At 44.0% G+C, this 72,089-nt stretch overlaps 2 protein-coding genes across 3 annotated transcripts; both read right to left on the reverse strand.

Moving 5' to 3' along the window:
- Positions 1–13,259: 13,259 nt before the first annotated feature.
- LOC118078273 (putative P2Y purinoceptor 10) lies at positions 13,260–20,282 on the reverse strand. Of its 2 annotated transcripts, none has more exons than XM_035102067.3 (2): positions 20,059–20,282; positions 13,260–15,448 (listed from the first exon to the last, which is right to left on the reverse strand). In XM_035102067.3, the coding sequence occupies exon 2, from the start codon at positions 15,426–15,428 to the stop codon at positions 14,322–14,324; it is 1,107 nt and encodes a 368-aa protein (XP_034957958.2). In that variant the 5' UTR covers positions 15,429–15,448; positions 20,059–20,282; the 3' UTR covers positions 13,260–14,321. The 2 variants fall into 2 exon arrangements, with proteins under 2 accessions (XP_034957958.2, XP_088520736.1); XM_088664610.1 differs by lacking the exon at positions 20,059–20,282 and adding an exon at positions 17,638–17,729.
- Positions 20,283–32,763: 12,481 nt separating this feature from the next.
- Positions 32,764–45,377, reverse strand: LOC118078274 (putative P2Y purinoceptor 10). Its single transcript, XM_035102070.3, has 2 exons — positions 45,239–45,377; positions 32,764–35,703 (listed from the first exon to the last, which is right to left on the reverse strand). The coding sequence occupies exons 1-2, from the start codon at positions 45,241–45,243 to the stop codon at positions 34,662–34,664; spliced, it is 1,047 nt and encodes a 348-aa protein (XP_034957961.1). The 5' UTR covers positions 45,244–45,377; the 3' UTR covers positions 32,764–34,661.
- Positions 45,378–72,089: the final 26,712 nt, after the last annotated feature.

Genomic DNA, 72,089 nt, shown 5'->3' on the forward strand with positions numbered 1-72,089 from the left:
CCCTTGGTGTTAGGTTAAGCTGTGAGTGCTCTAGTAGTGGAAAAATTTGAACCTGGGTTTCTTTTCATGTCCATACTCAGCCACTAGCTCTCTAATGGTATACTCTGTACTAGGGATTAAACAAAAATTAATCAAATTAATATGGCTGAGTTTTGACTGGAAAGGAAAGCTTTTTTCCCATTCTAGTGAGAAGGGTCTTGGGATAGTTTTGAAATCTTATGATTCCTCTTTTGAGGGCAGAATGCAGCTGGCTCTCTTTATAGTGATCAACCTGGATAGAAGATTTATGTCTTTTCAAAGCTCAAATTCAACCATTTTGCACTGTGACGATACCTTCAGGCACAAATGTTCTATGTACGTAGTTTTGCCCCAGTAAGGTCCCAGTTAAGAATGGCCTACTGGATATTTGTAGCATTGCTGCCCTTATGATACCATCACACACCACCCCAATCTCTGAGAGGTGAGAGATTCCAGGGGTTCCAGGTGCTTACCTAGGGTTCAGTTTCCTTAGCATGTGGGTCAGCAGAGACTGTGGTGTCTTTAGGATACAGTCGTACCTTGGAAGCCAAACAGAATCTGTTCCGGATGTCAGTTCGACTTCCAAAATGTTCAGAAACCAAGTTGCGCCGGATGTTCGGGTTCCAAAGAACGTTTGCAAACTAGAACACTCACTTCTGGGTTTGTGGCATTCGGGAGCCAAAACGTTCAACTCGCAAGGCATTCGTCAACCAAGGTGTTGACTGTATATGGTTTATTGACACATATATACAACCTGAGTCTATAATGGAGGGGCTCACAGCATCAGCACCATAAAAGGGCCTTGCTTCTCCCATAGATACAGCCTTGGAATCTTGTCTCTTTCTCTCTAGCTGCTTCCTGCTTCCAGCTCACAAAACACCTCTCTCTTTTTGTCTATTCTTACTACCAGCCAGGTGAGGGACAGGGTCCACCCATTTGCCCTCTGGCACAGAGCAGCCTCTTTTTTAATATTAAGTACTTAGGGCCATTAATTCACCAAGAAACATGCCTGGCTATTTCAATAATGGAATGCCCCATGAGATTGCTGGAGCCAGGGCCTCAGAAATTAGAAGGGACTCAGGCAGCATACAAACCAGCCTGCCAAACTCACAACAACAACCATCCCCGTAAGGGGCAGCTGCATATTCCTGCATTGCAGTGGGTTGGACTAGATGATTCTCAGGGTCACTTCTGCGGGATGAAAGCACCCAAAATGCTAAGTAAAGGGTTAATGCTCACAAGAGTTGTAGAGTTCTGTGGTGTTTTCCCATCTGAGGCAGTTATTACAGTTTGTACAGCAGTGGCAGTTATGAACAGTCTTAACAGTTAGAGCAGCAGCTATGTTTTGTTGTGCTGCTGCTGTTTGCCTCAGAGTACTAGTCTGTAACAGTTTTGTCTTAGGTACGAATCTATGTAAGATGTATTAGCAACGTAAGGTAAAGGACCCCTGGATGGTTAAGTCCAGTCAAATTTGAATATGGGGTGCGGCACTCATCTCCACTTTTAGGCCAATGGAACCAGCGCTTGCCCACAGACAGCTTTCTGGGTCATGTGGCCAGCATGACTAAACAGCTTCTGGCAGGACACTGTGACAGAAGCCAAAGCGCATAGAAACGCCATTTACCTTCTTGCCACAGCAGTACCTATTTATCTACAGTGGTACCTCTGGTTCAGAACTTAATTAGGTCCGGAGGTCCATTCTTAACCTGAAACTGTTCTTAACCTGAAGCACCACTTTAGCTAATGGGGCCTCCTGCTGCTGCCGCGCCGCCGGAGCCCAATTTCTGTTCTCATCCTGAAGCAAAGTTCTTAACCAGAGGTACTATTTCTGGGTTAGCGGAGTTTGTAACCTGAAGCATTTGTAACCTGAAGTGTTTGTAACCTGAGGTACCACTGTACTTGCATTGGCATGCTTTCCAACTACTAGGTTGGCAGGAGGTTAGGACACCAACCTGAATTGTATATTTTCACCTGCAAATCACAAGCACACTAAGTAAAAGTCACGTTATTTTAACTTTAAAAGAGAGTGACTTGCATTGCTTTTATATCAGGGAAAAGGGAGCTAATTAAAGAGTTGAATGACCAGGGCTCTCTTCCGCATAACTCTTTAAATGGAAACTAGAGTTTAATTCCCACACCTTCCAAATCTACAGTTTAATAACATCTTCATAACATGACTTTCCAGGAAAGGGGCTTCCTTAAATATTAGAGACATTCGTGAAAATTCTGGGGACAGTAGTTGTGGAGTGTGAGGTGTGTCTTTGGTAGGGGGAGGAGAAATGGGCATGTTCAATAAGGCTTTGGGGTTCTTGAGGAAACAGGACTGTTTGATTCACTTTTCACAGCCATAAGAAAGGGGTCTGATTGCCCATTAAAAACAGCTCCCTCCCCATTTGTTATTCCCAGCAACTGAAATTCAGTGGTGCTGTGGCTCTCATACTGGAGAGTATACTGTATAGCCATCATGATATCTTGATTAGGGAAGCTTTTAATGTTTGATGGATTTCTGTATTTTAATATTTTGTTGGAAGCCGCCCAGAGTGGCTGGGGGAACCCGGCCAGATGGGCGGGGTATAAATAAATAATAATAATAATAATAATTATTATTATTATTATTATTATTATTATTATTATTATTTCTTGATATCATTAATACCCCCCCCATTAATTTTTGTAATCCCCCTTTAAATCCCTAGCTAGCATGGTCAATGGTCAGGGGTAATGGTATTTGCACTCCAACATCATGTGGACACTTAAGTAGCCATCTTTATGCAATGGCAGGTATCAATAGGGATGGGAAAACCCCAAGCCTTGCAGAAGTATGTACGTATGAGCATGGAATGCTGACTGATGTAAAAGGGGAAACTAAAAAACTAGAGGGAAGGTAATGGATTGGAGTATAAGGGGGCATGGTTGGCAGGCCTTCCTCACTGCAGCACTAATCTGCTCCAGAAGTTCAAGCCTGCTCAAGAACTTCTGCTTGAACAAATGGGGTTTCCCCTCCCCCCCACCCCATTACACAATTTGCCCTGTGTGGCTCAGGAGAACCTCCCCCACCCCAGGACAGTGTGCAGTAGAAGGAGAGAGAGAATCATTCTGCCTGGCAACATTAAATGCTTGCACAAACAGGGGGATGTAGAATTCCTTCCCTAGTTTGAAGGTCTCGCTTAATTCTGCTTAAATAAAAAACAGGGTCTAGGAGAGGAGGTGCAAATGCTGTTGTTTTGAGATAACCTAAGAGATTGTGGGTGGGTGGATGGCAGGGAGACATTCGAGGAGCTATGCTTGCAAGTAACATAATGGCTTTTTCTCATCCTTTGTGGTTTGTGCCTGCTGATTACTTAATACACCTTAATCAGAGTCTTGAGACTGAAGGAACTGGGGCTTTTAACATCTTGGCATGTCTGACAATGCCGCTTATTCCTGCTGGCCTTTGAAAGGCCTTCTTTCTACATATAAACACTAAAAGCCTGCTTTTACTCCCTCTTTCTAAATTGCTTTAAATTGTTAATGGTGTTATGAGTTTTTTGGGGGGAGGGAAGGCTGAATGCCTGGGCTTGATTAGGGCTCTCCTTCCTGCTTTTCTAACTTGCCTGGGGTGTGTTGTGCTATATCCTGACCCAAATCTCAAGGCCCCAGAAAGCTAGTGCTTCTTTTCCATCAGGAAGGTGGTTTTCTACCTGTCCCTGGAGGTGTCTCTTTCCCAAGCTTTCACCTCTCCTCTCCCATAATAATATAACAAAAGGAGCCAAGGATCAGCTTGATCAGGCCACAGGGGACCCATCTAGTCCAGCCTCCTTTTCTCACAGTGGCTTACAAGCAAAATTGGAGCTTATTCCTCTTCTTCTTTGGCGATCACTCGTAGCCAAGTCTTCCATGAACATGATCTAGTCCATTAGTGACTGTGGAGACTAATTCTGGATGCACACATCCTTCCACCATGGGGACATAGGTTTCCAGGTGGCAGCTGATTGATGTGAGGGTTTGCCAAATGTGCCTTCTAGCTCATTTAACTCATTTAGTTCATTTCTCCCTTTTGTCCTGAGTTCAAGCGTCTTCAAAGTCCATGACACCTTTAGTAAAGGCTGTTCTCCAATTGGAGCACTCGCAGGCCAGTGTTTCCTAGTTGTCAGTGTTTATAGTACATTTTAAAAGATTTGCCTTGATACAGTCTTTAAGCCTCTTTTGTTGGCAACCAGCATTTCCATTTTTAAATTGGGAATAGAGTACTGTAGTTGCTTTGGGAGGCGATAATCAGGCATCCGAACAACATGACCAGTCCAACGAAGTTGATGTTGAAGAACAGTTGCTTCAATACTGGTGATCTTTGCTTCTTCCAGTACTCTGGTATTAGTTCGCGTGTCTTCCCAAGTGTAAAAATTTTTGGAGACACCATTGATGGAATCTTTCAAGGAGCTGGAGATGGTGTTTATTAGTGGTCCATATTTCACACGCATACAGTAAGGTTGGTAGTACAATAGCTTTGTAAACAAGCATTTTGGTTTCCCTCTGAATGTCCTGGTCCTCAAACACTCTGCACTTCAATCAAAATAAAGCTGCACTTGCAGAGCTCAGGCGATGCTGGATTTTGGCATCAATGTCAGTCCTTGTGGAAAGATAACTGCCCAGGTAGAAGTGATTGGCACGTTTCAATGTAACACCATTGAGTTGGATTTGTGACACTGCAGAGGAGTTGTTTTGTGTTTGTTGGTGCAGCACTTTGGTTTTTTGGATGTTGAGTTATAGGCCATGCTTTTCGTAAGCTTCTGCGAAGATATTTAGGATAGTTTGGAGGTCATCCTCTGAGTGTGCACACACTATGTTGTCATCAGCATACCGAAGCTCTATGATGGAAGTTATGGTAACCTTACTATTTGCTTTCAGCCTACTCAGATTAAAGAGCTTTCCATCTGTTTTATATACGATTTCTACTCTGGTGGGGAGTTTCCCTTCAACAAAGCGTAGCAATGAAATGGCATATGAAAATAATAAACCGAGTTTAACACCTGTTGGAACACAACAGCACCAGCCCCCTCCCGACCTGCAGTTGTCTTGAACAGGTGCTGTTCAGAGGTATTTTGCTGCTTCTGACCCAAGAATAGCTGCCAAGTTATCCCTTTTTTAAAGGGATTTTCCCTTATGCTGAATAGGCTTCCTCGCGAGAAAAGGGAAAACTTGGCAGCTATGGACCCAAGAGGGGGGAAACTCTCTCCTGGACTTTGTCTGACTCTCTGCCCCTCACCTCTCCTTCCCAGGAAGCCAAGAGGAAGTCTCAGTGATACCTGAAATGTATCCTTTTCTCAGAGAGACAGCGCCCTCAGCTGCTGAAGAAGATAATCAAAGACACTATCTATCTATCTATCTATCTATCTATCTATCTATCTATCTATCTATCTATCTATCTATCTATCTATCCATCCATCCATCCATCCATCCATCCATCCATCCATCCATCCATCCATCTATCTATCTATCTATCTATCTATCTATCTATCTATCTATCTATCTATCTATCTATCTATCTATCCATCCATCCATCCATCCATCCATCCATCCATCCATCCATCTATCTATCTATCTATCTATCTATCTATCTATCTATCTATCTATCTATCTATCTATCTATCTAATCTATCACCTGTGCATCTGGGTAGGAACATAAGAAGCTGCTGGATGAGGCCAATGGCCCATCTAGTGCAGTATCCTGTTCTCACAGTGGCCAAAGAGCAGTCTATGATGAAAGTGGAAGCAGGATTCACACACAAGAGCACTCTCCCCTCCAGTGGTTTCTAACAACTGGGCTGCATGTGTTTGGGGAGCTGCATTTCTATTACTTAAAGGTAGTGATGCTTTGTAACTGAATTGTCTAAATGTTGTGATATTGTGAGATGTGTTGATGAGGGGGGCTTCCTATGGAAAGTCAGCACACAAATGAATGATGGTGGGGATGATGACAGTGTGTGTGTGTGCGTGTGTGTGTGTGTGTGTGTGTGTGTGTGTGTGTGTGTGTGTGTAAACTCACCCACCCATTGCCATTAGTGCCTTGTGCCTGTAGGGCATAAGTCTTTCTTCTTCAAGAGTCAGCTTTCATATTAAAAAACAAGGGTTGCTTTGCATTCATTATTGGGTGCTGTTCTGTTTGGAAATGCATTGTGGTTTCTGTTTTGTGTCACCTGTGGGGCTTGTAGCAGGGGCTGCTACAACAAACAGCTGTGCAAGACTTTGGGAGGCAGAGACGCAAGAGGGCATCAGAGGAGGGAGGGAAGGAAAGAGGGACAGAGGCCGGTGTTGCCCACAGCACCCCTCACCATCATTCAAGGCACCCCAGGGTGCCACAGCACACTGGTTGAAAACCACTGCAATAGAATGTTAAGAGATACATTGTAGCAAGGCTATAAAAACTGAATACTTTAACTTTACTGTTAAACCAAATAAAGCTTGTATTTCTCAACGAAGCCTTGTATAAGGATTTGCTATTGTGCAAATCTTTTTTTTTGAACTTGTAAGTGTAAGTCATTTGTGCCCAATGCATTATGAGAAAACTAATATCGGCCATGATTCCCCAAGCATGAGACCACATAGGCTGCTACCCCTCAGGGGAAGCGCCTGAAGGGTTTTTCTTAGATGCTTTGGGCACAAACCAGTATATGTATTGATAGTATCACAAATAATCCCACAAAAATTGCAACCCTACCTGCTTGTCTGCACATGGCAGTATAAGTAACATCAGCAGCCAGAGAAAACAAAGAACTAGCCTTGATGTTGTGGTGAACTGCTGATAACAATAATTACTATTTAGAATGTATAGTAGAACAGGTTTTTGTAACTGCATATGTTAAGCATGGTTGAGGGATAGTATTGGATCAGAATGGTTTGATTTTGTAATGCATATGAATAAGAAAATGAATAGTATCTGTCATCTCACTGTGTTGCTTTGTGGAACATATAGATGGTTTGGTTTGGGGTTTTTTTTTTGCTGTACTAACATTAAGAATAATAGCAACACCTGCTATCTTTCTACTGCATTTTGTAGAATATTTTCTTGTGTGACATCTGCTGTGCCTATTAGTCTCTGATTTTTATCTCTGCTTTAAATAATTTTCAGAATTCTATTTATGCTTTCACTTCATTTCTTTGCCTGTTTCCATGAAATATACACATACACACAAAGCAAGCATAGGACTGTCTGCAACCCTCATATGGCAGGATTGTTTCACTTCTTTTTCCTAAGGAATATTTGGCTGCAACCTCATGCTCTTTGGAGTAAGTCCCATCAAACACAGTGAGCTTACTCCATCCAAAAGGCTGCTCTGAAAGTTTTTTGGTCTAGTGATTTCATTTGCCCTTTGAGACATTTTCAGGGGGGGAGGGGGCTATTCCTCAGTGTCAGAGCACCTGCTTTGCATGCAGAAGGTCCCATGTTCAATCTTTGGCTTCTCCACTTTATTTTCTTTATAAAAAAAGCAGGAAGGAGATGATAGAGAAAACCTCTGCCTGAGATCTTAGTGAGATGCTGTCAAGCAGAGTGAAGAGAACTAAGCTAGATGCTCATATAACCTGCAGTATCTTCATCTAAAGCAGCTTTTTTGTTCTCATCTAGGTATCTACCTAGATTCCTTTTCACAAATATTGGAATATTGGAACAGAGTAGATCACTAACCTTGGTTGTCTAAAAGATCTTATCCAGTTCTCTGTGTGGGTGTCAGCATAAGCCCGCAGCCAGTGCAGTTGTTACTGTTCTTTTCTTAACTCAGAGCCAAAGAGCATCATTTTCAAGATGTCACATGATGCTTTTATTCATTCCAGAGAACAGAAGCAAACCACATGAGGACGATGGAGAGAGAGCAGCAGCAAGTTGAGTGATCATGTTTGAAACTATCTTGTTACATGCCCAGCAGTTAGCCTGATTCAGGTTCTCTGTAAATGAAGTGAGCAGACGGCAGACACCGGCTCAACATTAGCTGACTCCACTTTGATTAACAGATTCCATTACAGCAGATATGGAATCTGAGGACACATGCTATTGAATGTCTAGAGATGCTGCTGCATTCATTTGCTTTGCCTGCCTCAAACACAGGTTGCACATTGAACTTCCAGGTATGGAGACCTATTTCTGTTCAGCCCACTCTTGGCCATTGTGCTCCCCAGCCAATAAGCATCAAGCTGGTCAGTTGGATACCCCAGGCAGGCAGATGGTACTGCCTCAAAGTTGGGCCCAGAACAAGCCACCAGAAATCACACTGCCCTAAATGCTCTATGTCTTCCTTCTCCCTAACACCACATCATGGGCAAATAAATATTATTGCCAGAGTTCAAGGATCTGAGGACAAGGCACTTTCCTCCAGAGCAGATTTCAGAAAGATTTTTTAGGAACTTAGTATTGTGGGATATGTGAGGGTTCAACAAGACAGAGTTATTATTCTAATTATTATTACATTTATTTATTACCTGCCTTTCATCCTTGAGTCCCAGTTAAACCTGCTGGCCAGGCCTGCCTAGCACATTGTTGGAGCATGCTTCCTGGAGGGATGGATTTATTTATTCCCTAGGAAAATTGTAGATCCCAAATGCCAGCAGGTCACACACAGCCTCTGTGTGTGTGTGAGAGAGAGAGGAGAGAGAGAGGAGAGAGAGAGAGGAGAGAGAAAGAGATCTCCTCATCCTACTTAGGGTGGAAAAGTTTCACCAATAGACATGATTTGCATTAAAAATGCAGGTGCTAATTGATATATGTAGATGTAAATTCAGAAATAATTGCTATACTGTAATTTAAAGAGAAATCCAATGATTTCACCCTAGTGGGGAAGACTGAGGGTAGGTGAACTTGTGAACCTGTTTATTATGCTGATCAGGAGACACGTGCCAGGATGGACTGCACATGTCTGTGGCGGCGCTTGGGCGGCAGCACGCTCGACCAGAGGAAGCGAGGGGTAGGCCAGGGGCCGGCAGCACTACCCCCATGCTACCCCCGCCAGACTGGAGCTAGGGGCGGCCCGCCCCCTACGCCACTCCCTTGCTACGTGCCTGCCTCAGAGTCCCTTCCAACTCTATCTAACTTCAAATATCTAAAGGGCTGCCACATGGAAGATGGAGCAGGCTTGTTTTCTCCTGCTCTGGAGATGAAGACCTGAAACAATGGATTCTAGTTATAAGAAAGGAGATTCTGACTCAACACCGGGAAGAACTTTCTGACAGTAAGAGCTGTTTGACAGTGGAATGAACTTCTTCAGAAGGCAATGGACTCTCCTTCACTGGAGATTTTAAAGCAGAGGTTCTATGGACATCTGTCATGGATGCTTTAGTTGAGCTTACAGCATTTCATGGGGTTGGACTATATGACCCACAGGATACCTTCCAATTCTATAGTTCAATGATTCTGATTCCTCTTTTCCTTCTCTCTCTTTAACAATGTAAAACAGAACCACCACTACAGTGGTACCTCAGGTTACAGACGCTTCAGTTTACAGACACTTCAGGATACAGATTCCACTAACCCAGATCAGAAGGTCGGTGGTTCGAATCCCTGCGACGGGGTGAGCTCCCGTTGCTCAGTCCCAACTCCTGCCAACCTAGCAGTTCGAAAGCACGTCAAAGTGCAAGTAGATAAATAGGTACCACTCCAGTGGGAAGGTAAACGGCATTTCCGTGTGCTGCTCTGGTTCGCCAGAAGCGGCTTTGTCATGCTGGCCACATGACCTGGAAGCTGTACGCTGGCTCCCTCGGCCAATAACACGAGATGAGTGCTGCAACCCCAGAGTCGGTCACGACTGGACCTAATGGTCAGGGGTCCCTTTACCTTTTTAAACCCAGAAATAGTACCTCAGGTTAAGAACTTTGTTTCAGGATGAGAACAGAAATTGCGCAGCGGCAGCGCTGCGGCAGAGGGACGCCCCATTAGCTAAAGTGGTAACTCTGGTTAAGAACAGTTTCATGGTAAGAACAGACCTCCAGAACGAATTAGGTTATTAACCCAAGGTACCACTGTACTCTGGGGATGCAGGTGGTGCTGTGGGTTAAACTACAGAGCCTAGGGCTTGCTGATCAGAAGGTCACAGGTCAAATCCCTGTGACAGGTGAGCTCCTGTTGCTCGGTCCCAGCTCCTGCCAACCTAGCAGTTCGAAAGCATGTCAAAGTGCAAGTAGATAAATAGGTACTTCTCCAAGCGGGAAGGTAAACGGCATTTCTGTGCGCTGCTCTGGTTTGCCAGAAGCGGCTTTTTCATGCTGGCCACATGACCTGGAAGCTGTATGCCGGCTCCCTCAGCCAATAACGTGAGATGAGCGCCGTAACCCCAAAGTCGGTCACGACTGTACCTAACGGTCAGGGGTCCCTTTACCTTTTTACCACAGTACTATATTCATCAAATGTAACAGTTATGCTTTTCCACGTTGTCTGTTAAAAAGCTCAATAAAAATATTTGGGGGCAGGAAGGGAAGTAATGTGTTTCCACTGACATGGATCAGCTTTTGGAGTCATTCTTTGCTTTAATTTAATGAATTTCCCCAGAACTGGAATGGCTTATTCTGCCCCATCGTCTGTAATGAATTATTTTATGCCATTTCTTTTGAACTGTTCATGATTGCTCTCAAGGGCTATTAGTGGTTCATTTGGCTAATAAGTGTAATTCTATTTGCATCTACTCTGAAGTAAAGCACATTGTTCTCAATGGCGCCTTTTCCCAAATAAGTGAGTATTGGATTACAGCCTAAGATGTTTTGATTAGAGGTGTGTCAAAAGTTCCAGCTGAAATCTCTTTGGGCAATATAGTGGGGTCTGGGACTGATGAAAAGGGGAGGGTACGGAGAGAAAGATGCCACGGGTTTCTGTGGTCCAGATAAATTATTCCAGATTTTGAGTGCTGTTGTGCTCCTTTCTGCTGTCTGCTTCCCATGCCACAGGAACACAGGAAGCTGTCTTATGCCGAGTCAGACCATTGGCCTATCTAGCTCAGTCTTGTTTACACTAACTGGCAGTGGTTCTCCTGGATTTCAGACAGAAGGCTTTCTTATCCCTACCGTACTTGGAGATGCCAGAGATTGAATTTAGGACCTTCTGCATGCAAAGCATATACTCAACCACTGAGCTCTGCTCCTGTCCCAAAGAGTTCTCACCTTTCACCTGATGTAGCAAGGTGCTCTACCCATGTTCACTTCTTGTCCCAAGTGGACAAGAAGTGAACATGGGTAGAGAACCCTGCTACAGAGAACTTGGAGGCCATTCTTTCCATTGTGTGGAAAGATTCTGTGGATCATCTCAGGTCCTGATCCAAGCCTCCAATGAAGAAAGAGATCTCCCAGAGCGAGGAGAAATCTTGGAATTTGATGGCATTTACCTGAAATATCTTAATATCCAGGGAGAAATCTCACATTTCCTGGTGAGAGTAAGGAAGGAGAGTAAGGAAGAGATCTTTATTGAGGAAGAGAATGTGGCATGTTAGCATCCAAACTGCATATGTAAAGGGTGAATTACAAGAGCTGTGGAACTCTGTGATGTCATACGCCTGAGACAGTTATGGCAGTTGGTACAGTTACGGCAGTTAGTTGAACAGTCTTAACGGTTAGAGAAGCAGGTATGAACTGTTGTGCTGCTGTCAGTTTCATCTATGGAAGATGTTTTAGCAACTTAAGTATCGCCTCCCTGCACTATATATTTAATCTGCAACTGCAAGTTCACCAAGTAAAAGTCATATATTATTTAAACTTTAAAAGAAAGTGCCTTGCGGGGTTTTTTAATAGGAGGGAAAAGAGACCTAATTAAAGGGTCAAAAGATCCAGGGCTGTCTTCTGCATACTCTGCAAATGGGAACTAGAGTCATAATTCCCACAGAGAAGAGATACAGGTTCAACAACAGGTCACTGGAGCTGCTATGATCAGACGAGGTGGCAGGTGATGCTGGCCAGGCTAAGAAGAAGGAGTCCAAGTTAAAGGAGTCTAAGATCAGGCCAAGGAGTTCAGAACTGCATACATCCAGTTACCTGAAATAAATTCATGGAATTCAGAATTTCTGAAAAAGGAAGGCAGCACATTTTGGCCAGAGAATGGAGTTCTGAAGGTAGAGAGGCACTTCTGGTTCAATACTGTAATTGTGCTATTGCTTCATGGTAATTCTGCATCCTTCAACTAGATGTCTCTGTTTGGTTGTATTAGGGCAGGGGTCAACAAACGTTTTCAGCAGGGGGCTGGTCCACTGTCCCTCAGACCCTGTGGGAAGGCAGACTATATTTTTGGGGGGGAAATATATGAACAAATTCCTATGCCCCACAAATAATGCAGAGATGCATTTTAAATAAAAGGACATATTCTACTCATGTAAAAACACGCTGATTCCTGGACCATCCGCAGGCCGGATTTAGAAGGCGATTGGGACGGATCTCGTCCCCGGGCCTTGGTTTGCCTACCCATGTGTGAGGGCTAATACTGAAGCCCTCATGCACGAATAGTTAGCAAATGACTCTGTTGCAGCACCTAGTGGGAGGACAGAGCACTGCCTTGAAAAGGGTATTCAGAACAGCATCATGAACAATAGAAAAAGAAAGCATTATTATTGAGAGGATGCACTTTTAAACAAGCAATTCTGTGTAGTTGCATGCAGTATTGGGGTATCTACTGCTTACACTGGCTGTGTAAATGGACACTTAGAGCTTTTCTGTATGTGAATGTCCAAAACTGCCAACAACTGTAAGCAACTGTTTCAACACAGCCAGGAGTATATATTTTCTCAAAGGTTATCTACATTGGGAAGGCAGCACAAGGGTTGGAGGGTGGGTGTGGAATACCCTCCAATATCCTGGGGGCCAAAATCGCGCACTCATTTTTTGGTCCCAAGCATTCATGCATGCATGAGAGCACAAGACAAAAGATGGCAATTTTTCAGACTTGCGGGACCTAAAAATAAGCATCTTTTGCTCTTGCATGCCCCAGCTGGCTATCAAAAGAGTGACTATCTTTTGGTCTAGTGCTCTGGTGAGAGCCAGCTGACTCACACCAGAGCACTGGAACAAAAAAATGGGACATTCTGGGATCCAATCAGAAGCTGGGACTGTCTTCTGTAATTTCAGGATGTCCAGCTTAAAACAGGACAGTTGAGGGGGTATTGGGGGGCATTAAATTTTGACCTCACTCCCCTGCACCATGCAACAAGGCAGTATGTGGCCCACACCTCTGCGCTGAAGTACTCTTGGGATGAAAAGTTGGGTTGCCCTGAATTAGTACACGAAACAAATAGATACAACAATGCATATAACTGTATAAAATACCTATGTATTGCATGGAGCTTGTCTCTTTCATATATATTACATGTACAATATATGCAAACTTTGCACATAATTTTGCATGTATTTAGTATGAATTAAAAATAATAATCTCACATTGCACAAACAGTTCTGACATATATGAGCACTGTATGCCAGAGGCAGTGTGAGGAAATCTCAGTCAGGTCAGCAGCACCAAATTCCATGTATAAAACAGATTCCCCCTCCATCTTCAATTTGCATTCCTCCTTCATTGCGAGGGAGGTTTCTTGGCAGTGGCTCTTTTATTTCCCCATCCTTCTCCAGACAGCACATCATTCTGGAGAGGGGAAAAAGGCAGCTGCTGTTTTGTTTGTGGACACCATCTATCTCATGCCCTCGGCAAAGTCTCATCCTGACCTGGAAGCAATAATGCTTCTAAATACTGGTTGCTGGAAATCATGATGGGTGGGTTGAGAGTGCTCTTGTGCTTGGGTCCTGCTTGTGCGTTCCCACAGGCATCTGGTTGGCCACTGTGAGGATCCCAGAATAGATGGGCCATTGGCCTAATCCAGCAGGGCTCTTATTATGTTATTATGTCTCTAACAGGCAGCCCTGTTTAGGGAGGCTTTTAATGTTTAATAGATTGCTGCCAGATGGGCAGGGCAATAATAATAATAATAATAATAATAATAATAATAATAATAATAATAATAATAACCTACTCTTTGAGGTTGGGGAAACCAATTGCCGCCCTAGGTGGGTGGAGTTAATGCAGAACACTTCACTGCCTCAAGTATGCTGCAATTTATAACCCCAGTGGCAGCAGCACACAGATTCTTGGTCCCAATTCTGGCAGGTTCTAAAAATGACTGGTTAATATTTATATCATATGACTGCTCTCAAGCCATCAGTGATTAATTATCAGAGACCGAACTTTCATGTCACTCAGCAACAACTCATATGCAATACTTTTTCAGTGTTGCCTGTTCACACATTCAGCTGAGTGTCAAGTGCTGAGTCCCTAAGAGAAGCAAGTGAAGTATACAACTCATGTGTGATCCATCCCTTAGCTAACAAGAGAGAGGAGATTCCATGCCATCGTGTGGCCTAAGAGTCCAAAAGTATGCCATTAAGACATTTTTATTTTTCTTATCCGCCTTGCTTTTCAGCTCAACTTCAGAGGTTCTTCTTCTTCTGCTGCTGCTGGCAAGACTGTTAAGGCAGCTCAAGGGGGAAGCACTGCTGCACTTGAACCTTTCCCGGAACTCTGATGTCATGAAGTAGTAGAGAATTGGATCAAGACAACAATTGAGGCTTGCGAGGCACAAAGAAATGGGATGGAAATATAAAGCTCTACGCCGTACGGAACAGTCTGTGACCATATTTTGTTTCACCATCATAAATATAGGGAAGTTCACATGATATGGTGTGAAACATATGAAAAACACAGCTGCGCACCCTAAGATCATGTGCCAAGCTTTCTGCTTCTCATTGGTGTGTTGCAAGGGACTGTGGGGCTCCTGCAGGGATTGCCTCATTTTCCAAGTGCAGTAAATGACTATCACAACAGGGGCCACAAATGCGCAGAATTCAGCTACAATCACCAGAGTGATTGAGGCTCCCATAGACAACCGCTGAACTTCGAGATCAGCAAAGCAGATGTTGGTATTGTTTGATAAGCGAGGACTCCTCAGGATTGGGAGAGGTAAGCAAGCAGCCCCAACCACAGTCCATATGGCAGCACTTATGGCCACATCATACCTGCACTTCCAGTCCTTGGCTTTGAAAGGGTGAAGTAGGAAGAAGTACCTTTGGATGCTGATGCAGGTGAGAAAGCAGATACTGGCATACATGTTGAGGTATTTCAGGTAGAAGCAGAGCTGGCAAAGGAAGCCCCCAAAAGGCCAGCTGTGGTTGATGTAGTAATACATCCGTAAGGGCAAAGAGACGACGTGGGTCAGGTCAGCTACAGCCAAATTCATCATGAAAACTACCGCTTTGCTCTTCTTCTTGATGAAGTGGCACAAAACCCAAAGGGCGATGCTGTTTCCCAGGAGACCCGGAACGAAGATGATGATGTAGATGATTGCATACAAAGAGGCCTGGAAATGCATTGGAGGATCAGGACAATTTTCTAATGAATGGTTGTTCAACATCTTGATCAGGTCAGTGGCCATACAAGCTGATCAGAAGATACCTGTTAAGAAGATGATTGATTGTTTTTTGAGAAAGAGATTTATGCTGCAGCATTAAACACACATACTCAGTACTAGATCAAGACATTTTGGCAGACGAGGAACAATAATCAAATGACATCCCCACACAGATCCACTAGGCATGCACTTTCACCAATTAACATGGAAGTGCAGTTTCCTGAGACCTTCGCATCAGCAAGCTGCAATGACAAAATCACCAGAAAGAGAATGACCAATTTAGGAGGAGGAACTAAAAGCTGTAAGTATTTTCATCAAAGCAACTAAATCCTCTTAATGTCTTAATGTCAAGGGTGTGGTGGTGGCACTGGCTAGAGACATTTTAGAATATACTTCTTCAAATGTGTGTGCCTGCCTTAATCTCCCTTCCTGTCTGATGACTCTGAGATTGTGTCATCATTCTCCACCCTGAGAAAAGCATTGGGAAAGCACATACAGTAGCAGGAAACTGAGAGCATGAGACTCTTGATCTCAGGGTTGTAGGTTTTGAGCCCCACATTGAGTGAAAGCTTCCTGAACTGCAGGGGTTTGGACTAGATAATCCTTGTGGTTCCTTCCAACTCTACAATTCTATTTGTAAATACGCCCTAAGAACGAAACTATTTTCTAAAAGAGAGAGCATTTTGGTCTCCGATTCTGGTAGTGGCTACTTTTCTACTTGTAGCTTCTGTTTCGTTTCCTTCCTGAAAATGTTTGCAGAATTAAAGATTACAGATAGTGGTTAAAGGCAGTTCATGCAGTGGTGCATGTGCTCAATATACAGGAGGATGCAACTCAATATACAGGAGGATGCAACTACAACTTATATGCAACAAGTTGTAGCTTTGCATGCAGAAGGTCCCAGTTTCAATTCCCAGCATCTCCAGCTAGAGATGGGATAAAACTGCTTGCCCCAAACTTTGGAGAACTACTGCAAACCAGTGGAGATAATAGTGAGCTTAATGGTCTGAATTATTACAAGGCATTCCAACCCTGCCACCCTTTGCAAACAGTGGGCATATCCTGTACATTTAAAGCAGTATTAGACCACTTTAACAGGTATTGCTTCCCCAAAATAATCCTGGGAACAGGTGCTGAAAGTTGTTAGGTCAAGGTAAAGGGACCCCTGACCATTAGGTCCAGTCGTGACCAACTCTGGGGTTGTGGCACTCATCTCGCTCTACTGGCTGAGGGAGCCGGTGTACAGCTTCCAGGTCATGTGGCCAGCATGACAAAGCTGCTTCTGGCGAACTAGTTCTGGGCACCACAGTTCAAGAAGGATACTGACAAGCTGGAACGTGTCCAGAAGAGGGCAACCAAAATGGTCAAAGGCCTGGAAACGATGCCTTATGAGGAACGGCTTAGGGAGCTGGGCATGTTTAGCCTGGAGAAGAGAAAGTTAAGGGGTGATATGATAGCCATGTTCAAATATATGAAAGGATGTCATATGGAGGAGGGAGAAAGATTGTTTTCTGCTGCTCCAGAGAAGCAGACACGGAGCAATGGATTTAAACTTCAAGAAAGAAGATTCCACCTAAACATTAGGAAGAACTTCCTGACAGTAAGAGCTGTTCGGCAGTGGAATTTGCTACCAAGGAGTGTGGTGGAGTCTCCTTCTTTGGAGGTCTTTAAGCAGAGGCTTGACAGGCATATGTCAAGAATGCTTTGATGGTGTTTCCTGCTTGGCAGGGGGTTGGACTGGATGGCCCTTGTGGTCTCTTCCAACTCTATGATTCTATGAACCAAAGCAGCACATGGAAACACCGTTTACCTTCCCACCGGAGCGGTACCTATTTATCTACTTGCACTTTGACGTACTTTCGAACTGCTAGGTTTGCAGGAGCTGGGACCGAGCAACGGGAGCTCACCCCGTCGTAGGGATTCGAATCGCCGACCTTCTGATTGGTAAGCCTTAGGCTCTGTAGTTGTTAAAAGGTAAAGGTAAAGGGACCCCTGACCATTAGGTCCAGTTGTGACCCACTCTGGGGTTGCGGCGCTCATCTCACGTTATTGGCTGAGGGAGCTGGTGTACAGCTTCCAGGTCATGTGGCCAGCATGACAAAGCCGCTTCTGGCGAACCGAAGCAGCACACAGAAACGCTGTTTACCTTCCTGCTGTATTTATCTACTTGTACTTTGATGTGCTTTCGAACTGCTAGGTGGGCAGGAGCTGGGACCGAGCAACGGGAGCTCACCTCGTCGCAGGGATTCAAACCGCCGACCTTCTGATCGGCAAACCCTAGGAGGCCCCAATTTCTCTTGCAGAGCAACAATTCTCAGAGTTTCTAGAGAAGAGGGATGACTGTTAAATCACTCCATAGCCAACATTGCAAGAAAGTGGAGTTTGAGAGTATAGATAGAAAGGACTGTGAATTTCAGTATCTGTGTGGTCCCGGTAACCCTAAAGAACCAGTAACAAAAATAGTTGTAATAACCAACTAGGAATAGGGGAGAAATTAAATTCAGTTTACGCTTAAAGGTGAATCTCCCTCATTTGCACTTTCCAAAGTGATATGTTTGGAATCCAAACTGAAATGCATTCTTCCTTCAAAATTAGTGCTTCTCTGCATTTCACAATGCAGTTCCCCTGCCAAGTAATGCTTACCCAAAGTGTGAATAAAAATGCATATATTCCTGAGATTAAATTAAAAATGCATTATATTAAGTGAAATCCCTTTGCAAAACTGGGTATATTAGGCAAAATCCCACGCAACCCTTATATTAGGGGAAACTCCTTTGTTAAAAATGCATACAACCATGTGTATTTTAGGAGAAATTCAATGATGAATATTCATAAGCATTAAAAAAAATCACAAAGTGATGTGGAAATGTGGAAAACTGAAGACTGCAAAATGAGAAGCTGAGAGCAACTGACAGATTTGCCCATCCCTATAGTGAATAAAAACCAACAAGGGTATTTCTTTCTCTTCTTCCTGCTCCGCCCCCTTGTTCCTTTGAATATGGGCACAGTCCTCATTTTTCATTCCTGTGGGTTTTTGTGTGGTTAAAAAACTTTCTTCTTCACAGCAATATGAACTCCGAAGCTTCAGCATTTTGATCCTTTTAACAACACATGGAAACATGTATCATCGTGTCCCCCCACCCATCCACAGTTCATTTTCCAGACCCTAGCCACACCAAACTGAAGGCCACTCATAACTAGAGATGGGTGTCTGGGGAGACAAGCAGTGCCAAGAATCATATGGGTCCTTCAGGAGGGAGCAGACAGCAATAATAATGGCTGAGAGCTTTCTCAGAGTATTATTTCCTAAAGCTTTTGAGTGAAGAGGATCAAATGAGATAGGTTGGGATTTTTTGGCATGGTAATTATTATTACTTCCCAAATCTCTGCAAGTCATTGCTCAGCAACAATAGGAAGCTATCTTATACCATGAGACCATCAGTCTATCCAGTTCAGTATTGCCCACATGGACTGGCAAAGACTTTGGGAAAGTCTTTCAGACAGCAGAACATTCCTAGACTTACATGGAGATGCTAGGGATTGAACCTGGGACCTTCTGTATGCAAAGATGGTGGTCTGCCACTAAACAAAGACCCCCTTCCCACAGATTGCTGGGACATGGCCCCATAGATGTGTGCATAAGACTGTAACTATAGACTTTAAATAATGCCACCGGCAGGAAAATATCAAACCAGAATTAAAAGTAATCATTTCAGTATAATGTGCTATCCCCCTCTGATACAAAATAAACAAAAGTGAGAATCATTTATTGTTTCCAATTCAAATAGTTGTTGTAAAAGCATCTTTCTATTTTTTAAAAAGTGCCTATTTTTTATTCTATAAAGTTACATTTACCCTTCAAAGTATCTGCTATGTTAAATAAGTCTTAAATCCGTCTAGCTTATGCATTTCTTAAAAACAAGTACGTTTTAGGAAATGGCAAAGCATCATGATCAACAAAAAATCATTGTAAGGCATCATTAGTGCCTTACGGAGGGGAGAATCAGTCACATTGATAAGCAAGATTTGCTCAATCAAGCAAGTGGTTTGTAATTTAGATTTCTGTACTGTATTGCATGATTTTGTATCCCACACCAATGAAAAGGAGGACTATCAACACCTTTATGAACCTTTTATTCAACTCTACAAGCAAGTCTGAGTTATGCATAGTGTTGGACAACAATCTTGAACTGTACAGAGGTGATGTACTCAGGATGGGAAAGACAAATAAATATTTATACAAGGCTTTAAGTCTATTGCTAGACCTTATTGTGTCTAAGCAATGCTTTGTACCTCTCTATGGTTATTGTTTAAATATTAGTATGTATCTAGTGCTTGTTGCTTAATAATAAAATTAGTTTTTTAATCGTTTTTTCCTAGGCTGAAATCTTTTTCCCTTTAAAAAGCATGCAGTCAATCCATCAACACTATGGCTTACAGCAGATCCAGAACAACTCCGCTGAATTTGATAAAACTTCATTCTTGGAAAATATGCCTTAGTCTGCAGTTTCATGTGCTGACCCTTAGCCATGTGTACATAAATGTAAGAACCATTGGTTTCCAGGGGATTTGATCTGGCTGCAAGTTAAGTATGCCTAGGACTGTAGCCTCAGCTTTGCCAAAGGAAACATGCTTTTAAAAGACCCTCCCTTACCTCACTGCAGTTTCCATTCATTCTTTGACACGGTAGCAACCACAGGAAGAAAAGCTAGCGTCTTTTGGGTATCTTTTGAGCAGATGCATCTTTTGAGCTTTACAGAAGCACCGTTTCCACCACGATCCAGATTTCTTTACAGGATCACGAGTTCTAAAACCGTCTTGAGGAATTGGGTAGAAGTGCTGGTGGTGTTTGAAGACGGGAGCTATGACTGTACCAAAGGAAATCCTGTATTTTGTTTCTCCTCCTCACTTAAAAAAAGACACTCACATAACACAGCTTTTGGAGTCAAAACAAATCAACAGATGACTTCACAGTGATAATGTTTGCCAGCAGAGGAGTAGTTTAGCTGCTGGCTTTCTATCCATTCCTACTTCTTTGCATTCCCGTCCAATTCTACATACTGCTTGCATTTTACTGTTACAAGCTTGGTGTGGTGCAGTTGCCAAGCAGAGGTTGTATCCTATGTTAGTCATACTTGGATCAGACCCATACTTGGATCAGACCCACACTAAAATTAATTTAGACACATTAATTCCAGGGAGTCCACTCAGAATAGAATTTAGCTGGACAGACCCAAGGGGAACTATATTTGTTTGTTTTAAATTCCATGGTCCTATCCTGCCCTGATGCCATGTGGTAATGAAGAACGGGTGAAAGATATTGTGTTTGTTGAAGGAGCTGATTTGTATCATATAATCATAGAGTTTGAAGGACCACAAGGCTCCTCTTATCCACCCCCCTGCAATGCAGGGTATTTTTTCACGACCCTAGATTAAGAGTCTCAGGCTCTACAGACTGAGCCATGCCATTTCTGTTTTGCTCATTGTTTATGGTTTTTTTTTTAAAAAAATACTTTATTAAATATAGCAAATTTAAAACTAGACATATAACATAGAATACAAGCTTTTTTTTTGATCAATAAAGCCTTTGAAGAAGAAAAAAGTGGTTAATGGTTACACACACACATTAATGAATAAATGACCGGTTAGTTTAAATTTCAACAAGTCCAAGCTTTAGCTATCCTTAAGACAGTGTTCCTTCAGCCTATTTTTCATTTCCCAATCAGTATTATTAGAATAGATAATAATTAAAAAGTGATGCCTCTGAAAGGGCTTGTATTAATGGTAGCTAAAAATGTGTGAAGGGAGTCAGCATTTTATGTTTGAAGTGTGCTGGAGGAGTGTGACAATTAGTCATTAGTATGTGTTGAGTCACACTGCTGCTGGGTCATTTTTCAACAGTAGTACTTTATAGGGTGATGGTTCATGCCAATGCTACCATATCAAGCAGTTTTACAGCAACTGGATCCCATTAATGTACACACCACTTTCGTGCAGTAATTAATTCCTTCATCAAAGGAACATTGGAAAATGCCTTATACTGAAACTGACTATTGGCCCACCCAGCTCAGTATTACTGTACACAATGACAGGTGGGAGGTCTCCAGGGGTCAGGTTGGGGTCTCTCCCAGCCCTACCTGGAGATGCCAGGGATTGAACTGGGGAGTGCTGATACCTACCAGCAAGCTATGGTTCTCCCCATCATCAACATATTCATCATCTCAAGGACATGGGAATTTGCCTACCAGATTATTATTTTTATTGAGAAGCAGTTCCCAGCACATTTGGGGAGTCTTGAGTTATATATTGTCCTTCAAAATGATATGAGTATGGATTTTTCTGCTGCATAGTAGTGTGGATGGGTGTTTGGTCTTTATGACCCACCCTCTTTTCATGGTAATGTGTATTACCTCATTTCCTGTGTGCACTGGCGGAGTTCCAATCTCTGGCACCGGGAGCGGAGAGCAGGCGGGGGCAGGGCTGGAGCGTGTTCTGGGGGCGTCCTGTGCATTCTGGGGGCGTGGCACCCAGTGCAGGCGGGGGGCAGCCGCCATGGCGCCCTTGGATCGCGCAGCCTGGGGTGGAGCGCTCCCATCGCCCCTCCCTTCCTATGCCCCCGTGTGGTAAGTTGGGCCAGTATTCCATTATCTACTCCACAACATCCAACAGGCAGCATGTCCATTAGCATGTTCAGTCCTAATTGGGCTGTTTTTAACTTTTGCCCGGACCCCCTCTAGATTCCTGGTTGCTATTTATTCTTATTATTTATTTGATTTATATACTGGTGCCACCCTTTATTAAAAGATCCCAAAGTGGTCTACAACATTAAGAACACATTTTATGGAGCATAACAATAAAAACACAATACAAAGCATAATAAAGGACAGCATATTAATACAATAATAATAATAATAATAATAATAATAATAATAATAATAATAATAATTGTAGGGTTTGATCTTTGCTTTGAGAATTAAGAAGAGCTGGCAGATGTTGGAGTCGGCATTGTGAAAATGCAGGCTAGCCTTGTTTTTATGGACCAGGGTATTGCCAGGAGGTGAGTCTTTAAGGGGAACAAAGGCTGGTGACGGCCAGCCATGTCTCATGAGGAAGTCATCAATAGGGCTAAGCTTGTGCAAGACACGTCCTTCAGTCATGTGTGTTACTGGGCAGCGAAAGAAAGGGTTTAGGCAAGCGGTCAGCAAACTTTTTTCAGGAGGGAACGAGTCCACTGTCCTTCAGACCTTGTGGGGGGGCAGACCCACCCTCTCCTGAAAGCACCCCCCGAAAGGACCGCCCTCTCCTGAAAGGCCCCTGCCGACGCCACTCACACTGCAGCTGCAGACGCCACCTCATCTTCGGCAGCGTCATCACCATCCTCTGCCTTGGCCAGGGGTCCATGGGGTGGACAGCCCATGCCACTGGTCTGGGCGGCAGAGGCAGCCTCCTCACTGCTGCCACTTCCTCCCACTCACTCTTGGCCAAACGCGGTCGCCTCAGCGGAAAGGAAGGGGCATTGCCCAGAGGTGTCTGCGGCTTCGGATTGGCTGCAGAAGCTTCCTGCAGCCAATCCAAAGCCTTGCCAGCATCGTGGAAGTCAGTCCCTGCGCGGCGAAGCCTCCATGCTGCGCTGGTTTAGAGTGGGGACTGACTGACCGAGTGGGTGGCAGGGTTCGCAAGGTTCACGGGCCGGATTGATGAGCCTGGTGGGCCACATCCAGCCCCTGGACCTTAGTTTGCTAACCCCTGGTTTAGGGCAGTGGTTTTCAACCAATGTGCCATGACACCTGGGCTGCCTTGAATGATGGTCAGGGGTGGCGTGGGCAACACTGGCCTCTGTCCCTCCTCTGATGCCCTCTTGCGTCTCTGCCTCCCCAAGGCTTTCACAGCTGTTCATTGCAGCAGCCCTGGCTACAAGCTCCCCAGCTGAATGGGGCCTCTGGGGCTGGCCGGGGGGGGGGCTTCCCAGGCCCCTGTGAGGCAGTGTGAGGAGGCACCTCACTTTGGGGCAGGAGGGGGGAAGCTCAGAGACCAGGGACAACAGCAGCAACTGCCTGGAGGACTTAAAAGGAGAAGGGAGAGGAAAGGAGGTTGAGGGGAGTGTTTGAAAAAGGGTTAGAGGCTGCCAGCTCTGCAGGCAAGGGGTGACATAACTGGGCTCCTGAGCCCCACAGGAGTGCCACAGAAAGAATGTCTTTGGTCAAGGGAGCCATTGTATAAGATCTGAATGAATGGGCGATGTTGTAGTTTTTGCAAATTTTTTCTATACATCCTTTAATATTCATTCATATCTTATACAATTTGTTTTTACTTCCATCAACCACGTCTAAAGATTTTCAGTCTTCCAAACTTATTATTGTACCACCTAATTCACTATTACTTTTAATAAACAATAACCAATTTTTATATTCCTAAAATTTCTCTATAATATTTCATATATTTCTCATTACAAAACTTCTTGCAAATCTACTAGCATAATTTGTTGTTTACAATTGTTTTCAAATAGTTCTCAAATTTAGTCCAGTCCTTCAAGAACCTCTGGTCCCACCGGTTTCAAATTTTCCCTGTCATCTTGCCCAATTCTGCGTAGTCCATTAACTTCGTCTGCCATTCTTCTATCGTCGGTAACATTCTGCAGCATCATTGTGGTGTATCCTGCAACAGAGTGCCCAGTGCAATTGCACCATTCACGCTACCCTAAAAAGCAGGCAGCAACAAAGGGACATGCAGTATGGCTGGTTCCTCTGTTTGAAACCTAATCCTGCTGCTCCTAAGAGAGGAGCAAAGACTTATATTGAGATGTTAAAGCTCTGAGCCCTCTCTCCACTGTAGACACAGGTTGTATATATTCGTAAACAAACCATACATCCCAAAGTCACCATATATCTGCCGTGCCCAGGAACATGAACTTTGGGTAAGCACCAAGACCCTGGAATCTCACACTACTCAGAGACTGAAGAGGCATTTTACAGTATCAATATAAGAGGCCTATGGGAACACTCAGTAATAAAGGGGGTATTGGGTCCCCACGAATTAACTTCATTGGAGACCCAAGATCCCAGCAAGGATTCCTGCCCTTGCTGCAAACAAAACTGAGCTGGAAGCATAAGGCAGGTTCTTATTATCGGTTGTTTTAACCAAGTGTTCCTCTGTGTCCTAGCTAGAAGCATTTAAAATGTATGAGTATCTGTACAGTGGTACGTCGGTTTATGAACACAATTGGTTCCAGAAGTCTGTTCATAAACTGAAGCGTTCATAAACTGAAGCGAACTTTCCCATTGAAAGTAATGGAAAGTGGATTAATCCGTTCCAGACAGTCCGCGGAGTAACCGTTCATAAACTCCAGCGAACTTTTCCATTGAAAGTAATGGAAAGTGGATTAATCCGTTCCAGACGGGTCCGCGAAGTACTTAAACTGAAGCGTTCATAAACTGAAACATGGGTGTAATTGGTTCCGGAAGTCTGTTCATAAACTGAAGCGTTCATAAACTGAAGCGACCTTTCCCATTAAAAGTAATGGAAAGTGAATTAATCCGTTCCAGATGGGTCCACGGCGTTCATAAACCGAAAATTCATAAACCGAGGTGTTCATAAACCGAGGTTCCACTGTATCAGAATGTGAGTGCTCCCTCGTATTTTGCACTTCTTTTCCAGTAAAAAATGAGCAGCCTCAATTAGTTTCATTTCTGCCCCTGTACATTGCAATTACTGGTGTTATTTCCCACACAACAGATTCAAGGAACCTGTTTTTTCTCAACTATTTTCTGCAATGTGGGGAGGTTAACAAAGTTCATTGTTGGACACATGGTTGATGCTTTCAGCTAACCTACACAGGGATTCCAGAATTGTTTTAAGGGAGGGTGATGCAGGCCAATATTAAATTACGCAGGGTGGGGGCTTTGTCCTCTGCTCACTCCACATGTCCACTCCCCCACGTCCCCACACTAACTCCCTAGAGCAGTGTTTCTCAACCAGTGTGCCTCCAGATGTTTTGGGACTACAACTCCCATCATCCCTAGCTAGCAAGACCAGTGGTCAGGAATGATGGGAGTTGTAGTCCCAAAACATCTGGAGGCACACTGGTTGAGAAACACTGCCCTAGAGGTCCTCCTTCCTATCCCTCACAACTACTAACCTCACTTTTCACCCCTCTAACTCTATTTTTAAGCCGCTTGCTTCTTCTTATTTATTCTGCAGCCCTGTTTTGCACCCATTTTCACCTTCATCCCCATGTCCATGCTTTCCCCTCCCTTTTTTGAACTGCACTTGCACACAAACCACCTTTCATTGTAACCTGCTGTATCTTTCTCTTCTTGCCCATTGCAGCTATGCAACCATTTCACTTTCCATCCAATTATAGTCACCCTACCCTCCCATTTTGCAGTGCCATTTTTACCTCCACTTTCACCTTCAACCCATTTCCACAAGTACCCTTCTCCCCTTATTTTGGTAATCCACTTTTGCAACTCTCATTTTCACTTTCACCCCTTCCCCCCACCTTTCTCCTGCTTTCATTTTTTGCACACATCACCTCATTTCTATGCCACTTGCTCTCGTATTCTGCAGCCCACCTTTGAACACACACTATGTTATCACCCTTTCCCCTCCCTCTCCCCTCCTTTTTTCAACTTTCTTTGTGCACAGACCACCTCCATGCTGTCTCCTATTTTGCAGTCCCCTGTGTGTGTGTGTGTGTGTGCGCGCGCACACACACACACACACACACACACTACGATGATGTATGTTGTTGCATTTTTAGGATGAATATAATCTTAAGAGCAGAGCTGTCAATTGGCTTGTTCAGTTAGAAAAGGTTAATTTCAGTTAATGGATGCTGTACATATAAGGGTCTTTGCTTGTTAATTAAATATTTGTTCTAAATTACTACATTCAGTGTGGAACTTCATATTGAAGAGACCACATGGTACCAGGAGTGAAATGCATAATGTGAAATATAATGTGGAAGCTGTGCTATTTTTCTAGAAAAAGAGGTGCCAGAACTCACCATGAACACCACCCTTGTTCTCTGAGAATGGCAATGGCCCCCAACTGAGAGGTGTCGGAACTGAGTTCCAGCAAGTTCCAGCTGAAAAAAGCCCTATGTGGATGGCACCATGAAATATTTGAGGACTCCACATCCTTTACTACTCTCACATGAGGCAGCTGAGGAACAGAAGAGGGAGAGGTTCTGTGTTGTACCCATCCATCTCTGCTATTTCCCCTTGTTAAACCTTTTAAAAAACAACAACAACAAACCTGAGTGTCTCTCAATCCCTCCTTTATTCAAACATCTACCATTGTTTAAATTAAAACAACCACTTTTGCCCTCTCAGTGGGGAAGCTGTCACACCCAGAGGGAGATCCTCCCCGCCCCCCCCCGGGCCCCTTCAAGGCCTTTCCTACCCCCTCAAGTTATTTCCTACAGACATGAGTTCCCTCCTTTTTGTTCCTGTCCCACACACTTTAGTACCTTGGGAAACAACCAATGAAAGAAGCACAATGACAGACTAGTGTAAGCATTGCACAAAGAGAGAAAAATCTAGTGTATTTCCGTAAGAGATAGTTCATGACTAGTACAGAATAGTAGGGAAAAGAACTAGAATCTCACTGTTCAGGGCTCAACTTCAGCTGCACCCTCACCCATGTCTCCCTCTTTTCATATCCCTCCATACATTATTTCTCAACTCACCTTGGCTTTCCCATGTACAGATAAGATATGCTCCATGTTTGCTGAATTGTATCTTTTCCTCAATTAGCTTTGACTACAGCAGTAGGGCTGTTGTTTGATCTTCTCAGGAGGGTGCTTAGTTCTCCCTATGTTCTCTCCAAATGGGGGCTGTAGCTACCTCTGCCCTCCCATTCCAGGGTCTCTTAGCTTATGTGTTGCATGTGAACCAAATTAGACATGAGGATGGTTGACATGTGTTTCTTGTTATGTGCCTTCCCTGGTGAGTACTTGACTAGCAAAAGCAATCAGGGCTAACACCAAACCCCCTCAGTTCCATGTGCAGTTGTTTTATGTGGTGGATCACGGGAACTACAGTTTGCACCATGTTACAGTGTAGTGAAGTAGTCTTACTGTGGACTGGAATCACCCACCTAGGCCATGCCCTGTCCATCCATGGTCTATCTAGACAGCAATGCCATAAAGAGCTTCCTGTTTGACCAAATCAACATTGGTCTTTCTGGCCCTGGAGGGTTTCTTGGCTTTCATTCATTGGCTCACATTGGATCATCTCTGGCAACCTTGTGTGGTTCAAGACCAACAATGGAAGAGATGTACTGGTCCATCTCGCCCCCCTCCCCCGTACCTTACCTGTTCTCACTTGATTTCTCCATCCATGTTACTCCATTCCCAGCTTGCTTCTGGTGTGTAGAAGGGAGCCAGCTTTGGGGAAGGAAAGCCATCCACACCTGTCCCCTTAAAGGCAAGCTTACCTAATTCACACTTTCTGAAACAATATGTAAACTGAAACAGAGCCTTCCCTCAAAATTCACACTTCTCCAAATTTTGCCATCTGGTTCTCCATTCAAGTGATATGTAACAAAAGGCCTTTATTGTGCCAAAGTGTACATAAACATGGATATGTGGGGGAGGGAATAAAAATTCAAAAAGTTATTGCATTGGGTGAAAATGCTTTGCAAAATTATACATATTAGGCAAAGTTGCATACATAGGAAATTCACACTAAAATACTGATGAATATTCATGAATACTCTTTGGGGGGGGGTGCAATCTGATGAAGGAATATGGAGAACTGAACTCAAACTGAGAGAAACCCAAACCAACAGATTCAATTTTCTCTTGCCTTCCCCCTTTGAATATTCCAACTTTTGGGTGTTTTGGCTCGGGAACACTACCAGCCCTACCTGGAGATGCCAGTGATTGAACCTTTCGCATGTGAAGCAGATGTTCTACCACTGAACTCAGTATGGCTCTTCCTTGTATCTGATAGAAAAACAGTTACACATATTAGCTTTTCTTTTGTTCAATCTGAATGTTGCATCTGTACAGTGGTACCTCGACTTACGAACGACTCGACAACTGAATTTTTCGACTTACGAATGGGGCAAATGGCCACACGCTTACAAATTTCTCGACATCTGAACGGAAACCGGCAGTTTTAGATAAAGTTTTTTCGACTTACAATTTTTTAGATGGGGTTGCTTCGACTTACAAATTTTTCCGTTTCCAATGCATTCCTATGGGAAATCGCGTTTCCAATGGCGCTTTTCGACTTATGACTTATGATTAAATCCGTAAGTCGAGGCACCACTGTATTATGTACTTAGGACATAATATATTGGCAACATATAAATGTGCAAATTTGCATGAGCACATTGCCCAGAACTGTGTACCACATACCACTAGATGGCAGTAGCTTTGTTAAGGCAGCAACAATATTATTGGTCTGTGCAGTAAACTATACCTCCTCCCAGACCTTGGGCCACATTTTGGAGAAGAGCAAACAGAGCAAACAGGGAAATTGACTGCATTTTATACACTGTATTACCATACCTGCCAAGTTGCCGTCAGAGAAATAAGGGACCAGGCCGGAAATAGCATGCTGGAAGTAGCGCTGCCGCCATTTTGGAACTGGGCGGAGCATGCTCAGAAGTGACTTTTGATGCTGCTTTGCCCAGTTCCAAAATGGCCACCGCGCCAGAAGTCGCACTGCAGCCATTTTGGAACTGGGCAGAGCAGCATCAAAAGTTGCTTCTGAGCATGCTCCGCCCAGGTCCAAAATGGCCGCCACGCCAGAATAAACCTGGGGAAAACAAAAAAAATCTGTTTTTTCAGCTAGGAACAGCTGGGAAAACGGGGATTTCCCGGGGAAAATGGGAGACGGCAGCTATGTGTATTACAAGAATGGGAAAGGCAATGTGCGGAATGCATTTTAGTGCTATCACAGACACACCCTGGATAGTTTATCTCTCCAGCACCACCTACTTCCCAAAAACTACACTGAGAGTGATGTTCTAGGACAGGAGTGAGGATCCTCAGGGCTGGAAGCCAAGTGTGGCCCCCCCCAAGCCTTTCAATCTGGCCTTTGGGAGTCTTCCCAGGCTCCCCCTTCAAATCCCCTTAATGACCCTGCTTTGCACTTTCCTTGAACATTTACCCTAGTTGGAATGAGTCCTTGAACTCTGATAATGCTTCTTCCTTGCTGCATTGGAAGGTACAGAGGAGTTTACAAGGATGTTTAGAAATTAGCTTTCTTACTGACAACCAGCCCAGGAGGTGGCACTACCTATAAGCTTCCACCTCCTTAGTCTTGGTGTGGCCCTACAACTCAGCAGGGAGGAGGAGGATGGGGAGAAAACTATTGCAAGTTGGCTCTGCTTATCTTTGACTCTGGCTTCAGCTACTATCGGGCTCCCTGTCTTCTGCCCTACCAGTCTCAATGGGCACCAGCCACCACTGCTAGTGTGCAAAGGTAAAATTCACATATTTGCTGTGCCCGCTTTTGCTCTGGCCCTGCCCAACCCTAGCATGTGGCTCTCAGATGGTTGCTCAGTAAAAAAATACAATCCCTTGGGCTGGGGGGGGGAGTTCCCTTCCCCCTGCTCTAGGACTCCAGGATGCTGCTCTTGTGCATCTGGTTACACTGATTACAGGTAGGTAGCCGTGTTGGTCTGAGTCGAAGCAAAATAAAAAAATTCCTTCAGTAGCACCTTAAAGACCAACTAAGTTTTTATTTTGGTATGAGCTTTCATGTGCTCTGAAGAAAGTATCTGAAGAAGTGTGCATGCACACGAAAGCTCATACCAAAATAAAAACTTAGTTGGTCTTTAAGGTGCTACTGAAGGAATTTTTTTATTTTGGTTACACTGAGACAGCGATGAAATTAAATGCAGCCTAGAAAAGTTTCCATCCCCTTTTGTGAAGAGGATGGAAACTTTTCAAGACTGCACTGCATTTAAAAGGGGGTGCTTTTTATGCCTCATTCTCTGGATATTTTATTATTTCTTTAGAATCACAGTGGCTGTGTGGTTGAGCTTGCCTGAGCTGTGAGTGGGGTAGGTTTTTTTCTCATTTCATTAATCTCCGCAGTCTGCTGCCTCCCCAGCTGCCCACACTTCCTGATCCCGAAAAGGTCCCATTAAGGAAAAGATTGCTTCATGGCATAATTCTTTGGGTTTCAGTTGAAAAGTGGCAAATGGAATGACTGGCTACCTGAGATTGGTGCGCTGATTTTCTTTTAAGAGAGAGGTGATTAAAAAAACAAAACAAAAACAATATTTTTAAAAGACCAAGCTTCTTTGGGGGAAGCCATGTGCTTTAAATACACTTTAAGTGTGTGGTGTGGATGTGACCTCTGTCATTTTATGAGTCTTGATCTTCTGAAATATCATTTATCCCTAAAGGCATATGTAGTAACCATGGTTTGTAAAACATTCCTTAAATCAAGAGTTTTCACAATCCCTTCTCCTTGGTCAATATTAGCAGTCTTGTTGGGAGACTGACTATTGTACAAACCTCTGGCACTGTTCAAAAAAACCATTGTTCTGGTTAGAGTATGTAATGTAGATAATCAGACTTTTTAAAAAAAGTGTGTAGGCGGAAAAACAACTGTACCCTGTCAACCATCAACCGTTAAAAATAACTGACAGGATGCACCTGAATGTAAAAGGAGTATGCCCACGCCTTCTGAGAGGAAAGAAAGAAAAGTAACAGAAGGGGAAGGGGAAGCCCTGTGCAACGCATTATGGATTCATAATGCATGTGGACTTCCTCACATATTGTTTGTATGTGGGTGGGGAGGTGGGTGGACAGATGGACAGAAAGATACAAGACAGCCTAACTGACAGTCAGATAGATAGATAGATAGATAGATAGATAGACAGACAGACAGACAGACGGAGGCATGATAGAGGTAATTAATTTTACATTGTGTGGAGAAAGGGGATAGAGAAAAGTATCTCTCTCTTAACACTGGAACTTAGGGACATCCAGTGAAGATGAATCTTGGAAGCCTGAGGACAGACAAAAGGAAGTACTTCTTCACACAGTGCATAGCTAAGCTATGGAATTTGTTCCCACAAGAGGCAGTGATTGCTACCAACTTGGACGGCTACCAACAAATTCATGGCACATGAGGCTACCAGCAGCTACTAATCACAACTACTGTACTAAGTACTTCCTCCACTGTCAGAGGCAGTACGCCTCTGAATACCAGTTGCTGAGAATCACAAGCTGGAAGGTTCTGCTTGCAAGTTTGCCATAGGCATCTGGTTGGCCAGTATGAGAACAGGATGCTGGACCAGAGGCACCATTAGCCTGATCCAGCACATTTTCCTTATGATTGGACTTCTTCAGGTGCCCTCATAGAATAAAAAAGTGATGAGGGAGGTGGAATCAAAATGTTTTGCTATATCATACCCTCCAACATATCCCAGAGGTAAACGGGGACTCATGTCTTTCAGGGCCACGATCTCATGTGAGATCTGTGTGACTTTCACAGTTGTTACTTGGTCTCAATTTATTATAAAAAGGTATTTATTGTATACGCTGTCCTCAAGGCAGCATACCAAGTTATTCAAAATCAAAACACAATCAAATTAGGGAAGGCAGGGCTCTCACACGTCTCCCAGTTGTGTTGAGTTTCAGCAAGTGAAGCCTCTGTTTCAGCAAGTGAAGGATATATTGGCTGTTGTGGGCATAGGTGCCAACTATAGGGGGCCCTGGGGACCCAGGCACCTAATTTTTTTTTGTGGGTGCTCAGCACCCACAGTGCGGGCTCTGATGTGACTACCAGGCAAAAACGTTCCTTTTTAACCAGGCCTTTGGTTGATTTGACTGACATCCTTTGTCCTTTTAAAATGTGGAGGATTTTGGGGGGAGAGGGGTGTTACTGGGTTGTTGTTTTTATTTTGATTATATATATTGTAGTTTTTATGTTTATATTTTCTGTGAACAACCCTGAGACCTCCGGGTATAGGGCAGTACAGTGGTACCTCTGGTTGCGAACGGGATCCATTCTGGAGGCCCATTCACAGCGTGAAAAGCCCACAACCTGAAGTGCTGTATGTGCGCAGGTGCTTTTGCGCTTTTGTGCATGTGCGAAGTGTGATTTAGCGCTACTGGGCATGCACCCTTTCCGGTACTTCCAGGTCACCGCGGGACGCAACCTGAAAAAACGTATCATGACGCAAACGTAACATGAGGTGTGACTGTATATAAATTCAACAACCAAACAAACAAAAACATAAAAGGGATATGACATGGGCAGGGAATGAGGCAGAAATAGCAATCCATGTCCTTCCTCCCCATCATAGCAATCCTTGGGGTGTTGAGAGGATGGCGAAATAAGGCTTATGTTTTTGTTGAATGGTGAGAGAACACAGTGCTCTTGCCTTTTTTCTTTAAAACTATTGTTTTATTCATGTACGTACATATTTATGTACACATTTATGCAGATATAATAAAAGAATCTACAAATAAAATGCATATAGTTCAAAGGGAACATTCCCAATGGAAATCAGTAGGATTTGCTTCTGAGGAAAGGGGCATATCCTTGGCTGGCATACTTTTTTTAACTAGGTGTCTACCTTATTTCTTTGTTTATATTCCAAATGTCACAGTATTATAGGATCATAGAATTGGATATTTTGCCCAATGTGGGGCTCAAACCCACAACCCTGAAATTAAGAGTCTCATGCTTTGCTTTATTAGCTGAGCTAGTCTCACACACAGAACTGCAGAAGCTGCTGTATAGGGGTTAGCAGGTGATGGGCTGCAGCCCAGTGGTGGAGCCTCAGCTTTGCATACAGAAAACCCCATGATAAATCCCTGAGCTCTCCGGGTAGGAATAAGAGAGAACTCTGCCTGTTATCCTGGAAAGCTGCTGCGAGTCATCGTTGATGATACTGAGCTAGTGTTCTATCTTGCTTTATCAGAGAAAGCATCATAGCTGAGTAGCAGAACGTATGTTCAGTCACTGGCATCTCCAGGTTTGAGTGTGAATACAGATTCCTGCTTGAGACAGCGGGCTGAATGAACCTGCGGTTTGAGTCACTATAAAGACAGCTTTGTCTTTAGACAGTTCTTGTGTTCTTTGATTGACAAAAACCCTACTTGGCTGTTTTTCCTTATACCATCTACATATATAAAAATGGAAAAAGGACGTGTGGGTGTGTTTCCACTTTTCACCAAAACCGCTTGACCGATTGAGGTGAAATTTTGACACAACATCACATGTGAATGTCCGAAGGATATAGGAAAGTTTGCTAAGACAGATGTCACACCTTCGCCACGTAAAACCCCCAAAAAACCCTGTTCCAGGATGCACCACTCAGCCCAAAGTGCATGCTGGGAAAAGAACCAGGTTACAAACCAGCGCCCTCTAGCGGCGGCTACACTGGTGTTACACCTATAAAAACCTTCCCTCTCAACTGCACCTTGGCTCCCGTTTACATACTAGGCTGAAGCCTTTACAGACTAGGCCAAATGGAGGTACTGACTCACCTGGTTGGGGTTGGGGGGATGGGATGGGATAGGTCAGGATATGATGGGACCAGGCACAGGGGTGAGCCAGGGGTGGGGGGAGAAGGGGGTGTGATACGTCATGGGTTGGGACAGAGAGGGGGGAATCACAGGGATAAGCTGGGGGTGGGGGAGGAGGGGGCAGGATACGTCATGGTTCGTCACAGGGTGGGGGAAATCACAGGGATGAGCCACAGCAACATGTGGCAGGGCCATCTAGTTAACAATAAGTTAAGTGAGGCAGAGTGTCCCCATCATCATAGCCCCACTCACGCTTTTCACATACTGGGGACATGCCTGTAGAAATTATGCTGTCAAGTTTTGTAAGATGTAAGCTTCAAATTCTATTGTGTGAGCTGGAAAATCCCTCCCCTTACCTGGCCAGTCCCCTGGCGATACCTCCCCAGGCAGGATTGGACGCTTGGCTGGGGTAGGCGGAGACCCCAGGTATCCTGCCTGGGAAGGTAGTGCCAGCTCCAAACTACCATGGAGTCACCTTATGGGATCAGGGGGCTGCACACGACCACGCAAAGGTCGCCCCCCCATTTGATGTGGTGAGTGGTCATTGAGGCACCACCGGGTGTTGAAATTGTGCACTCCTAAGAATTTTGAGCCCAGGGCAACCATCCCTCTGTCCTCCCCATGCTATGTCACTGCATGGTGTGGAATCCTGACTGCACAAGATGATACTAAGCGAGATGGACGAGTCATATACAGCTGTATACAGCTTCTGACTATGACTCCTTGAATGATTAGAAGTCCAACTTATTTCATTCCTTAACAGAAGAAGCACTTTCTCTGCTCATCAGACGACTCCTGATGGCCAAGCTGCTGTGTCTTGACACCTGACCCTTGAATTCTGATGTTGTGAAGAAATAGAGGACTGGATCTAAGCAACAGTTAAGACTTGCAAGGCTTAAGCAGAAAGGGTGCAGGTGCAGGATAAACCAGCGTGTGGCACAGTCTCTGATAACGTCCTCTTTCACCATCATAAAGAAGAAAAACACAATGTGATATGGTGTGAAACACACGAAGAAGACAATGGCACACATAGCAACCATCCGTAGTGCCTTCTGCTTCTCGATAGTGTTTTGCAGAGGGATATGGCATTCTTGGAGGGAGGCTTTTGTCTTCCAAGTGCAGTAGACAATGGTGACGAGAGGGGTCAAAAACCCAACAATTTCAGCCACCAGCATCAACAAGACTGAGCTGGCCTGGCTGCCTATTTTCTTGACACCAAGGTCGGTAAAGCAAGTATCATTGCTGTTCGAACTTCTCATCAATGGAAACGGCAAGCAAGCAGCTCCAACAAAGATCCACACAGCAACACATATGGCCATGTCGTACCTCCGTTTCCACCCTTTGGCCCTGAATGGATGGAGAAGGAAGAGGTACCTTTGAACGCTGATGCACGTAAGGAAGCAAATGCTGGCATACATGTTAAGATACTTCAGATAGAAGCAGAGCTGGCAGAGGAAGGTTCCAAATGGCCACTTGTAGTTGATGTAATAATATATCCGCAGAGGCAAGGAAAGGACTTGAATGAGGTCAGCAGTGGCCAAATTAACCATGAAGATGATGTTTTTGTTTTCCTTGCTGATGAAGCGGCATAAAATCCACAGGGCCATGCTGTTGGTCAGGAGGCCTGGGATGAAGACGATGGTGTATGTCACTGCATAAAGGGAATGCTGGAACTCTTTTCTGGGTTCTGTGCAATTGTCTGTTGCACTAATGCTCTGCAGCAGCAGCACAGCTGCACTCCCATTAGAGGCAAAGTGAGATGAAAGGGGTACTTCTTTGGAAATATTTACCCTGTTTAAAAACAAAACAAAACAAGAAGCAAAAACAAGTAGTGTAAGATTTCCTGTTTTCATTATTGCGAAAAGACATGGTTATTGTCTTTGCTTTACTTTACAATGCTTTAAAAAGCATTGGCCCCAGACTTGGTCATACTGACCAGGGAAAGTTTGACCACAGTAGACCATGCATTGGTTTATTTAAGATTGAATTACTGCAATGAACTTTATGTGGGGATTCCCTTGTACTTGACTCAGAAGCTGCAGTTAGTGCAGAATTCTGCAGCAAAATGGCTGGCAGTACATGTGCCCCCTCCCTTGCAGATTCACACAGAAAGGACCAATGAAAGTCTGTTTTTAATGGTGGGGTAACCTGAGAATATATTGGTAAAATGGGAGGGGCGTCCCTAGATATTGCTGCAATTTTACTCACCCCTATATATTGCTGCAAATCCTATCTGCACTGTAAACAAAAACACAGCTGATTCCTGATCTGTTTCCAAAATAACTCTTGCACATAACCAATTCTCAGCTATTGTCTCCTACAATTGCTCAACTCATTCCCTCTTAGTCACTTTCATCACTTTTCCTTTGAATCCTCACCTAGTGGTGTGTTCACATGTTTTCATTAAGTCACTCAGAAATTCAGTAAAACACACACAACAACAACTGATTTCCAGCTTCAATTTTACATGAAAATGTCTCTGGAGAAAATAAAGCTTAATGAAGTTTACAAAAGGACTCTGGGTTTTCTCCATCCTTAGAGAATTAAATCAGTGCTTCTAATGTAATTTGGGTTGGCGCAGAAGATCAATAGCCCATGTAGGTTGCTGGCAAAGTAGTTGTGTCAGTGGCTGACACAGGATTGGCCCTACCATTTAGGCAGAATGAAGAAGCTGCCTCGGGTGGCAGGTGCAGGTGGCAGGTGCAGGGGTGGGGATGGAGCTGTGTGTGCCTTGTGGCAGGCACTGCACCCCCAAAGTTAGCCTCATGTCCCCAGGTGTGGTGTGGAGGGTGCTGTCTAAGTGCCAGTGCTGAAGGAAGATTCACTTGCCGGTCTGGTCAGCTTCAGCACATGGAATTGTGTACATTTGGCAGCATGTCTTGGGCTGACGCTGCTGACCCTTGTTTCTTTCTGGGCATTCAGCCTGTTCACCTATGAAATGAAGTGAGGTAGGAGGGGCTTTCTTTAGCACAGATATGAACTGTAGCTGGCCTGTGGGCCAGATCCTTACCTTCACTAGCCTGCACAGGCCAAGTTCAACAGATGGGCCGGTTCGCCCTCCTGTCTATCACCTGATGTCATAATAGCATGCATCAGCTGCCTACAGGTGGGCAATCAGCTGGTTGTTAGGGCTTGGGAAAGAGTCACATATGACACTGTGCCAACCTTAATGGTCAACTGCTTGCTGCTTGCAAAGAGCATTGCACATAGCTTTTGCAACCACTAACAACCAGCTGGTCGTTATTAGGACTTGCAAAATGCTCTGTGTAGGGCTTTGCACAGAATTATGCAGGTGCTGATGTTTGGCTGATTGCAAAACATCTGCAGCCCAACCACATCTTCACTTGCTTCATATCTGATTCCATATATGATGTCAGGTATAGGGAAGTTTGGTGTGGCTTTTAAAAAATGACCAGCCAAGCCAAACAAGGAGCCCTAGAGGGGCTAATTAAGGCTGCAGGTTCCCTACTGTTGTTTTAACTGAAAAGGAGCAGATGGAAGAAGTACATTGATCCCCATGCTCACTAACAACTCATCTCCACACAGTTCATTGTTCTAGGACCTAGAATTTAGGTACTTTCCCCCCAGTCCTCATTCAATTCCAGTAGGTTGAGAAGGGAGTTGAGAAGGGAGAGGAGTGCTTGGAGCAACGCTCTATAGTAGGATGTGTTGAGGGGCAGAGGAGGATTTCCCACTTCCTACCTATGCATTCCTTTTTCTATTATCCATACCCCTTCCCTCCACTTTAAATGTCAGAAGGATGGGCATATCAACGATGACTTTAGCACAGGTGTTGTTGGGGACCACAAATTCCACCATCTCTGACCATGGGTCATGCTTGTCTAAGCTGATGGGAGTTGAAGTCCAACAATATCTGCAGGAGCACAGGGTGGTTGCTCCTGCCTTATCACATGCCTTCAGATAAGTATGCATGTTTAAACTGAGTGCCCACAGAGTGGAGAAAATGTATAGGTTTAGGAACATTAACAAGTGGCCACAGCACCTGTTTTTCTCTGCGCCTCTCTCTGCTAAGAAAACCATAAGCTGTTCCATGGTTTTTGGATTTATTAGGCAGCCTTCCTGTAAATTGTCAAACAGACTCTCTGCACTGTGGACCAACTTTGTTTGTACAGGTTGTTTTTTAAGAGCTTCCTCAGTCTGTGGCTTCCTTTCTCCAGTAAGTGGGTGTAGGTCTTAAAACAGTAAACACAGCACTTGTAGTTACAGGTAGGTAGCCGTGTTGATCTGCAGTAGTCGAAACAAAATTTTAAAAAATCCTTCCAGTAGCACCTTAGGGACCAACTAAGTTTGTCATTGCCTACGAAAGCTCATACCAATGACAAACAGCACTAGTAGCTTTTTCTGTACACTGGCAGAAATAGGTCATATCTGGACCATGTGCCTTGAAGAATAGGGTCTCCTGCCTGTCTCTTCCGCTTTGGGTTTTCCACAAGAATTAGGCTTTAACTGGATTCCAACAATGACAGCACTTATTTCTAAGTGTTCTTAGAAATAAGACCTTTTAGCTCAGTTGAATTTACTCTCTAGTAGTAGCTAAAACACATTTATGAAACCTAATTTTTTTGGGGGGGGAGTTTTTTGGGGTGGGAGAGAGAGAGATTGTGGTGCACATGTGGTTGCGGTGTGCATACTGTTGTGGCATCTGCATGGTGCCCACAATAGTTCCCCCTGGTGGCAAAAATGCCAGTGGGCCAGAAAAATGTATGTCAGTTTGTGTGGAGGTGTTGTTTTGTTGTTGTGTGGTGGTACAGTGGTACCTTGGGTTAAGAACGTAATTCGTTCTGGAGCTTCGTTTTTAACCTGAAACTGTTCTTAACCTGAGGTACCACTTTAGCTAATGGGGCCTCCTGCTGCTGCCGTCCCGCCGGAGCACAATTTCTGTTCTCATCCTGAAGCAAAGTTCTTAACCCGAGGTACTATTTCTGGGTTAGCAGGGTCTGTAACCTGAAGTGTCTGTAACCTGAAGCATCTGTAACCCAAGGTACCACTGTATTGTTGTTTTGTTTTTTTAAAAATCCACTTCCTTTCCATTGACCCCAGTTTATTGAAAATTCTGCAGATCTTATGCATGCTTACTTGGAAGTAATTTCATTGAAATCTGGGGACTTTACTTCAGCGTAGGCACAGGAGAGAATTTCCATTCAGTTTGCATATTTGAATTTATCAAATTATCACGTTATGAAACAACATGAGAACTGAAACACAACCATCCTTTGAAAATTACACTTATATACACTTCACAATGCAGTTCTCTAACCAACAAAAGCTATTGTTTTTCAAATGCTTGTGTCAAGAGAAAGTGGGCATTCAAATGCATATGTTAGTGAAAATAATATACAAAAATGTATTCTGTAAGGGAGCACTGCTTGCAAAAATATGTTCATTAGTCAAAGCTGCAGACAAATATGAATTTATTAGGAAAAATTCACACTAAATTGCTGCTGAATTTTCATGAGATTTTAAATGAAAATTCATAACCTGATACAGAAATATGGAGAATGGTATTTAAGAAAACAAGAAATGGGAAGAATTGAAATAATAATAATAATAATAATAATAATAATAATAATAATTCCAGCATCACAGCGTCACCCAGAGACACCCACAAATATGAGTTATCCCTCTCTCTATTTCTTCCTTCCCTCCCTCTTCCATCCTTAATAAAATACGGGGGGCAGATAAGCCCCACATAGAAAGCCCATCAACATGGGGGGATGACTTTCAAATACGGTATTTACCAGTAATTTTTTTTGGGGGGGAGGCACCTAGGCCTCTAGGAGTTGGCTGCTATACCTAGGAGTAGGACAATTCAAGAAAGCAGAATGATGCATATGCTATGGTAATATATCAATAGAATCATAGAATTGTTGTCGGAAGGGACCACAAGGGTCATCTAGTCCAACCCCCTGCAATGCAGGAATTTTTTCCTAAGGTGGGGCTTGAACCCACCACATGGTTGAAATATTATGCTGATATGCAGCAACGCCTCGGAGCCGTCATGGCTGCGGCTGTGCCTTGCCTTGCCCTTGCCCCCCCTGTCACCCCCTCTCGCCTGCCCGACCCTCCCGTCCTCTCCAGCCAAGCAGGGTAGCCACCAACGCTGCCAGCCCCAGAAGCACAAGGTGGCCGCTGCCACTGCCGCCGCCACGATATCATCAGGCCCGCTGGCCCTGTAGCCCCGCCCACATTCCCACTTCGTGGCCCCGTCCCTCCCGTGCCTTGGCCCCGCCCCTGAACGACCATGGCTCCCCCCCCTAGTTTTGATGCTGGCTACACCCCTGGCCCTTCTGATGTTGAACTCTAACACCTATCAGCCTCAGCAAACTTGGCCAATGATTGGGGGAGTTCGAGGACAGCAACATCTGGAGAGCCACAGTTTCCACACCCCTATTCTAAAGGCTGAAAAGCCATTGCTTCTGCTCACAACAAACTTGCCTCATCTTTCAGCTTGTGCAGCTTTTAACCCTGCTTTGTTACCTGATGTCCTCCATAAGTTTCAAACAACAACTTCCACCAGTTCAGTCCAGCATGTGCTTGCTGGGGCAGATAGGAATAATCAAGGGCAGTCCCTCCCAAGGGCAGTCCCCCCTCGCTACCTGAGGTGAAATGGGAATTGGTGCCTCCTGGGCTTTCATGTGCATCGCCCCATTTCTGCTGCTGCTGCATCCAACTCTCGCCAAACTCAGTGGGAGTCAGTGCATTCTGCAAAGGGGGGTCCAAGTAGCAGCTGGCACATAGAAACACCACAGATCTTGCCAAATTTGACGGGAGCTGGGACACTCTTCAAAGTATTGCTGCTCACTCAGCTTCTCCACTCAGGGGTGGGGTAGACAAGAAGCAATGTCGCGTGCCAGAACACCTCCCACTCAGCAGCAGATGCAGCATGGAAGGGAGGTGGAGCAATGCCTCTTGCACTTTTGCCAGTTGAGGTTGGTGCCTGGGACCAGGATAGGGGACCAGCTAGGGGTGGAAGGATCTGCCCATTTCAGTTCCCTAAGCTCTCCCTTTCCCCAGTCTTCCAATCATAAACCCTACTGTTCCAATTTATGCGGCCATTTGCAATTAAAAAAGAATACCCATCAGCACTTTTGTGCATATTTCTCCTAATATCCATATTTGTGCATGCTGTTTTGACTAATGTAAACTTTTTGAAAGTCATATAATGCAGTTTTGTTTGTTGCTTTCATGAATATATTTTATGCACACTGTCACCTAAAATGCATTTTTGTAAATATTGTTTGGTTGGAGAATTGCATTGCAAACCTAGGAGAAGTGTGAATTTTGAAGGATGTCTGTGTTTTAGTTCTGATAATGTTTCAAAGAGTGCAAATTCAGATGATTCACCTTGAAATGCGAGCTGAAGCAAATCTCTCCTCCATACCTAGTGAAGGCTGCTTTAAGCAGCTGCACATAATGTTCATTTAGGTAGTTACTCACTCTTTCCCAAGGTTTGGCATGGATTGCAACGTCTTCTCCCTCCCTCCTTTCCAAAACCACACTCTTTAAGAAGTTTTATAAGCCAAGAAGGCAACTCCCTACATTCACCAACTTTTATAATTGAAATTTGGACTGTGGTGTAGCCAGCTGAGGGCGGGGAGAGGGGGTAATAAGGGATGGATATGAGATGAATTGGACAACAAATCTATGCCATAAAAGCATGGGGAGGTGCCCTCAGTCATTTTCACATTGAGAATAGTTCCTGGTTAAGTTCAATTCTCCACATTTCCGCATCAGCTAGCAAAGAGAAACACCCAAAACTTCCTCATGAAAATTCACCAGCATTTTATCTGGTGTAAATTTATCCTAATATAATTTTTAAGGTCTGGTCTGAAAATGTTTATATTAGGATAAATTTGCACCAGATAAAATGCTGGTGAATTTTCATGGGGAAGTTTTGGGTGTTTTTCTTTGCAAGCTAATACGGAAATGTGGAGAATTGAACTTAACCAGAAACTGTTCTCAATGTGAAAATTGATCCACAAACTGCAGGACCCAGACCTCTTAGATTTAGAGGGTTATGATAATTGATGGTTTACCTGTGAATCTTCCCTGCAGTAAAGCAGATGGCAATACATTAAATCTAACAAGGGTAAATGCCCATCTGTATTTGGGTATTTGTAATTTTGACAAATACTTTGCTGGGGAAAATCCTCTCCTATTATCTTTTATGGCTGGGTATTTATTCATCTCGCTCACATGGCATTGCAGTCCCACATCCCAAACTCGTTGGCGGATTATTTCTCTTGCTTTCTCGTAGCCTGCAGCTATCAAGGCCTGTGGGGCGAATCCCAAGTCTCCTAGCTTTTCGTACAGTGTGGCTTTCCATTTGGATTGGTAGGGATCCAGAAGGGTTAAGGGTGCCAACCCCCAACAGGTTTTAACCAATAATGGATCTTTAGAATCCATATCCGGGCGCTGACCGAGATTTGCTCGACCTCCAGGTGGACCGCTATGTTGGACACACAGGAGGGGATCACCAACAGGCTACGATAGAACTTTGTTTGAAACGATTCTAAGGAATCAAGATTTAGAGAGCTGTAAATCTGTGAGCCATATGTCAGTTGTGCTAATATTTTTGCAGCAAAAACCTGGGAGGCTGCCGGAATATATTGGCCTCCTTTCCCATAGAAAAATCTTGTGGTAGCTTTGGTAGATCTTTGGACATGCAATGGTGTTTTTGACCTGGTACTGCCACGAACCTCTTTCCTGGAAGATTATACCCAGATATTTAAATAATTTATAATTGATGGAGATGGCACGTGTACTCAGTGTAAAGGTAAAGGTAAAGGGACCCCTGACCATTAGGTCCAGTCGTGACCGACTCTGGGGTTGCGCGCTCATCTCGCAAAATGTGAGATAGCTGATAAAAGTGAAGACAAAATAGAATCATTTGCTAATATTTCCCACCCACAAAAACCTTCAACCTAGCCATGAATATCACAGCATGAACTGTGCTGTTCTATGCTGTTTCTGAAAGACTCTTAGCATTGTAAATTGGCATATCTCTAATGGAAGGAACCCAGGTGGAAGGGACCCAGGTGGCGCTGTGGGACCCAGGTGGCGCTGTGGTTAAATCACTGAGCCTAGGGCTTGCTGATCAGAAGGTCGGCGGTTCGAATCCCTGTGACGGGGTGAGCTCCCGTTGCTTGGTCCCAGCTCCTGCCAACCTAGCAGTTCAAAAGCACGTCAAAATGCAAGTAGATAAATAGGAACCGCTACAGCGGGAAGGTAAACGGCGTTCCATGTGCTGCTCTGGTTTGCCAGAAGCGGCTTTGTCATGCTGGCCACATGACCTGGAAGCTATACGCCGGCTCCCTCGGCCAATAATGCGAGATGAGCGCGCAACCCCAGAGTCGGTCACAACTGGACCTAATGGTCAGGGGTCCCTTTACCTTTTAATTGAAGGAAAGCCCACTGTTGTAAGCCAACCATACTCAATCAGCTGTGGGAAATCCATGAAAAGGATGTGGGAGATCTAGACTGGATCTAACATTCTTTTTAGGACTAAAATGAGTGGTGTGGGAGAGTGGGGAGAGGCAATTTGGATTAGGAATGTGAAGCTACTCTAGGTGATGAAAATGGACTCTTCCATCCTATTTTCCTGATTCAAATCAAAACAGTCCAGTCTCAGTTTGGGAGTCCAAGGGTTATATGTTCAGCCAGCCATGTAGCACACATGGTAATGGACCAGATAGGCATCAACAATTATTTCCTGTTGTTAAAAAAAGAGGTTTTCTGCAGATCTTGCAGATTCATCATCTAAAGCAGGAATGGGTAACCTGTGCTCCCTCTAGGTCAGGCATCCCCAAATTCGGCCCTCCAGATGTTTTGGGACTACAATTCCCATCATCCCTGACCACTGATCCTCTTAGCTAGGAATGATGGGAGATGTAGTCCCAAAACATCTGGAGGGCCGAGTTTGGGGGTGCCTGCTTTAGGTGTTGCCACTTCACCTAACCCTCTCTGACCATTGGTCCTGCAGGCTGGGTCTGAAGGAGTCCAACAACATCTGGAGGGCCAAAGGTTCCCAGTCCCTGATCTGAAGTTTAAACCAGATGGAGGGACCACTTTGGATTCTCTTTTGCTCTGTTACATTGTCGTAGAAGGGTTTTCCAAACACAGAGTGGCATCTTTGTTTTATTAAGACCTAAGAGAAGTTTACACTGTCACCAGCATGGTCATTTCTCAGGCTGTCACCTATGTTAAAGTTGCATTCAATTCAAGCTTATGCAGCTAATTGGTGGTTTAAAAGGCAGATGATTAAACAACTAATCAATTAACAGCAGGGATGGAGGAGAAATTCAGTTCAGTACACATTTGGAGCCAAATCTATCAACTTTGCACTTTCCAAAACAAGACGTGAACTGAAGCACAGCTATCCATTGAAATATGCAATTACCCAGATTTTGTGATGCAATTTGCCAAGCAAGCAATGCTTACAAAAATGCATATTTTATGGGGAAATGTGCATAAACATGTCAATATTAGTAAGAATAGCATACGAAAATGCATTGCATTGGGGAATAGAGTTGGAGGTCACCTCAAATATAAGATAATCTACCCCTGCCCCAGGGTAAAGGAAACCCACAGCTACAGCATCCCTGACAGGTATATATCTAGTCTCTGATGAAAAACCTTCAGCGAATGTTAATCACCTTCTGAAGAAATTTTAACACTGCCGATGAGCCTAAACACTAAACAAGAGATATGTTTAGTGAAAACTAGAGACTGGAGAGAAATTTTATTCTGTTACATTTAAAGATGAATCTACTTATTTTGCACTTTCTGAAACAATCTGAGAACCAAAACATATCCACCCTTCAAAATTCAAATTTTGTAATGCCATTCTCCAGACAAGCTGCAAATATAAAATGTATATACCAGGGTAAAGTGTGCACAGAAGTGCATATATTAGTGCAAATAACACAAAAAATGCATTACATCTGGGGAACTTGCTCTGCCAAAATGTGCACATTAGGTAAAATTGGATGCAAGAAAAATGTGAATTTTAGAAATTTGCAATAAAATGAATTTTCATGAGGCGGTATTTTTTTAAAAAAAAAATCACATACTTCAATGTCGACAACTGAACTTCACATCAGAAAAATGAGAAACTTGGAGAAACCAAAATTGAAAGATTTTCCCACCCTGTAATTTGAACTCATTGGTTTGGATCCTATCTTCTCGAGTCTGGCTTCAAAAAATGTCCTTTTAGCAATCTTTTGCTGGGCAGAAGCAATTCTCCTGAAACTCACAGTGGGTGGTGTGGTGAGATCTTTCCTACAGCATGATTCCAAAGCCTTACCTCATTGGAACGTCCCAGTATTAGCAAAAGTAAGCCCTCTGGGAAACTCAGCGTTCTGGTTGCAGTGTTGCACCTTGTTGCTTTCATGTATGATTAAAACGGAGAAAGGAAGACAGTAGGTAGAACTTGCTATCTACTCTACAGCCAGGTTAATGCAACAGGAAGTAAAAGGCTGTACTACTTCTACCACGGAAGTCTTATTTACATGCAAGAGCATCCGTCTGAATCATAGTGTTGCTATGCTGGTTTTCTGTAACCAAACAAAGACTGGGACGGATTCTCACAGCAACAGACCCACCCGCCCACATTTATTGTTTGCAACCAATGAGTAGGGGTGGGTGAATTTATCAATCTTGGTTTCTCTCAGTTTCCCAATCTTAAACCCAGTTCTTCACATTTATGCATCAGCTTATCCCCCCCAAAAAAACCATTGCACCCTTGCTTGCTCCACTCACCCCCCACCATTTCCCCACATTAACCACCAGAGCTTCCCTTCCCACCCCATGCAGCTACTAATCTTGCTTTCCACCTTCCCAACCCCATTTCCGAAGCCACTTCTCTCTTCTGTTCTGCAGCCCCACTCTGAACCTGAACCCACTCTCACCGCCATGTCCTTGCCTCCCCTCTCCTTGTGTGCAGCTCCCTTGCACACAGCTACCCCATGGTTACCTCCTGCACCTTCTTCCCCCCATTGCATCACAACTATTAAGTTGCACAATCATGAAGCCCCCACCCTTCCTATTCCTCAGGGCCTTTCATGGACCAGCTTTCATCTTCGACACCATTCACAAGGCTCTTAATCTCCCCTCCCTCTTTTTGCAATCCCTGTTGAAACCACATTTTCACCTTCACACATTTTCATCCTCCATTCCCTCCTTACTTTTCTCAGCTACTTTTCCCTTAAACACAGATCACCCCTTATTTCCATGCCTTATATTCTCTTCTATTGCACAGCCCCATTTGTGCATGCACACACCATGATATTGATGATATCTAGGCTGGATTGCTATAATGTACTCTGTGTGGGGCTTGATCCAGAAACTGTAGTTAGTGCAGAATGCTGCAGCAAGGTTGTTGGCAGGAATAAGTGTAAGCATGTTACCTATGCTCAGAGATCTGCGCTTGCTTGCTTGCTTATTGCCAGGCCATTCGTTTTCAAGCCATGTTCAATGTGCTATTAGTGTGGGAAAGTAATTTCTAGGAATCAATGTATATCCTTATTCTGATTAAATTATTTAACTGCTGTTGCTGTAGCCAAAATAGCAACACGCAAGAGGAAGGCATGAGCAGACTTGACGTATCACGGAGATGTGCACAAGTACCAAAAATATATATTGGGAAGTAAAACCTTAGTGGGCAGAGGGAAGTGGAATCCAAAATAGTCCAAAGAGGTTTAAGCTTAGTGCTCACAAAACTTTGTATGGCTGTGTTGAGGAAGAAAGAATCCTGCATGGGGGGAGGAATGGAAGGGGAGGGTAGAGAAAGGGACTCTGGTACACAAAGGTGCCCACCTGGGCATTCACCCTTTCCCCAGCTGTCACTTATTAGCTCACTCACTCTGCGCAGCCAGGGAGATATTTTGAAGTTCTGCCACCTCCCCATCCAGATCCAAACATGTTTTGTTGCTCCCTCTATTGCTGGTGCACAGGGAGTGAGTTCTGACTCCACCCACAATCTGCCCCCAACCCAACCCAACCTCCTTGAGCGGCTCCAGAATCATGCAATGGTCAATGGTATCAAAAGTTGCCAGAATGTCAAGTAAAACAGCAGGGTCATACTGCCCCCTATCTCCCTCCCATCAAATGTAATCAGCCAGGAGAACCAAGGTAGGTTGTGTCATGTCTGGGTCTGAAGTGAGGCTGAAACAGATCCAAGTATCCAGTCTCTGCCAAGGATGCCTGAAGCTAGACCGCCACCACCCTCTCAAGCACCTTGTCTCAAGAGGATATTAGCTTGTTTTCATACCTGGGGTGGGGGGCATCCCGTTTTTTTATTGCAAGAAAACACTGACCATTTTGGTTGCCTTGGTCTCACGTGATTTCACAGTGCGATTTTGCATTTGGGTCGTGGGGAACCGCAGCATAAAATTGCACAAGATCATGGCAACCAAAATGACTGTTGTGCTCTCAATTAAAAAAAATATGGGAAGATGGCATCCAGGAAGATGGTGTCCCAGATTTTGGCTTCAAAGTGTCAGAGGGTATGTGTTTCAATACACACACACACTCCTCTATTCTTTTCCGCCATTCAGGCAAGCAAAAAATCTTTATTGGAATTCAAGGGCACATTCCAGCCTGTACTCAAAGAATTGTGAAGTAAGGCTGGTGACAGGGACTGCCTGGGGATAGGAGGTGTGGCTGGGTAGGGGTGCAATGTGGGGAAAGTCCTAAGGGCCAGATTGAGAAACTTGGAGGATTGCATTTGGCCCCTGGGCCTGAGGCTTCCCTACCCTAGGGTAGACAATTGAGGTAGATAGACCAATGGTCTAATTCAGTAGGTGGCAGCTTGCTAGGTCTGGTAGAGTTCCCTTAGATGATGCCAGTTTTTCTTCTTCTTAAGTATTCTTAACTGAATGAATGTTCTCTAGCATATGATGAGTCATCTAGCTTTCCACATTGTCGTCTGTTAAACCTCTGTGGCATTCATTTTCAGGCTTTTTTTTTTTTTTTTGGCAATGTCTCATGGGGACCAAATGTGCACAGTTGACTGGGTGATGGTTTGACGGTTTATATGCAGAACGAAATCTTTCATATACATGAGCTCTTCCTCCTCGGTTCCCATCAAGTTTCCCCCTCTAAATGCAAATATCAGAATCTATAGAAACATAGGTGGCTGCCTAGAGAAGCACCATCCATCCATCTGGTTCAGTATTGTCCACACTGAGTGGGAGCAGCTCTTCAGGATTTCAGGTAGATGTCTTTTCCCAGCCCTACCTAAAGATGCTTGGAATTGAACCTGAGACCTTCTGCATGCAAAGCAGATGCTCTAGAACCTAGCTGTGGCCCTTCCTCCTACATTACAGCAAGGGAAGTGTGGACACAGCACACAGCTGGTCTCCCTCTTCCTTTTTGGAATGGAACTACAGTGGAACCTCGGTTTATGAACACCTCGGTTTACGAATTTTCGGTTTACAAACGCTGCAGACCCATCTGGAACGGATTAATTCACTTTCCATTACTTTCAATGGGATCGTTCGCCTCAGTTTATGAACGCTTCAGTTTATGAACAGACTTCCGGAACTAATTGTGTTCATAAACCGAGGTACCACTGTAGTGTTTAAAATGCAGTAGTATTGGGAGAGGAAATTAATAAGGGATGGAAGACCTCAGTAGCATTTCTCTGCTCCTACTTCTGCCTTGCAGAGTTTTGGATGAGTAATTCTACCACTTTTGGTTTCTGTTCCTCCCTTAGGCAGGCACCTTAAATAATTAGTTTTGTTTTTGCAAAGTGGATAGTTTCAACAAGCACCAACACTTTGGTTTATTAGTTGTTATCCTATGTAAAAGGCTGGTGCATTGTCATGTTTTAACCTGTAGGGAACTGCCTTGCCCTGATCAATTTTACAGCTGTTTCATTTATTTATTAGAGTCAGGGGCTCAACTATTGCTCATTGTCTAAGGTTACACTCCTAAGCACCCTTAGCTGGGAGTAAGCCCCCTTAGACACAGCATCAGATTCTGTGTTTCACAAGTGTTCCTTGTGAAACTCAGTCACTGCTGATACGTTTCGCAAATTTTTAACAATTCCTTCACACTTTGGATTTACCCAATATATGTGACTTAACTAATTGTCTATCTAAATGAAAATAATATAAAAAGAGCTTTGCCCTGCTGAATCGGGCCAAAGGTCTATCTAGTCCAGCAACTTGTTCTCATAGTGGCCCACCAAATTCCCCAATGGGAAGCCAACGATAAGGACATGAGCATGAGTTCTCTCCCTCTCAGGTTCTCCTGCTAGAGATGGAGGAGCAGTTCGATTCAGATTGCACTTAAAGACCAACCTACCTATTTCTCATTTTTGAAACAATGTGTGAACCGAAACACAGCCATCCTTTGAAATTTACACTTCTCTGAACATTGCAATGCAGTTCTCCAGTCAAGCAATACACCCCAAATAAATATACCAGGATAACATGTGCATAAAAATGCATATATCAGTGATGCAACCTACAAAACTGCATTGTATTGGGGAAAGTCATTTGCAAAAATGTGCATAACAGGCAAGATTGCACACAAAAATGTGTATATTGGGGGGGGATTCATGAGGATAAAAAACAAAACAAAACCACCAAGCTGACGTGAAAGAAACTGAAACTGGCTGATTCTCACATCCCTGTCTCCAGCAAGGGCTAATCAGAGTAAGACTGATCCTTGAGGTAACCATCATGATTTACAGTCATTAAGGTGCTCAGAGATGCCTTCTTCCACTTCTACTTGCTGAGCAATCCAGCCTTTTCACTTTCATAACTTATAGCAACAGAGAAAATATTGCAAAAACACTCTTTCATCATAGTTCCATTGAGTGGTTAGGATGTAGCATGAAGTAATCAGTAGATAAAACCCATGTTTTAGGAAACCACAGAAGTGTGGTCAGCGAGCATACACCCAAGTATGGATGGATATGATGAAAAGACAACAGTTGCACGAGAGCTTTGTGTGGAACGCAGCTGCAGGCCATCTGCAATACAAGAAAGAAAGAAAGAAAGAAAGAAAGAAAGAAAGAAAGAAAGAAAGAAAGAAAGAAAGAAAGAAAGAAAGAAACCCCCAAAGCAACACAGGAGTATAGATTTGTATACTGCTCTGGATGACATTCTAATGCTTTTGAACCTTCTAAGATCATGAATCTTGCAGAGGGATCTTTCAGAAGGATAACTGGAGTTTTCCCACAAAGGCAGCAAGGCAACAGAATCTCTCACCCATTCCTTTGGACCTTGGTTCAGAAAAGTGTAGGGTTGACCTTTGAGATTGTTGAGGAGCAAAGAGGTGGTCCTGTTGGAGCTGTGAGCTAACTAACTATTGAAAACCTGGTGTTAAGATATACTTTGACGCTAACTTTTATAGAGAGGGGAGGGGGGTTCCTCAGTGAGTTGGATAACATGACACCAAATCCTTTGAACTGCTGTTTGCTGCTTCTAGTGTATTCTTGTGAGATATGTTTTAAGTGAAGAGGGCTTTAATTTTGGGAGGACCACAGATTTATTTTTACAGTCCATGAATCATAATTTTACCTTTAAAGGGATGTTCATTATGTGTGAGAGACATCTGCTTCCTGCTCAAGAGGCTGAAAACTATCTCTGGAAAACACAAAGATAACTGCTCTGATCTTTTCTGCAACTATTAGGCTCAGGATGTTAGCTGTTCTTTCCCAGTCACATCTGAGATAGGAGCTTGTTACAGGGTCACAGATAGTTCATGCGGGATATATTTTATATTAAACTTACTAGTTGGCCCTGTCATGCGTTGCGGTGGCACAGTTTGTTAAATGGAGCCTCAGAGTCCCACTTCAGACTCCCCTCACCTTCAGAGTCTCCCTGTTTTTCGTGTGTTATGTTTACATAGGCACATCCCTGTGTCTCCCCCCACCCTGTTCTGTCCCTCCCCCCATCCCCCAGTTCATCCCTGTGATTGGGCCCACCCTGTCCCAACCTATGACCTATTCGCCCCCCATCCCCCACCCAGGCAGGCCCCTACCTCCACTTGGCCTAGTCTGAAAAGCGGCCTACTGTAGTCTGCTGCGGCCTATTCAGCCTGCTGGGCAATGTTGGGCCTTGTTCCTGCAAAAGGCCTGTTTTCAGTTGGTTGCTGTGGAATTTTGTGATGTCATCTGGTGGCGCAGTTTTGGAGGCAGCAGCGTGCGATCTGCCTTTCTATTGGATGCTGCTGGAGTCTTCAGAGCTTCTGCTGGTGATGTCTAATTTGGGCACCACTTTTTGTGTTTAATCATTATTTTAGGTGTGAAAGGTGTGCTTTTGGGGGGGGGAATTATGCCAGATCCCTCCCTGATTGGCAAGGTACGCTCCCTGATGGGCAAGGTACGCTTTGCCCTTATTTGATGCAATTCGGTTCAGCGGTTACGGAGGAAGGGTGTTACATCTGCGCATGCAGTGGGAACATTTATATATATATATATATATATATATATATATATATATATATATATATATATAGATTCCAGTTGCATTGATGTCATGTAAACTATGTAAAAGTGCAGACTAGCCCTACAGACTAGTTACTACAGATTATTGATAAGTGGGTGGTTCCATTCATCTGTCAGTGTTGGCTCTCCAGGAGATCTGGCCCACCAGGCCCACCATAAAGATCTGGCCCACCAGGCCAAAAATGTTCCCTCAAAGGCCAAGAGGGGCCAAAAATGTTCCCCTCTTGGCCTTTGATCAGCAGTATACATTTCAGCTGAGCTTTAAATAGTGGTGTTAAACAACTCCTAAGCATATTGGGAGAAATTTCACTCTCTTGACTTCCCCCCCCAGCTGCTGCTGCTGCTGCTGCTTCTTCTTCTTCTTCTTCTTCTTCTTCTTCTTCTTCTTCTTCTTCTTCTTCTTCTTCTTCTTCTTCTTCTTCCTCCTCCTCCTCCTCCTCCTCCTCCTCCTATTCATTTTTTGTTTTAAGCAGTGTTTTTTTCTTTAAAAATGTTTAGGGGTACTCTCATTTTGACACAAGAAAACCACCATTTTATAGTTCAAATCAGGGAAAATAAATACAGAAAATGGACAAAAGTACAAAGATTAACAAAAATGTTTAGGGGTATGCGTACCCCTGTGTAGCCCCAGAAAAAGTGCTGGTTTTAAGTATATGAAATAATAAATAAATAAATATTACAATAACTGAGTGCTTTTTTTAAAGGTTCACTTAATCTCATCTACTGTTTTGCAGGCAATTTGTATGAAAATTTGCACGGGCAAGAGAGGTTTCCTTAGGCTTTCAGAGGTATTGGGGTGAAACTCAGCTTGTATTGAAGACTGGTGGGTTTGCAAGGGAAGGAAATAAACTGGAAGACGTAACACTGTGTTTCCTGTGGGATAACCAGCCTCATATAACCAACATGCTAAAGTTTACTTAATGCATGAGGGCATTAATGTCATAGAGCAGGCATGTCAAACCTGCAGCCCTCCAGATGTTTTTGACTACAATTCCCATCTTCCCCAACCACTGGTCCTGCTAGCTAGGGATCATGGGAGTTGTAGGCCAAAACATCTGGTGGGTCGCAGGTTTGACATGCCTGTCATAGAGTAAGCTGTTCTGCCAGGCTTAGCTAGGTTACTTCCCCTCATCTTGGGAGGAAGTCCAGCCTATTGTTGCCTCATTCTACCATGTGAACCTCTATAAAGAGGTCTGAGATGGTTGCTCCAAGCTCAGACCATGTGACTTTTTCTACAAAGCCATCTTTATGGTCCTATGATTTGGGAATTTTCACCACTTTGGAACTAACCTAAGTTCTGCTCCCTGTGTTTTCTGACTGTTGTATGGAAACACATGATTCTGACTTTTGAAGAGTTTGTAAGTAAATCATTTTTAACTAACCAAATGTCTGAGGGTTTTTTCTATGCTAGGGGAAGAGGAGAACTTTGGAAGCAACTTAGAAGAGGATATTTTATAGGTCTACCAGCCTCTATTTTCATTCTTTAGTTTGCCATATATTTTGTGATTTTAAATCTCTGCTGTGGTTCTCTCACCAAAGAGAACCTGCTCCAAACCTGGGTCTTAATCATCCAGGGAATTCTCTTTTTATACCTAATATTTCTTTCCCAACCAACACTTCCTAGACTATCTGTCTGCAGAGGCGAAGCAATCTGCTCCAGTACCCAGAGTGGCATGCATCCCAGGCGGCATGGTGTGCGCCCTGGGGGGTGCCACCAATCAGGGGGTTGCCATTTTGTCATTCCCCCACCCCAACCTTGGAATGCCCCTGTCTTTCTGACCTAACCTGTGCTAACATTTTCTCAGGCGCTAGACTGATAGTCTCAGGGTTGCCAATCTTACTTCCTGCCAATATTCTTCTTTGCTCCTGCCCCCCACAAGAGACTTTTTCCTTTGCCTCTCTTCTGCAGATATGAAAGACCAAGCATGGTTGCATCTCCATCCTAGTTAGCTAGAACTAGGTTCTTTCCTATTAAACATGTTATTTCCTATAATACAACTTAGCTTTCTTAAGAAGTAACGGACAGAACTTCCCTCCCTCTGCTTCCTGCACCCTCCCCATAAGGCCCTTATATCTATTGTGGGTTTTATTCCCAGCCTTCCAGAGCAGATTTAGGGGACAACTGGGGAGAGGAAAGGGAGGGGAAGTTCCATTGCACAGCCAAAAGTGCGTGCATCACCAGATAGAAACACATGTGCACACACGCACACACAAATGTGCTTATTTTCAAACAAGGTATGCACTGCAAATTCTCCTAAGAAAATATGGACTGAGAAATCAACCTAAAACAGAAGCAATGCTACATGAACTAGAGGATGGTGACATGGTTGGTTACATTTGTAAATTATTATATGAAACTAGCACGCCAGGCACTCCTGTCTTCCACTGCCTCCCGCAGTTTGGTCAGGGAGGGGGAATTAAAATGTGGAAAATATTTTTGGGTTAACACCCTTTTTTCTCTCTTTTTTTTTCTGGAAGCGTATTGGAGACAAAACAGACAAAGCTTCATTCTTGATGAGTCAGAAAGAGATTTATTTTAAGACTCTGCATGGGTGGTAATTGTCACCTTACAAACAGAAACATATATAAAGGATGTCACAACTCCCATGCAGATCATTTGCATCAACCTTTGGGCCTCAGAACACTGAATAGCGGGTATTTTCCCCTCTAGTCTTGCAATATACATCTTTTTGCCATCATTGGGCTCATCTATTACCATTTTGTTGGCCATTTGTTAGCCCACACACCACAGGAATGTGATTTAAGCATTTGTGAACACCCACAAATATCAAGGATTTATCCAAAACAAAGTTTTAATGCAGACAATAATTTCTGACCAGAAAGAAGACATGACAGGACATGCGTACATCATATGCAGTGGGGAAACCTACATTTTTGGGGCCCTGAAGCTTGAACTGTTATGGGGACCCCTTTGCAGCAAGCACTGAGGTCTGAGTAATCACTGTTTTCTTCATTGATGGGATTGTTCCATGACAGATCACCACGCCTTTACAATGCTGTGCTACTGACTCTCAAACTTTGGGATTGTTGAAATATATGCAACAAAAAAATCAACCAATTTGAGTCTTGCAAATCAAACTAGTTCTACTACACCAAAAAAAAAATTAAGCAATGTGGACAAAAGCAACATGTATAGTCCAGCTGGTAGAGCATGAAGCTGCTGCTGCTATTTATATACAGCTAGGGACCATAGCTGCCAAGTTCTCCCCTTTTTAAAGGGAAATTCCCCTATGCTGAATAGGCTTCCTCGCGAGAAAAGGGAAAACTTGGCAGCTATGCTAGGGACCCAAGTTTGGGAAGCACTGATCTATCTGAACTAGGCAGATAGACAACTGGAAGATGGATGGTATTAATCTACTATAACAATTTTAAGAACTAGAAAGAAAATGACGTACATCATAGTGGTTCTCCTAGGCAAGTAACCTGCCAAATCACAGGTAAATAGATCCAGGGGTCTTTGTGCTAGGCATTTTTAAATGTGGTTTATTTGGGAAGGGGAGTGCATTAAGCCAATGACCCATCCAGTCCAGCAACCTGCGGTCAGCCAGATGCCTATGGCAAGCCCCAAAGGAAGACCTGAATGCAACAATGCTCTCCCTTCCATATATAGAGGTGACACCTGGAAGGTAACTTGCAAAGTATCAGAGGGATGGGTGAGGGCTAGAAAGTTAAGATGAAGGTGGGAGGGGAGGGGAACAGCTCCAGGCTAGGCACCACAAATCCCAGAAGCTAAGATCAAACTGATTTGGCAAGAGTGGAAGTGTGGGCATGTGCCAAAGAGGCAGAAGAACGTGGGCAGCTAGCTTTAGAATCAGCAATCAATATAGTACAGCATTGATGACACCAGGGGGGAAAGTCAGAGGGGTGGCAAAGAAGGGGCAAAGGATATTTCCGAGAAAAAGAACAGTATATGTTAATGACTGGAATTCAGAAAATGGGATGGGAGCAAGTGAGGAGGCAAATTCCTTGCTTTGGAGGGGTGAGGACTTGCATTCTGACACCCACTTTGGTGCTGCCTATATAGCACAGACAAGAAAAAGTCAATGAAGTACATCAACAATACACACATATTTTTTTTTTCAAGGGACATGCCCAAATATAATGCATTTCAAAGTTATTTTCGCTAATCCCGTATGTGCATTTTCTGCCCATTTTTCCTTATTGTGGGCACTTTTCTCCTTTTTTAAAAGAGAGAACGAGTGAGCTGCATTGCAAAATGCACACAGCAGAGACTTGCAGAGAATAGCTGCATTGATTTTTGTGCACATATTTGGGAAGTGCAAATGAGGAAGGTTTGCACTAAAATGGGAATCCTGAGAAATTCCTTCTCCATCGCTAGTTGTGAGGACAGAGCGTCGTTGCCTATTTTTGTCTCTCTCCACAATTAGTAATTGCAGAGTGCATGATGCAGACTAATCAGCAACCTGTGCTGGTCCAGACAATTAAAGGGAGGTAAAGAAATCGGGGTTTCTTCGTCCAGAATTTGGGTGCCTATTTTGGAGTGCGAACATGGTGCTTTAAAAAAAATAACCTCACCCACTAAATTATTCTTCTACTTTCCACCTAGTAGCCACAAGATGGCAGCATGCACCATAGCAATTGCCTGTAGCTAAATTCCTGTTTTTAAAAAGCGAAAAGCAGATTGAGGCAAAAGGACATGATACTAGTCGAGATGGGGTGGTTTTAGCGCCAGGGTGGGCAGGATGCCCTTCCCCCCATTTCTCTCTCTCTCTCTCTCTCTCTCTCTCTCTCTTTTTTTACTGGAAACCTGAGGTCCACAAACCACAGCCACCTGCAACCTAGGAGGCTCAGCTGCTAAGAAATAAGCAAGGAGGAACTCTGAGCATGTGCCCAGCCTAGGAACTGATCAGCACCAGAACAAAACATGCAAGTTCTGTCAGCCTACTCCTGGCAGTGGCGGCTGGTAACAAATGCAACTGCCAGGATGGAAAGCAGGGAAACCCAGCAGTAGGTGGCATCAGAGGCAATGACCTGCAGAGCCATCCCTGTACTGGTTTTTAGTAAGAAGACAGGCCAGTGGGGGCTGACTGAGAGCAGGCTGAGGCTGGTGAAACAGTGGCTTGTATTTGCTCTAATGGACCAGCCTCTGCTGGCTGCTGACTTCCCCCAAAGCATTATTTTTCAGAAACCTATTTTGGGTGTGTATGGACACCACAGAATCACAGAACTGTGGCATTAGAAGGGACCATGAGGGTCATCAAGTCCAACCACATCCAGTGCAGGAATCTTTCACCCAACATGAGGCTCGAACCCATGACCCTGAGACTGAGAGTCTCATGCACTACCACCTGAGCTATCCAGTGTTTCCTGTTGTTAGACAATTGGGGATCAGAAACCCACCCAAAGGTCTACCAGCAGATGCACATCTACTTTCTGCCCACCCTGTTTCAGAGGACATTCAACAAAATTATTTCACTGGTACCAAGGGCCTAAGCTCTAACAGAATCAAAATGCCATTAAAAGGACAGACTTCAGTGCAATTCATTTCCCATTCTGCATTTCCTATTTTTGGTGGGTGGGGTTCCTTCAGTAACAGGTCTTTCCATCCTAACATTTAAACCAGAACCAGCCCAACCCAAAGGGCTGAGCTGATTTCAAAAGGTCCTTGGCAAATTGGGAAAAGCCTCCGGGAATACAGATTCCCATTCTGAAATCTTGGGAATAAATACAAATAGACTGGGGAAGGGGATTTGTGCCTTCTCACCCAATAGGAGTTTTCCTGATTGCAGCACGGGGTGTGGTAGCTAATGCTGTAGAAGACAGAATCAGAATTCAAAATGACCTTAACAGATTGGAGAACTGGGCCTAAACTAACAAAATGAATTTCAATAGGGACAAATGTAAGGTTCTGCACTTAGGCAGGAAGAACCAGATACACAAATATAAGATGGGGGGGCACCTGGCTTACTAGCAGTACATGTGAAAAGGATTGAGGGGTCTTGGTGGAACATAAGCTTAACATGAATCAACAGTGCGATGCTGCAGCAAAGAAAGCTAATGCTAATCTATGCTGCATCAAGAGAAGTATAGTGTCCAGATCAAGGGAAATAATTGTACCACTCTATTCTGTGCTGGTCAGACCACACCTGGAATACTGTGTCTAATTCTGGGCACCACAATTTAAGAATTGTGGGCAACCAAAATGATCACGGGTCTGGAAACCAAGCCTTATGAGGAGCAGTTGAAGGAGCTGGGTATGTTTAGCCTGGAAAAGAAGACACTCAGAGGAGATATGATGGCCATCTTCAAATATCTTAAGGGCTTTCAAATGTAAGAAGCTTGTTTTCTCCTGCTCTGGAGGGTAGGACTCGAACCAATGGCTTCAAGTTACAAGAAAGGAGATTCCAATTAAACATACAGAAAAACTGTCTGATAATAATAATGATAATGATAATTTTTTATTTATACCCCGCCCTCCCCAGTGAGAGCCAGCCTCAGGGCGGCTGACATCAATAAAATTAGAATAAAACGTAAATGAAAGAAAAACACTTGATTAAAATGCAGATTAAAATACAATTTAGATTTAAAATTGTTTTAAAATGCAGCCTCATTTTAAAATGGCCCAAATCAAAACCCAAAGGCCAGGCGGAACAGCTCCGTCCTGCAGGCCCTGCGGAAAGATGTCAAATCCCTCAGGGCCCTGGTCTCCTGTGAAGAGAGCATTCCACCAGTCGGAGCCAATACTGAAAAGGCCCTGGCCCTAATTGAGGCTGTTGTGGACTCTCCTTCCTTGGAGGTTTTTAAGCAGAGGACTTGGATGGTCATTTGTCATGGATGCTTTAGCTGAGATTCCTGCATGGCAGGGTGTTGCACTAGAAAGATGACCCTTGGGTCCCTTCCAACTCTACGATTCTATGATTCCATCCAAGTGATTTGGCACTTTTTTCATTCACTTGTATGCTGCAGAAGACTGCAGTTCTTTCAGAGAGGAAAAGAAAACATTGCATGTAAGGATGGGATAATTATTTTGATTCAGTTCACATTTAGAAGCGAGACTACAGAATTTGCACTTTGCAAAGCAAATATGCAAACTGAAACACAGCAGTCCTTCGAAATTTATACTTCTCCAAATTTTGCAATGCTGTTGTCCAGCTAAGTAATGTGCCTATAGTAGGATAAAGTGTGCATAAAAGTGCACACAAATAACATACAAAACACATTATATGAGGAGAAATTGCTGTAGAAATATAGATACCGGTAACAGAATTTAAGAATGGAAAAAAAAGAGTAACAAAGAGAATTGAAATACATTTTTGTCCACCCCTCACTTTTTCTCTCTCAGACACATTCCTGCAACTTGCACCCCTCTCCATCTTAATACTATTGGTTTTCCTAATAGACCTTTGATGGATCAGTGAAAAGAGGGAGTGCAATCAGAAAAGTCTTAATTCCCCGCCCTCAGCTAGGTAGCAAAAGACCTTGAGTCAGCCTTGTTTTCAAAGCGAACACAGGCTGTCTGTCTGGGACTCCTACTCCTCTGCTTGTGGTCAGCCTTGAATGTCATGTGTGCAAAAGAGGGTATGCTTTCCTTATAAACTCACAAGGAAGGCAGCTGTTTTCCAAGCCTGAACTGTTGCTTAGGCTACCAGATACAGATTAGTGCAAACAAGTGCAACCTCTGTATCCAGTGGTCCAGGCCTTTTGTATCTTACCTCTCATTTCCTCAATCAGAACAATGTTTTCCAGATAATGAACTTGGGGCAGGGGATTCTTCCTTCCTTGCTTGCTTCCTTCCTTTCTTAAGTGGCTGTAAATAGAATTGCAATAAAAATGGAACTCAGCCCCAGGCAGGGGACTCTCCATAGTGAAGTTAGATGCACACACACACAAATCCAAGGATTTAATGCTCCAGGCTTGGAGAGATAAGACTGCAGAGGGAAATGTGGATGAGGTCTCAGGCTTGGGATCAGATATCCACACCTGAAGCCACATCTGCACCACATACTTAAGGAAGCATTATAACACTTTCAACAGTCTTGACTTCCCACAAGAATCCTAGGAACTGTAGTTTATTAAGGCAGCTGAGAGTTGTTAAGAGACACCCCCCCCATTCCCCTGACAGAGCCACTATTCCAAGAGCTGCTGGCACTAGCGCCAACTCCAGGGGCCCCAGGTGCCTGGGCACCCACAAAAATTTCACTGTGGGTGCCTGGCCTCTGACACCACCACCTGCTATCTTACCTCTGACTCTCTGGCGCTGGGCAGTGACGGGGCTGGGACCTCCACCTCTGCTGCAGGGCCTCTGTTGTGGCCTGCTGCGGTTGCAGACGAGCTTCCATGATGCGTTTGCAGATGTGACGGGCCCCAACAGAGGCCCTGTGGTAGAGGCAGAAGCCCTGGCCCTGCAGTGATGCCAGAGACTGGCGGTGGGAGGTGCAGAGGCTGAGCAGTAGGAGCATGCGCAATATGACAAGTCACACACTGCTTGGCACCCATAGCTTGGGGCCCAAGTTGGTGTCTCTGACAAGTGGGATTGTTAAGTCACTTAGGGAACTGTAGCTCTGTGATAGGGGTCTTCTAACTACTCTCAGCACCCTTATCAAACTACAGCTCCCAGAATTCTCTGGGAGAATCCACGACTGTTTAAAGTGGCATCATAGTGCTTTAAATGTATGGTCTGAATGTGGCCTTATTCACCCATGCACAGAGAGAATTTACTGGGACAGAACCATCCTGAAGAATGACCAAGTGAATCTTTGGGGCAGAGGCGCTTTGGTGAGTTCATCAAATGTGGATCATGTTCTCCCACTCTGGCTGTCTCTCCTCCCCCTCCTTACTTACCACCACCTCCTTCTGCTCCTCTTCCTTTTCTTTCCTCCCACATCACTGGGGACTGTTGACAGATGTTCCCTAATCTCTACTGCCATGTCCCGCTATGAAGCCCTGCAAACAAAACTACTCTGACGTGCCAACTGCTTCCAGAATATCCTAATGTTCTCCTGCCAATCATTTCTCTCTCATGCTGGTTTGGGAAGCCCATCTTTTCCTTTGCCTGATCAAACCCTGTATTTCTGACAATTGTTTCTTCATATAAATCGTGTTCTTCCAACGGAAAGGAAGCACAACACAGATGCAGGGGAGGGGCCACAGATCAAAGGTAGAGCATCTGCCAGGCTCCAGGTTGAACCCCCAGCATCTCCAGGTGGGGCTGGGAGTGTTCCATCCCTGGAACCCTGGAGAGCTGTGGCCATTCAGTGTAGACAATACTTACCCAGGTGGACCATGGTTTGACTCAGTATAAGGCAGCTTCCTATGTTCCTGTGCAGAGGAAGAAGGTGCTATTCATAACTCATTTATTTTGAGGCTGCCACACAAAGCTATAAAAATTATGCCCCTCCAATCTTGTTTTATGCCTGCTGCTTCCTCAAACAGGATTTTCTTGCTTTTTAAGATACTAATTAGATTCTGTGAGTTTTATGCAGGAAATATGACAAGAAATTAGAGTTGGACAGCTGTTGGAAATGCAAACATTTGGAATACATAGACTGCTGTATTCATCCCTATGTGCATGGAAAGAGAGGGGGGGATTGGTTTAGTGCTTGGCATATCTACACAGATGTCTAATGTTGGCAGATGGCTTTTGTTATACCTTGCTGAGCAATGCCAAGTTGACTCATAAACAGAGGACCCAGATGTCTTATGACTGTCACAGACAGTTTAGGAACAGGAGTTGTCTGTAAAGTATGAATACATCAATAGACAGCCAATGTTAGCATCCAGCATTCTCATGCCAGAATCAGGGTCCCGATAAGGCCTGTCCTGGTTCCTGGTTCTTTCCAGCTGCCTTCCTTCTTTTCTCTCACTTTTTTCTTTCAAACTTATTTAAATTTATTTATTCAGTTATTCAGTAGCAACAACCCAATAAAGCATGCAAGGTACAACCTAAAGCATAATCAGAGAGTGCAAGCGTGTAGTGCCTTATTAGCCTAATAAGTCCTTCTAAAGAGTGTTGTGAATCTGTGGTGTCAGGTCTGCCATGAACATTCAAACCTGCACACCTGCACTTGATACAGGAAGCAGGTGATGGGAGTTCATGAACCTGTATTGCTCTTAAAAAAAAAAAGAGCATCTCTTAATCTCTCCCAGTCAGCTCACTCTAAACACAAAAACAGACAAACCCACAAAAGTTATGCAAATCATGGTTTTATACAACCCCAAAATATAACCAGTACCTGCAATTAGTAACTTCATTGATTAAAAATGTAATATTTGATGTTTTTAATTTCTTTTTGCTTTTGTTTTAACTCTTTATGATTTTATTGTTTGATTTTAAGGTTTTATATGGGAAACGACAGAGGATGAGATGGTTGGACAGTGTTCTCGAAGCTATGAACATGAGTTTGACCAAGCTGTGGGAGGCAGTGGAAGACAGCAGTGCCTGGTGTGCTCTGGTCCATGGGGTCACAAAGAGTCAGACACGACTAAATGGCTAAACAACAACATACCACTGTGACATATCTTTATGATACAGTGGCAGATAAAGATGTAAACAAACAAAGAAAACCTAGGAAACTGGTTCCTACCAAGGCCACATCTGCACCATACATTTAAAACACTATGATTCCATGTTAAACAGTCATAGCTTCGTCCATAGTATTCTGGGAGTTGCAGAGAGTTGTTAGAAGACCCCTATTTCCTTCAAAGAAGTACAGTGCCCAGAGTTTCCCTGGAAGAAGAATGAATTGTTAAACCACTTTTAGAATTGTGGCTCTGTTAGAGGAATAGGGGTCTCCTAACAACATTCAGCACTTGCAACAAACTACAGCTCCCATAATTCTTTGAGGGAAGACACGATTGTTTAAAATGGTACCATATTGCTTTAAATATATGGTTCAGATATGACCAAACTCAGACCATTGGTCCATCTAGTTCAGTACTGTATTGTCAATGCTGACAGGCAGCAGCTATCCAGGATTTTAGACAGGGAGTCTTTCTGAACCCTACTTGAAGATGTCGGGTCCAGCCTACCCATGAGGAAAGGTGAGACGTAGTGTGCCTTGGGCTGCAAGATCCACATGGGCAGCAGATACGGTCTCCAATGAATGCATTGCCTGCCTGCCTGCCTGCCTGCCTGCCTTGCTGCTGCTGCTGCTGCTGCTATAGTGGCAGTGATAGCAGCAATGCACTCCTTGGAGATTGGATTTGCCATCTTCTCAGCATGACCATCAATAAGAGGCACTGCTGGTATCCTCCCACCTTCATTCCTGATGTAGATCTTCACCCATCCTTTCTTCCCTGGCAGGAGGTGGGGGCATCATTTTGTGATTTGCCATAGGTGCCAAAATGTCTTGAACCAGCCCTGGTTAAACTTGGGACCTTCTGCATTCAGAGCATTTGCTCTACACTGAGCTACAGTATGTGGCCCTTCCTTAGGCCCACTGTTGCCTTAAACCAAATCAGTCCATTGGTCCACCTAGCTGTTCTGACTGGCAGCTGCTCTTCAAGGTCTCAGACCATAGCTGCCAAGTCTCCCATTGAAAAATCCGGGATCACCAGTGGCACGGCACCGGAAGTTGCTTCTATGCATGTCTAGACATGCGTAGAAGCAACTTCCGGCGCCAGCGCTGCCCAATAGAAGTTGGAAGTTCTACCTCAGGGGTCCCCAGACTTACCTGCCTTTGGGCCGGAGGGCAGAGGAGTGCGCACGCAGTGGGCCGGAGGGTGAGGGAGTGCGTGCCAGTGCGCATGCGCAAACCCATTTACTGGCGCTGTGTCGCGCTTCCAGGCCGGAAAAATTGCCGAAAATTGTTTGTGCGCATGTGTATGGGCCTCCCCCGACCCGGAAGTGCACCTCCCCCGACCCAGAAGTGCACCGGAAATGACCTCTTCTGGGTCGGGAGAGGCCCATACGCATGCGCAGAAACGATTTTCGGTGATTTTTTTTCACATCTGGAAGCACGCCGTCGCACAGCGCGCTGCAAGAGCGGGCGGCAGCAGCGGGCGGCGGGGGTTGTCGCGGGCCGGATTGGGAGGCCAATTAGGCCACATCTGGCCTGCGGGCCGTAGTCTGGGGACCCTGTTCTACCTGAAGCATGACCAGACATGCGCAGAATGAGCCTCCCTGGCAGGTAGGAAATCGGGGGATTTACGGGATTTTTTCTATTCGGGATAACAGCGGGAAACGGATTAAAATCTGGGGGTTTCCTGCGAAAAACGGGAGACTTGGCAGCTATGTCTCAGACACACATCTTTCCCAGCCCCACCTGAAGATTCTCAGCTTCTTTTGTTTTTAGAAACCATCAGCTTCTTTACAGCAAAACTTGGAGTGTAAATTTAATGGGATGTCACATGAAAGGAGCAGGGGTGGTTATGAAAAGCAAGCAAATGTTCCTTATTTTCTCATAAAACAATGTACTAAATTATTGTACTATGTTTTGATCAGTAGCTTCCTCCCTGCATTATCACAACATTATGCCTCTTCCTTCCCCTTCCATTAATGCTTGGCATATTATATTAATGAATCCTGGAGTGGTTTCATTCTCTCCCAACCCCCTATTTACAGATAACCCTCGTGGTGGGTTGCTAGAGCTTGGAACTATAGTGTCTTCTTTTGCAAATATAATTATATAAGTACAGCGGTACCTTGGTTTAGGAATATAATCCGTTATGTCAGTCTGTTCTTAAACCAAAGCTGTTCTTAAACCGAGGCGTGCTTTCCCTAATGAGGCCTCCTGCCACCAGTGCCCTTCCACTGTTTGACTTCTGTTTGTAGACCAAGGTAAAGTTCACTAACCGGAACACTACTTCTGGTTTTGTGGAGTTCATATACTGAATAGTTCATAAACAGGTACCACTGTATTACAAACTGAAAATTAATCTATGAATCTGATGCAAAAATGAATCAGTCTGCTAAGATATCCATAACCATCTTGGGGGTCATTCAAGCACATATTCATGATAAACAAACCAGCTGTCTGGTTTTGGAGATATTTGCCTGCCAAATGGGATTTGCATATCTTTTGAAGTGGTAAAATGGTCCTCACAGCACAGCAGACTCTTGCACATATTTCCCCTGTAAAATATACTTTTTAAAAAAAGATGGGGAGGTAAATACATTCTCTCTTCAGCAGCAAGTCCTAATTAATTAAAGCACTGACTAGTTCATGCTCAGAATGGATTTTACAGTGTATTACAGCTGCATTTTCTGCTTTATCTTAGCTAGGAATAAAAAGTATATGCTGTTGTAATGAATCTGTCAGTCTTGCAACAGGGTGATCTGCTGTGACTTTCTCATGAACAAAGGCAAACCAAGAGCAAATCGAGTTACATGTGACCTTTGTTAATCCATTTTTTCCCCAAGGAAGGGTATGTTATTTTGGAGGAGAAGCATTCACAGTGCCTTAATCTAGAATGTTATCTGGGTCTGGATAGTAGTCCTGTGCTGTTTCTCTGCTGAAAAGCACCCCCTCCCTGGCTGCTATTTGCTTCTGCAGGTGCTGTTTGAAGTAAACAGGGCTTTGAAGGGCATAAATGTAAACTTTAAAATTAATAACTTCCCTTTGATACAGGGGTAAGGGATCTTATATGGGGGCCTATGGAGCTAATGTCCATCTGGGGAACCTTCTAGGGGCCACATGCCAGGAGTGGGTGGGGCCAGAAGCAAATGTTAGCAGGGAAATGATGCTAATTTTACCACTTGCTTTCACATACGCTCTGTCCTCCATCCAGGCACATTTCCCACCCCTGCGTCAGGAGACTTCAGAATCCCTGATTTATATCAACTAACTCCTGCACAGCTAAGGATGCAAAATTCATCCCCTTTACCAAATTGTGGGCCAGCATCTGACATCAGTGTGCAGCACCTGCCTCAAGAAATCAACTCTAAAGACATTAGTATTTAGCTCCTGACATACTACTCAAAATATATAAAGGTGTTTCAGGATTGATCCCTGTCATCTCCACGAAGGGCTGAGAAATACCCTTCCCTGAAACCCCAGAGGGCAGTGTTGACAGTTCTGAAGTAGATGGTAAGGTAAAGGTAAAGGACCACCAGGATGGTTAAGTCCAGTCAGACTTGACCAAGGGGTGTGGTGCTCATCTCATTTCAGGCTGAGGGAGCCAGGGTTTGTCCGCAGACAGCTTTCTCGGTCATGTGGCCAACATGACTAAACCACTTTGCCTTACCTACGGTATGTACCTTTGAAATCAATCTCGCTCGGAAGAAATTCTGTCTTCCTGCCCCTGTCAACAAGCAAACTGAGAGTGAAAGGAGACCCTGGTGGTGTGGAACATGTTCTCAGCCTCCTGACCAGGGTGAATATCAAAACAGTCATCTGACTGTGGTCTTATGATGCCTCAGACTGTCAGAAGTGGTCCACTGCATATGAACAACTTCAAAGGAAACTGTTATGTGATCCTGGAGACCTCTGGTGTGATGTTAATGAAGTGTTTTCAGAAAATGGAACAAGAAAAAAATTGCACCCATGCTTTCCAGGAAATGCTACTCACGCAAATGGAGGGAGGGGGGTTGCTTGTGTGTGGTGCGTCTTGCTTGCACTTGCATTGTTTATGCTACTGTTTTTGGAAACTATCAACAGAACAAGTTCAGGGCCAGCTATTCTGACTAACATCCTCCTTTTGATTCAATTTAAAATGAAGCTTCCAATTCATGTTGACATAGTTCTTTGTCTGGAGATTCTGTTCCAATTCTATAATATACATACAGTACATGTAACTTCTGAGTGGGGTGCTGGTGGCACTGTGGTCTAAACCACAGAGCCTAGGGCTTGCCGATCAGAAGGTCGACGGTTCGAATCCCTGTGACGGGGTGAGCTCCCATTGCTCGGTCCCAGCTCCTGCCAACCTAGCAATTCGAAAGCACATCAAAGTGCAAGTAGATGAGTAGGTACCACTCCAGTGGGAAGTTAATCAGCGTTTCCGTGCGCTGCTCTGGTTTTGCCAGAAGCAGCTCAGTCATGCTGGCCACATGACCCGGAAAAACTGTTTGTGGACAAACGTTGGCTCCCTTGGCCAGTAAAGCAAGTTGAGCACTGCAAACCAAGAGTCATTCGTTACTGGACTTAACTGTCAGGGGTCCTTTACCTTTACCTTTTTAAACTTCTGAATAACAGCTAAATGCCATACATGACTAAGACCCAGTTTGTATATTACAAGAGTGGTGACTTCCTCCACCACTGCATACCACCTGGAGAACCACCTTGGTTAGTTGAAGGATGTGGTCCTTTCAAGAACAGCACAAGGCTGGGCATGAAAGAACTTTGGTCTTTCAAAATTTCAGCAGTGCCCTGCACAGGCCAGAATCCGGGGAGGGGGATCTCCACCTCTCACCTTCTGTTCTGCTCAAATCAGGGCATTGCAGTCATAGTTGCAAAGCCCTGCAGTGTCGCCTAGGTTCAGTGCACAGTGCTGCAGAACTGGTTGCACAGCCCTAAATCTGCCTCTGGGCTGGGTCATGGAGAAGTGCCTTTCATATCCTTCAGCAAAACACGAATCTGGCCTTGTTTAGCCACCAAATTCCATGACTATGACCTGCAACAAAATGTTGCAGTGTAGAGTACTCCCGTCCAGGTTCCAGCCAGACATGTCCTTTTTCAGAATTCTTTATTGAACTTCATCCCTCCCACCCCCACCTTCTCAGCTTGTCAATCCCCTCCAGCCAGAGGTATAGTGTGGGTAGGGCTGGGGGGGGGCTCTGGTGCCCCAGAGGCTATTTTATGAGGGGGATCATTCCTCACAACGCCCTGCCAACCCTGCAAAGCTGGCAGGGTGCCACGACCTGTTGCGTCCTTCTCTGCCGCCCTCCAGCTGGAGGTCTTGCAAAGTGGTGCTGGGATCGCAGGGCGCCGTTAATGTACCCCTCAAAGCAGGGCAATGGTTTGCCAGGCTTCCCACTGCACGGTTGTACCCCTGTGAACCTTGAGATTTCCCTGAGCTTGCTGATATGCCTCTTTTGTGCACAAATGGTTCCATTTTGGATAGACAATAGTCTGATGTGTGTGTGTGTGTGTGTGTGTGTGTGTTGTTGTTGTTGTTGTTGTTGTTGTTGTTTTTTGTGTGTGTGTGTTCTGGATCCAGCTAAATCTCAGCTCCTGAGTCAAACTGGGCTGATTCTGGTCAACCAAGGAACACCACATCAGAACTTCTTTTTTCTTGATATCCTGCCTCTTTCAGGATTCAGCTACACAGAATCAGATTCATTAACTTGTATCTAGTCATCAGACCATCATAAAATGAAAGCTTGTAACTGTGTGAAAGCTACACAGGGTGGCATCAATAATTATCTCAGAAACAAACTTAAGATGTTAATTTTCTTGGCAGACATGTCCCTATAAAAAGAAAAAAAGGAAAGTTCCTATTTTAGCAAATATTAAAATAAAGTGAAATGGGGTGCAATAAAATGAATTCATGCAAATCTGAATAAAATTATGTAAAACCTTAATGAATAAAAGTGTAAAGCAAACAAAATGTTCCGAATCTCCCTGACAATAGGCAGCATTTTCTCTCAATTTTCTCTTCTCTGCAGTTACTGCAGAACTATATAAACACATCACTCTCACTGTGCACTTGTGCACTTAAACTAATGTTTCTGTTTTTGCCTATTTTGCTAACAATAGTTCTTTGTTAGAGAAAGTAAGGGGACTCAGTTGTCTGTAAGCTGCCCAAACTGTGAATCCATTTTCCTAAGCTTTCCCCCTCTTGCTATGAATGCATAATTGGTTATTTGTACACACACAAACACACAGAGAGCAAACATACATATGCATTCCTCTCAACACACACACAAAACACCCACACCCACACGTCTTGTCATTTGTTAATCTTCTTCTTAGCAAATGATCTCTAGATAAATCTATAGAGCAAAGGTGTTAAATGACCTTGTTAAAAAAAAAACAACCCACCCACCCCACCCCCAAATCTAGGTTTACAGCTTTTGGCAAACAATGACAGCCTTGCATTTTACATGAGAAAACTGACCACAGCTCTTGGCTTGCCAAACTGCAAACAGAAAGGTTGTAAGCTTTGGCAGTGAGTTGCCCCCCAAAAGAGGGAGAGGGAGAGAGAGGAAGCATTATGCTCAGGTTAGAGACAGCTTATGTATGGGCATCCTGGAGATGATCCAGTTGCAAACCAATTTTCCTTCCTTGCTTTCAACTTTCCATTAAGAAGACTAGACTGTGGTTTGTTCCAAGGGCATGAAAGAAACACACCCTTTAAAAAAAACACAAAACACCCCAAAACCTGTGAAGGTGTCTGCTAGGAGAACATGAAACTCTCTAGAATCATGTGCAATGCAGCCACCCCTCCCTCCCTCTTCTTTACTTTCAACTTTGGCCTACTAGGCGCTCTGCTTTTTCTGTACATTTAGAGCAGCTTTGCTACTTTCATTAACTCAGAACAGGGTTTTGGCACCGGAAGAGCTCAAGCTTTGGCATGTAACTCAAGAATCACATATGCATGAAAAGAAGAGAGGGGTGTGTGTGGAAAGGCTATTTAACAGTGGGATTTATACACAGAAAGTGGTGGTATCAGGGATGCATCCAACCAAGCCCTACTCAGAGTAGACCCACTGCAATTAAGTAGACCCACTGATTTAAATTGGTCTACCCTGAGAAGGACTTAGCTGGGTGAAACCGGCGGTCTTTTTGTTTCCTCCCATTCAGGGTTGAACTGCAGTTTCCATTTAGGTTTTGCCTGTGATAAAACTACCAGGGGTAATTATCAAACTATTCCTCCCTAGAGTAAATCTGTATAGGCTTTACTGCTGCCAAACACTTTCAAGGCAATTGAGAATGTGAGCAATTGATTCCTGTTTCCAGGCTGCTGAATGTGTTCAGTTCTAGGAATGTGAGTTTAAAATTCGCTGAGGTGACACACACAGCATACATTTAAAGCACTACAATACTGCTTTAAACAGGTATGGCTTCCCCCAAAGAATTCTGGCAGCTGTAGTTTGTTAAGGGTGCTGAGAGTTGCTAGGAACTCCCAGAATCCTTTGGGGGAAGCCATGATTTTTTAAAGCAGGCACCCCCAAACTTCGGCCCTCCAGATGTTTTGGACTACAATTCCTATCTTCCCCGACCACTGGTCCTGTTAGCTAGGGATCATGGGAGTTGTAGGGCAAAACATCTGGAGGGCCGAAGTTAGGGGATGCCTAGTTTAAAGTGCCAGAAGAATGCTTTAAATGTATGGTGCAAATGTAGCCTGAGAGCCAGTAGGATTTGTCCTCCTCCTCCAACCTGACACCCTTCAGCTGTTTTAGGTTACAATTCCTTTTTTATTATTATTAAATATAATCTTTATTAGTTTTTTTGTACGTAAATGACATCAAACAATTCAAATACATTTTACTTTCCAGTTGTTAACTTATAACTCATTTGTTTACAAATGTCAAAACAAAGAAAGCACTGATGTTACATCTATACTTGTATTGTCTAATTTATACATCCTGAAAATAAGATATAACCCTTCGCCTTACCCTCTTATTCCCCCCCCCCCTAATCAACTTCCCTTCTTCTTTCTTCTGTTTTCTTTAGTCTTCCGTATGGTTGTGTTATTCATTTCCGCTTTCAAATAATTTTCTTATATTATCAAAATTTGGCCTTAATTATAGCTATAGTATTTCACTTAGATCTTTATATAAATAAAACCAATAAATTAGTGCTAAATAAAAATAATATAAACTCTCCTTCTTTTAGAATTTTGCTTTCCATTATGAGGTATTAGCCTAATCTACTTGTAAGTGCGTAAGCCACTCGTTTTATCAATATATTCCATAAATTTTCTCCATTCTTTCAGAAACGTTTCATCACTCTGATATCTGATTCTTGCTGTTAATCTGGCTATTTCCACATATTGCAGGCCTGTCAAACCTGCGGCCCTCCAGATGTTTTGGTCTACAATTCCCATCTTCCCCAACCACTGGTCCTGCTAGCTAGGGATCATGGGAGTTGTAGGCCAAAACATCTGGAGGGCCGCATGTTTGACATGCCTGTGAGGTTACAATTCTAATCAGCTGCATGGGGTGGGGAAAGTTGCATTACTACTACTACTACTAGTAGTAGTAGTAGTACAGTCATTATTAATGAATGCACTTGTCCATCACTTGTGACACAAAAGCTCTCCAAGTGACTTAGAACCTATTTAAAGCATAAGCATGCATTATCATATGAACACATTCACATAACATGCACAGCTTTTCCAGCTGGGGGAAAAGCAGCAGGGCAAACAGTGGTGTGGATAAAATGAAATGCATGCTATTTAAATAAAATAAAATCCTGTAGTAGTAAGCTTTATATGTTGTTCATTTACATATTTTAATTAAACGTATTACCATGCTGCCCTATAAAAATTTTCAGTTTGGTTTGCAATGAAGTAAACACAATATTTAACAACAACTGCATTATTATACTGCTTACTAAACCAGCTGTGCTGGCAAGGCAGGGTAGTACACTTCAGTGTGAACACAGAGGTCTTTGCTCCTGGCAAGGATTCCTTTGTAACTTCAAAGACAGGTATCATATGTGCACCCAGAGTCCTAGCTCCCTGCCTTTGAGGTGATAGGCATGCAGTGAGGGGGGGGAAAAGTATTTGATCCCCTGCTAAATTTGCCTGCTTGCCTTCTGACGAAGAAATGACCAGTCCATAATTTTAATGGTAGGTTTATTGTAGCTGTGAGAGACAGAATAACAACAGGAAAAACCCCAGAAACCCAGAAGACAAAAGTCAGAGATGGATGTGCATTATAATCAGTGAAATAAACATTTGATCCCTTTGCAAAAGATGACTTAGTACTTGGTGGCAAAATCCTTGTTGGCAATTAGAGGTCAGACGTTTTTTGTAGGTGGCCACACATCTCAGGAGGTACTGTACTTAGTCATGGATATTTTTTGATACAATATTTTTGGTCTGGTTTGGAGAGAGCACATCAGAAAGGGTGTTTAAAGCCTATTTAGAGGGTCCTCCCCATTTTATGCAATTTCACGTACACATGCAGGGCCCCGGAACATAGCTCCTATGTAAGTTGCCTGTATCCTTTAAGATAGGAATGGGGAAACTGCTGCCACCCCGGTCATTGGACTAGGAATTCACATCATCCCTAACTATTGGCCATACGGGTGGGGCTGATGGGAGCTGGAGTCCAAGAACATTTGGAAAGCCACAGGTTCCCCAACCCCACTGCTCTCAGCCTGGGCTCTGGAGAACCATTGGCTTTCTAGAAGGGGCAGCACCAAAGACAAATGGGTCCTTGGCCTAGCTTCATGCAAAGCATCTTCTTGGGCCTTTCCTCTTGTAAACTAGGCAGTTGTAACATATCGCTTGTTATCACCCGCCTGTTCTGCTGTTGAGGACTTCTTGGATCATTCTTTGTCTCTAGCTCCATCCCTTTGACCTTACCGCCTTAGAGAAGAAGAAACCAGGCACAATTCAGCCAAAATTTAGTACTGTTATTCAGGGCTTTCTTTCCAGCCAGAACTCACCAGACCTCGGCTCCGGCACCTCTCAGGTGGGTGCCATTGCCATTCTAAGAGAACGAGGGAGGTGTTCATGGTGAGTTCTGGTACCTCTTTTTCTAGAAAAAACAGAAAAGTATATTAAATTGTAAATTATTTCACAATAATTTACTTCTGGGATTTAAAACTTTATGACCAGTATGTCCCCAACCAAACTCAGTCAGAGAGAGTGAGAGGGGCAA

Source organism: Zootoca vivipara, chromosome Z2 (genome assembly GCF_965207765.1).
Source record: "Zootoca vivipara chromosome Z2, rZooViv2.hap1.1, whole genome shotgun sequence".
Lineage (NCBI taxonomy): Eukaryota > Metazoa > Chordata > Lepidosauria > Squamata > Lacertidae > Zootoca > Zootoca vivipara.

Bases quoted from the DNA above. Each gene is read 5' to 3' on its own strand.
- LOC118078273 (XM_035102067.3), bottom strand. From the start codon at position 15,428: ATGGCCACTGACCTGATCAAGATGTTGAACAACCATTCATTAGAAAAT.